This window comes from Ochotona princeps, chromosome 22 (genome assembly GCF_030435755.1).
Source record: "Ochotona princeps isolate mOchPri1 chromosome 22, mOchPri1.hap1, whole genome shotgun sequence".
NCBI classification, from domain to species: domain Eukaryota; kingdom Metazoa; phylum Chordata; class Mammalia; order Lagomorpha; family Ochotonidae; genus Ochotona; species Ochotona princeps.
Window position 1 is genome coordinate 30,598,769 of NC_080853.1, and position 72,089 is coordinate 30,670,857.

The window sequence follows — 72,089 nt, forward strand, 5'->3', positions numbered from 1 at the left end:
GGACCCTGCACCCGCTTGGGAGACCCGGAAGAGGTTCCTGGTTCCCGGCATCGGATCGGCGCGCACTGGCCCGTTGCGGCTCACTTGGGGAGTGAATCATCGGATGGAAGATATTCCTCTCTGTCTCTCCTCCTCTCTGTATATCTGGCTTTCCAATAACAATAAAATCTTTTTTTAAAAAAAAAGTTGTTTCTTCAACACTAACTACATGGTATCTAAAAGCAAGAGCATGATTGGCAACAAAAAAATTAATAATCTCTATCAAATGTCACTGTGAAATTATATCTAGTTTTCAGTCATTAACGTGAATATATTCCTGATTCTCTATCAAGATCAATCAAGTTTGTGTTCGTATTTCCTCACCATCTTGCACACTCTTATCCAGAGATAATATTGAAAGTGATAGCCAGTTTAGTATAGGTATCAACCAATCACAACAGATGTGGCCCTAACCGAACGGATGCCTGTGTTTCAGTGCATACCAATACCTCATTCTGACTGTGTGCACCAGATATCATCAATATTTGTAATGTGCCAAATTGCAGACTGCTCTCCTTGCCTTGCCACACAAGATGTCCCATCTTAGCACGCATTTCTTCACATAAATAAAACGTCTCCCAGCCCAAGTTGCTCACACACTGCTCTTTCTAAATTCTTAATTCTTCTTTGTGTATTCCAGAGTCCTCATCCACATCTCTATATCATGATGCTGAACTACTACTGAGAATATTCACACACTTCACCTCAAGAACTTTGAACAGCTCTAAAGACGACGACACTGTAATAGCTTGGAGCGATGGAGCCTGCCCTGTGCCCTTGAAACCAGTCCTAGTGCTTTATCTGCATTAACGTTGAGTTTTGGCTAGTGGTATTGAGCTCTATTACCATTTCCATTTTGCAGTAAGAAAGTCGAGTTAAATAGAGGGGAGCTTGCTTGACGCAGGTTAATTTTAACAATTCAAGTCCCTAGCACAACTCTACATGCACAACACTGTTGAATAAATACAAAGACTTCTGCATTTACAGTTCAGTATCTTCTTTCCTATTTGTTCCATGGAACATCTGCCTCCCCCTACTATGTCTCCTTCTCTGCATACAATCCCATTCCTTGACTTTTTGTTTATTTATTTCCATTTTGTTTCAAAATGAGAGAAGAATGGGCAAGAGAAGAGAGAGACACATTCTTCTACTGGTTCACTCCCCATTTATCTGCAATAGTTAGATCTACGCGAGGCTGAAGCCAGGAGTTTAAACCTTGATTCAAGTCTCCCACATCTATGGCAAGGACCCAAGCAGTTGAGTCATTTCCTGCTCCCTCCCAGGTTGTGTGTGTATGTGTGAGTGTGTGTGCACATGCACACATACATATATACACGTAGGGAGCTGGACAGTAAGAAGAGAAGCCAGAATTTGAACTCAGGTACTCCAAAATGGGACGCAGGCATCCTATGCATGACTTAACTATTGTGCCCGATGCCTGCCCCTGCATGTGACCACTCTTAAAAACTTAGACCTACCCAGATCTACAGTCTCAGAAACTCATGCTGTGGGCTTTACATGCTCTCTCCAAGTTAGGTTAGGCTAAGTCTAGTGCTCCCATAGAGAGGGAGCAGGTAAACTCCCCTAACATAGATCCCTGTATGCTGCAGGAAGATTTTGGAAAATCTAATGAACATTCATTTTTTTAAAAAAGAAAACTGACTGAAATTGAAACTGAGATTCAATCCCCAGAAAAGCAAACAACCCTAGTAATAGTTACTATAAAAAAAATCTATAGTTTCCTCGCAATTTAAAAATTATGAATGAAAATAAGTCCTACAATTATAGTAAGGTGTACTATGGTATCAGGGAACTAAGTTTAATTTGTGTTCCACTGCATGAAGATGACATTACAAGGATCCTCATAGTTGGTGATCACAAGAACTGTAGGAGCCCCTGCCACATTACAACCAGCATGCAAGAATATGAATCAAAAGACAATTCAAGCATGTTCCCATGCGCCTTCCAATTGCATCTCACAGGTACAAGTGAATTACATGGTTATCTCGCCACAAGGAAAGCCAGAAAATGTAGTCTTATTTAGCTAGTTAAGCTGGGAACAAAGTGAAAACAGGCAGTAAGAGAAAACCAGGAGGATTTAGATGTAGCAGGAAGAGTATCTATTTGTGTTCCAGGTTAGCTGTGCCGTTTGCCACTCGAGACATGTGAATTCCATTTCATTCAAACAACATCACAGTGGAACAGAAGCTGTTTCCAGGTTTCCTTCTTCTAAGATTTATCATCCAAACCACTACAGGGATGATGCTGGCTCTGATTCATTTCATAGCAACATACATTTGGAATATGCTATTAAGCATACAGCTTTAAAAAACAGTAACATTTCAAAATAGATATGTTATTTTTTTCAGGGTCATAAAAATTATAAGGAAACAAATTGCATCTTCATTCCATGGTAACACCTTATTTTTAACTATCACAATACATTCTGCTGTGTCACACTGAAATGAATAGGACAGATAAAAGAAATTACTGGTTTTTTCCAGTGGAAATAGCAAATCTATATGTACTCTTGAGCTCCACAAGCAAAAGTGATGCTATTAGGTTGAACTGTGTGAGGACTATTAGCCATTTTCCTCACGTTAATTCTTCAATCTCTGTTTTTAATATTTCTAATGCAAATGTCCTTTGCTTTCCAAAGCACAAATTAGCACTTAAATGCCATTACATATGTCCGCCCAGATGCCTGAGGAGCAGCAACTCCAGACACAGGCAGACTCTAATCACTGGACTTGCAAGGAACACATGTAAACATTTTATCAATCACTCCTTCATCCCATGGGGACAGATGGTTTTTACCACCATTCTCAACGGCCCTGGAAGCAGTGCTGAGGGTGGGTCCTGAGCTTTCCAGAGATGTGTCAGTGGAAGCAGATCAGCTGGTCTCCCCACAGGCTAACAGAAAGACCTAGATGACGTCAACACTCTCCTGAAGTCAAGGAATCTGCCACAAAGACAAGTTCCGGAAGATTTCACAAGCATCGTTATTAAGCTCCCACGCTTGCTGAAACTCTTCAGAGTTTGCTAAGTGGCTGCAACACATCATCCTAAGTTGCTGTTAGAACTTTAGAAGAGAGAGATATTGTTATTCTTTTACGGAGGAAGAAAGGAAGGACCAGCGAGGCTAAGCAACCCTTCTAAACATATACAGATAATAAGAAATGGAGCCAAAATTTAAAATCACGTGCCCTTATTTTTGTTTGATGTTATCCGATACTGATCTCACGGACTCTTATGCACAGGAAGTCACTCAGCTTTCTAACTAAACCAATTATTTATCCAAGTACTTTTCTGTAACAGCAAGTCCCCATGGTCTTTTCAGGCAACCTATTAGTACATGCAAAATTATTATTGTTTACCAATTTTCATAGGACCTGCTGGCTCTTTAATACCACTCATATAAATAGTACTTCTTAGACTAGTGTTTGTTTTTCTAAAAAATTAGATAATGTCAATGAAAGGAAACATGTAGTAGTGTGTTTGGAAGAGTAAGGACACACACAATGATGCATTCACAACGATCAGAAGATAAAGCAGAAATGGTGGGGGGGAGTGATTTTTTTCTTTCATGAATATGTGTTAAACTAACAGTTGGAGAAAGTAAAGGACATCATTTTTAAAAATGATGAACTAGCAGTAAATTTATTACATGCGTTCAGCACTGCAGGCTCTGATGAAGACTTAAACTTTCACAGTATTGTGAAATAAGAAAATTGGAAGCCCAGCTATGAAATAGCACACTGCGCTCAACAACTTGAGTTTTCTGATCGTTTCATTGACTTCCTGTAAATCCTCTCTGGAGGTTTACATGGAGGACAGCTGAGAAGCAAGGATTTCAGGCAGTACCTCAATGGTCGGTTTACCCAGAAACAGCACAGAGAGCAGATCACCAGTTTCATTAACAGAGAATTAGGGGAAATGAATCCTCAATCTAAGAATAAGAGTGGGAGGAGGCAGAGGCCTGGAGATTCTGATCGGTTCTAAGAGACCCTGCAAGTCACCCTCAAAGTGAAACGAGTGGAAGAGCCTTGCTTGCAAACCCTGAGTTACAGAGGAACACACCCGTGTGTGAGTCTTCCTACAGGCAAGCTCAGTGGCTTGTGTTCCTTGCTAGTCCTTGGGAGAAGACAAGTAGATTCACAGGATGACTACACGACTTTGTGCAAATCTTAATCTTTGGAGCATTTCCCTTGCACCTACATGAAAGACCTGGAAAAAGCTCCTGGTTCCTACCTTTGGACCAGCCCAGCTCTGGCCATTCTGGCTATTCAGGGAGTGAACCAGTAAATCCAAAACATCCCTCTCTATCTCTGTCCCTCTCTCTATGCAACTCTGACTTCCAAGTGAATAAACAAAAAACCCCTTTTCTTTTTTTTTTTAAATAAATGTATTGACCATATCCTTCTATCCACAAGATCCTTCCCAACAAACCCTCAGATAAGCCCACTGTTTCCTCACCCGATGCTTCTTCTCCCACAAATCAAAGGATGCCTTCCAGGATGGAAAGGCATTTACTCTTCCCTGAAGATTCCCACTTTGTAATGTCACTCACTGAAGCTAAATGCCCTCTGTGCGCCACGTAAATACCATCAGCAGAAACTACAGATGTCTAAGGGCAAGACGTCAGCACATGGAATTTCTGAAGGAAATGGACAGACTGAGCTTTTGTAATTTTCCTAGACATCATACACACCTCCACGCTGTACTCCATGACTGCTGTGCCTGGAGTCAGTTGCTGAACCTGGGGTACAGAAAGAAGGTGGCCGGCTTCTGTGATGCTCAAGTGTCTGATAATCCAGGGGGCAGGGGGGGACACATGCTCTGGGGACAAGGCTTTGCAGCTTTTCTCAGTGGCTTGCCCAGTGAAAGGAAACCTCTAGCATTTCATAGGATAAGAGGGAACATAATTATAGTGACTAAAATAGCCCAAGGCTGAGCTGACGATTTGGAAGATGGTGCCTATTCAGAGTGAAAGGGAGGTAAGAGACACTAGCTAGAAAGGGTATGGAGGCAGTTTTCCTTGAAAGACCTGAAAATGAGCAGCAGGGAAGATAAAAGGATAGGGGCTGGGCACAATGGCATATTCTTCTCTAAACCACCTAATTCTGCTGCTCAGTATTCATCACTGTCAGGCTCTGCGGAGCTCTCAATGAAGGCTTTATGTTGAGCCTCATTATCCACTCCCAGATAGAGGGCACGCCATGCAAATGAAGCTGAGTCCATAGATAGGCTGTTAAAATACTGCAATTTGTCAGCATTTAGATAAACAAATGAAGGGTATACTGTGTGTGGGAGGTGGGCCCTGGGAGCTCTCCCGGTATTTTGACACTTGTTGTGAGAAATATCTTGACGGTCCCCACACTGCCTCCCTCCTTATCACTTAGAGAGAGGATCGAGACTTGCTAATTTACTTTTGATGAAGATAGTTGGGAGACCAGAGGAATCTCTTCTTTCATCTAGAGGTACTTGGCCTCTTGATTAATGTCCTTCCCATTAGGCTCAGTCTTCCCGCTGCCTGCTGCTTACACAGCTTCTGGGAGGGAACACCAGCCAAACACCTTGGAGAGGTTTGCAGGAAAAAACACACAGGTGAACTCACACGCTCACTCACCCCAGCGTCACAAAACTGCTAATGAGCCTTTCAGAATAACAGGTCCCTTGGCACCGTAAGAATGTGGAGTCACACTTCTAGGGCCAAGAAGATGATGAAATAAAAAAGCTTAAAACACCTGTTTTGACTCCCCCAGTAACTTTGTTTTGCTGATTTTAAAATATGAAATGATCCATGTTCATTGTCTTGAGCTAACAGGCTTTGCCCCTTCTGTCAACTGGAAGGGAGAGCACATTAAACAAAGGCAGGGAAGAGCCCGACAAAGCTGCCTTTGGTGAGAGAGTCCATTCTCCAGTTTCTTAAAGGACTTTTAATGATGCTCTGGTGACAGCACCTTAGAAATCAGATCGAATCAATTGTAGCACACTTTCAAAAGCAAGATTATGCGACAATGGGGTTCTGTCCCCTCCCCAGGCACACTTGGCCACGAGGCCGCCTGAAGAAGCTTATCCGCAGCTGTTGCCCAGCCCAAAGCTGGGGAGGCATATCCCCAGCCGCCCCACCGGGAACCAAACCTTGGTGGCATGAGTTCCCCATCCATCTCCATCTCTCCCACAAAGCAAGAGTCACTAAAATCTCATTTGTGTCTCTTTGCTGCTCAGGCCGTCATACAAGCTTTCCTGTTCTTTGGGGGGAGAATGATGTGGACTTAATTAAGTGTGGTAACGTACGCATAAGGCTGTATTGATGGAGGAAATGGGGTGCAGATGTGGTGTGAAATGATGGCGAATTACTCTTGTGAAGAACACAAATCAGGGTGAGTGCCCATTATCAGAGGCCAAAAGAAGTTACTGGGCACTCAATTATTGCCTTCTTTGTTACCTCAGCGCACCAGATGGTTACAACACTGAAGAGTCTTCTATTATCATAACATTTTCCTAGAGTGCCTTTTCTTCTTCTCCAATTCACCATAAGATGATTACCTTCTTATGGGGAGCTGATTGTGGGAAGGGTGCTGGGGGTCATGTGCGGATTGAGTGGGGGGTCAGGAAAATGGGACAGCAGGCTGGGTCTGCAGCCTAAGAGCCCGCTGATGGACTGCACTGCGATTCAGGCCACCCCATAATAGCATATATGAAATGTCTGTTTGCTCCCCTCCTCCCTGTGTATCCACCTCTGTCCCCAAATCCAGAAGAGAAACAGTGTTGGAAAGTGACCGGCTGCTCTGCCTTCTGTCAAAGCATTTCCAGCCAAGTGAGCAGTTTTTCGTTTAAGGAACTGAGTGGTCCTCAATAAAATTAATTCCCACTCATTGGCAGCATTGAGACATCAGGTAAGGACAAAAGTAAGCGAGCTTGTGAATATAGGGCTAGTCATTAACTCGAAGCACCCAACTCTATCATCTGCCTAGCCCTCCCAGGCTCCAGAGAGCAGGGGAAAGACAACAACCCATGGCAAATAAATAAATAAGACTTCACACCGTGAAAGTCTGTGAAGCAGCAAGTCCAGGATTAGTACATACAGAACTTAAGAAGTTTGGAATGACCCTGCTTGTGAAGAATCTTTCTTTTTAATGAGGGACAAAATAGAGACAAGCTGAAACCACATGTCATTGCTTTGTTAACTGTTGGAAAGCTTTGGAAAAAATGAATCTCCAAGTGAGTCCAGGTGATGCTTCTAGACATGAATTCTAGAAATCATTGGGAGATGAACAACATGTCAGATTCTCTGCCAGAAAAGCAAAGGACCTTTCTGAACGCACTCTGATGTGGACTGTTGTTATGGTTTCATCTGTTTTGCTAAACACAGTGATGGCGCGACAAGGAGTAATGTCTTGATGACTTTCCCGCGGAAGACAAAAGGACAGCCCCAGCAGTGTCTGCTGGAAACCCGATCGTGTATACTGTTTCCAAGACGGGCACCCACATCCTACTTTGGGGTTAGCCAAATAGAAGTATATTTTGGTTTGGTGCTGCTAGCACTGAGGAAATGATGGCTATGATCTCTGGCTCAGAGTTTATGTTTACTTAAACTGCGGCCACCGTGAGACACATGTCCATTTTCCATGACTGAACCAAACCTTCCCTCCCCTCTCCTCCACTGTTTGCAGAGGAATCATTTCCCCTCTGATCCTTGTATCTTCTGATTTAAAACTCTGCTCTGTGATGTGGCCTTAACTAAAGAGAAATCAAAATGATGCTTAGAAAGTCAACACTGAACACACGGCTTGTTGGTTATGCACAAACACATAAAACCACAAACATGTCATGCGTAGACTCGATTTCCTCCTTCTCTTATCCTTAATAAGTGAACAAATTGTACTAGCAAATGAATAATCAGGTGATAATAGCATCTACCTTTCCCAGCACGCAGCGGAAAGACCCATTTCTCATTAACAACTACCCAAAAAGCTCATCAGAAATCCATGGAGGAACTATGTCCGTAACATTAGATTCAGGTGCCCTCTTTGCATAATTGGCTGTCTCATTTATCTAATTCTAAAAGGATTACAAATATCTTTTGAACACCTTTCATGTAATCTATATGCAAACTGTATAACAACGAGGAAAGTTAGTCTAAAATATATTAAAAAAAATAATAAAAATAAATGTTGTGCTGCTCACTACCATTAGGTAGATTCTTTTTTTTTCTAGATTTTTTTTTTTAAATCATTAGGTAGATTCTTGAGGATTACATATTATCCCATACTTCACTGTCCCTTTAATATTTATGGCACATAAAGGCAAACGATTTTCAACATTCTCAATAGGACATCTCCTATGTCATACAACAGTGGAAAAACTCATGAATTCCATTTTTCAACAAATGGCTATTGTTTTGGATATTGTTCCTTTTCTCAGTCGGTGGGACAAGAGAACTGTTAGTGGCTGCCACATGTTTATAACCAAGTCCCAGAGGTGTAGCATTGGACAAAGACACGATGCAACAATGGGCCCATGGAGAACTCAGCAGATGCTGGCTGCTGAAGAGACGACAAAAACATAGAGACCAGCTAAGAATTCGTCAATATAGTCCGTAGATCCTAAATGAACGGACTATTTGCAATTCAAAGAAGATAGATAATGTATTTCCATATTTTCTGTGATAAATTAACCACCGAATGATGTGAAACATGATGGTAGTGCACCCTTCTGGAGGCACATACCTGGTGAGATGCATACCTTAAGCCTAGACAATTCTCGCCAGAACAATTTTTTTTTAAAGCTGTAAGAATTCAGTCTTTAAAAAAAAATTCAAAGCTTTTAAAGCATCTGAGACTTCGTTTGAATGACTTAAATTGTAAACGTTCGCCACTAAAACATGCTTTTAGAAATAGCACACAATTCAGTTAAAAAAAATCTTTAAATCAGAACTAAAAGATATAAATTTATGATCTCAAATTACACGGTATCTACTCTTCAGTGTGGTCTTTATTTCAGCCATTCTGTCTTAGCTCAGTTACACAAGCACGTTGGGGGGCAATACTAAGGGAAGGGCAGTTCACGTTGCCAGTGATTCTGTGTCCTGAAGAACTTTGCAAAGTTTTCAAGATGTGTGGTCCTCAAGTAGAGAAAACTGCATTCCAAGTTCAACTCTAACACAAGTCTTACTGTATCTCCAGGTTCAAAAGTACATCTCGTGTATTAATGTGCCTCCATTCAACGCATTGGACTGTTTTCAATTTGCCCCAAATGTCAGGGTTGTTAAGCTGACTGATCTAAAACCTGAAAGATACAGTGTGAATATTATGATGCTCTGTTTTAAGACACATCAGGATCTACCTTCTACCTTGTGTTGCTTCTGAGTGTGAGAAATGCTCTAGCAGAATTAATTTGGACGACTAGAGTTTGGAGCATCTAGGGTGGTTTTATAAGAAGGGCAGGGAGATTACTCAGAATCCAGGATCACAAGATTCACATGTATGTGCACTCACAGGAAGTTTACTCATGAGTTGCTAAGATTTTACAGAAATTGTTTCTTATATTTCCCTTTATGAAATAGTTCTTGCCTTCCAGCTTCTAGCTGTTAATACCGTCTTTTTTAAAATAAAATTTAGATTCCTTCCTCTACTCTTCTCCTTGTTCCACTCATACCACATACCTACATTTCTTGATTAGAATCTATAAACATTACTATCATAGAAACAGAACGATTCATGTAGAATATGGCATTTTTGCTCTAATAGGAACATAAAGGGCTACCTGTTCTGTATTAAAAAAATCAGATGGAAAGTTGGCTAATATGCTTGTTTAGTTTTTGTCCCTTCTCTTTTTTAAAAAGCTCCTATTTAGGTCCCGGCACGATAGCCTAGTGGCTAAAGTTCTCAATTGAACTCGCCGGGATCCCTTATGGGCACCAGTTCTAATCCTGGCAACCCGCTTTCCATCTAGCTCCTTGCTTGTGGCCTGGGAAAATAGTCAAAGACAGCCCAAAGCCTTGGGACCCTGCACCTACATGGGAGACCCGGAAGAGACTCCGGGCTCCTGGCTTCGGATTGGCTCGGCTCTGGCTGTTGTGGCCACTTGGGGAATAAATCAAAGGACAGAAGATCTTCCTCTCTGTCTCTCCTCCTCTCTGTAAACCTGACTCTGCAATAAAAATAAATCTTTTTTTAAAGTTCCTATTTATTTACTTTTTAATCATTTGAAAGGCAGACAAGAAAAAAGAGACAGAGCGAGGTTACCCATCCGCTGATTTACTCCTTACATGCCCACAAACATCAGGACCACAGCCAGGACTCCAGCAACCCATCTAGATCTCTGACATGGGTAACAGGAATTCAGTTACTTACGTCATCATCTGCACTCTCCCAGTGTGTACGTGAACATTGGAACCAAGGAAGTTGGAATCAAAAGTAAAGCCGGAACTCGGAGTCAGGCAGCCCAGTGTGGGATGCATCTATCCCAAATGGTGTCTTAACTGCCAGGACAAACGCCTGCTTTCCAGTGCCTTCTGTACTTCATTCTTCCACCATTTTGGATCTGTTGATTAGAGTTCCTGAGCACTAACTCCTGGATACAACAGAGATCAGAGGCACCAACTATGACCTACAATAATTGTCCTGGTTTTTTATTTCTTTTAATGATCTAAAAAAAAAAAGTCCATCTAAAATCTGACTTATGACAAGCTCAAAGATAAAGACCATTCAAAAATTTCTTTGTTCCATCATTCAACACATACTAAGGGTGTGCCTGCTTCACTGTAACAAAAGTACCCAATGAATGCTACTTATAAAGAAAAGAGGTTGGTATATGGCAATGGATTGAGTGTATGTAGGAGCAAGAAAAAATATGGAATGGGATCTACTGACAAGTTCTTAAGTCAAGTGAAAGATCAAGATGGTTCTCATGAGATCATGGTTAGTTTTCATGGGAGGTTTGTAAAAAACAAACAAACAACCTTAGTGTGGTTATATCCAATATTTCTCACTGACTTCCTGTATTAAGAAGACATCACTCAATATCTTTCTAGAATCAAGCTGGGTTCTAACCAGAACTAAGAGAGTGCCATTCCCTCGAGTCTTACAAGCTGTGACCTAAACACACCTCTTTTTTCTTCCTAAGTACCTTGCTTCAGATATTATAGTGTTGGAAAATGCAGGACTTGTGTAACCTTGTACACAAGTACAGTGCACATATAATGGTAAGCAGAATAGTATTCATAATTAATAGGCTATGAACAGTACACTGAAAGAATAAACACTGTTGCAAATCATAAAATGTTAACATTTTTGGTGAGGTGCTAAGGGATTTTTTTTTTTTTTTGGTCTGGGAAAGTAAGAAAATTTTAATTGAGGAAGTAATCCTTAAGATCTGAGGAAAAGAGCTAGCCAGGAAAGTGAGAGAAAAGCCAAGCAGAAGGAGACAGCACACCATGCGGAAGACACTGGGATAGGAAGGAACCCTAAGCAACAGGAGCTGGGGTTGGGTGGAGACGCGGTGGAGGAGTCTGTTAGCCGCAGACACTTGCCATCTGCCTAGAATGCATTGGTTTATTCTGAGCCAGTGAGATGGACGTGCTCTGCTTTACCTTAAAAGGGTAAACTGGGGAAAGGAACTCGAGTGGGTTTGATTAACACCATTTTGGTGAAGTTCGAAATTTCCCATATAAAATAAAATAACGGAGCAGGACAGAACACTGCCTATAGTTTTGGAGAGAAATTAACAAAGTAAGAATGCATTAGCACATAAAACAATTATTTATTTGGAGAAGGGATAATGGACAGAGTAAGCTCAAAGGTGATTTGTGAAGTGGGATAATTTTGGTTTCATTATCTGTGATTTCATGATCAGAGGTATTTAAGGCTATGAAATCACAAGCTTAGTTTGGAGTCTCATTCAGCATCATAGGTTAACAAATTGGTAGACTTCTAAAATCTTAAGGAAACAGGTTGGAGATCAGAACCTAGCTCCATCTACTAGCAAGCACCGGGAAGCATGTAGCTGACAAACCCTCGGAAGGAGGTAATTAACAAAGAGAAGAGAACAAGACTTGCATCTCAAATAACCAACCTCTAGTGAAAGGGTGGGAGAAGAAATGTCATTTCCTAGGAACCCAGAAGGTAGCAGGAAATCAAGACATTGAGCCATGGAAGCTGTATGGCAATGGCAAGTATGCCAAGAAGGAAAGGTATCTTTCAGTGGCCAACACTGTTGAGAAAAGAAGAAAGGTAATGATTGGGAAATACACTTTGGGTTTAATGAGGCCATCTGTCACAGTGCCAAGAGCAGTTTTCATGAAATATCGGTACCAAATACATATTGGAATTAATTGGTCATTATCTTTATATACACATTTTTCTCCAGTTGTTTTACTTTTTGTTGAAATAGAGAATCTTTTTTTTTAAAGATTTATTTATTTTTATTGGAAAGTCAGAGACAGAAAGATCTCCCATCCTCTGGTTCACTCCCCTGATAGTCACAATGGCCAAAACTAAGTTGATCTAAAACCAGGAGGCAGGAACATTGTTTTGGGTCTCCCATGCTGGAGCAGGGACCCAAAGTTCTGGGCCATCTTTGACTGCTTCCCCCGGCCACAAGCAGGGAGCTGGATGGAAAGCGAGACAGGATATGAAACAGTGTCCACAAGGTACCCAGGTATATGTAAGGCGAGGACTTCAGCCACTAGGCTACTGTGCTGGACTCCTAGAATCATTTTAAGAACACTCACTTCCTTTGTTCCTTTAGTAGTTGAAAGTTAGAATTGAGGAACAATATAATTTGACAGAGGGAGATTCCAAGTTGGCATTCAAATGTCTGCCCCACTCTTGCGATCCTGCTCACTCTCTTCGTAACATCACATCTCTGCATGGTATTAATATGACACATTGAAATTTGAATTTTTCTTTTACATGAGGAATACAATGAAGGAGATAAAATATCGGACTATCTCTTCAACAGAGATAGCCTAGCTGTCCTACAGTAACTTAAAAACCTTCAGCTTTTAATGTGCTTTAAAAGATGTTTCAATCATCAAAAAGAAATGAAAATAACCGAAATTTATATTTAAAAGAGCCCAGCAAATGGATAAAATAAACAATCCAAAAATTTGAAATGACCATATTAGAAAATGGTAAGTTGTACCAATGTGAAACTGTCCTCATGCTCAAATTACCATTTTCCAAATAATAGCTGAGGTCTACAAATCATTGAGGTTTGTTTTTCCTTAAATAAATGCTACTCAAGCTCTATATAATCAAGCCACCTAATTTACCCCAGGGAATCATTTTTTATAGTCCAAGAATTTTTTGGAACAATTAAAAAAGATATTTTAAATATTTCTGTTTTACATACCAAAAGTACCCTTTTGTCCAAAGAAACTGAATCAAAATGACAATATCTGAGACATAAAAGATTTCCAACAGAGTAAACATTTAGAGAAGTGGAGGTGTTTATCACTGATGCTGAGTAAGAGATCAGAGTAAGAGTATGCTTGGGGAGATCCCACCAGAATCTGTCTAGTCAAATATATATCTCTCCCTCACCTGTAAGTCATAAACACATGATTATCTTGAGGATCCACATTATTTCAAAACTGACAGATATTAGACCACAGTAGTAGGACTATGGACAACTTCCTATAACGATGGAGTTTGTATTCTAAACGGAGATGATGAGTCATATACAAAAACCTGTAGGACATAAACAACAGGTAGTGAGAAGTTCTGTGAAGAGAATTTGAGCTATATAAATGAGACAAAGAGTTTGTAAAGGGATTGCTCTGTAAGAATATTGTACTGGGTGTGATGATCTTGAGAAAGCCACCGTTCAAACTAGTTAAGAGTAAAGGACTCTTTTAAGCAGAGAATAGGAAATGCAAAGGCTTGAAAGCAAGTGTACCCTGTGTACCATGTGACCCCTAAGCACACTCTGCCAGCCTCCACATTCCCTAAACCTTTGAGGACATAGAGAACGGGGCCCTCAAGATGCTTTCATCAGCATCCAAAGAAGAAAAATCTGTTTTCCATTACTGTCTCATCTTTGTGAATTTAGTTTGCAAATTGTCTGTGGTTTCATTAAATTGAACCAGAAGGAGTCCTTGAATAGATCTATTGCATTGGGAAACTGAGTTAGAAGCCAGCTTAATGTCTGGCTTTTTAGGTGCAGTCAGCACCCCAGCTCATCTCTGACAAATAATTATTTGTAGCTCCCCTACTAAAAGGTGAATAAAAGTTTTACCACTTACAGAGGCACCCAAAATATACAGGTGGTCCATTCAGGCAGACTCAGGTGCACTCATTATCTCAAGAAAACCCTACAGACACTAATGAAACCCACAGGATGAAGGACAGGAAATAGCAAGATAATTCGCATATTGATATCCAAGGTTTAAGGCTCTTTTGGCTCTTCCTAGGCAGATTTCAGCTACAGGAGTCAATCTTCTCTGAACTTTAAACTTTGGAGATGGGATCTCCCACTAACTTTTTTTTTTAAGATTTACTTATTTTTTATTGGAAAAGCAGATTTACAGAGAGGAGAGACAAAAATCTTGCATTTGCTGGTTCATTCCCCAATGCTGGAGCTGGGTCAATTCAAAGGCAGGAGCCAGGAGCTTCTTCTGGATCTTCCATGCAGGTGCAGGGTCCCAAGGCCTTGGGCCATCCTCTGCTGCTTTCCCAGGCCACAAGCAGGGAACTGGAAGGGAAGTAGAATAGCCAGGACATGAATTGGCACCCATATGAGATCCTGGCACTTGCCAGGGGAGGATTAACCAATTGTGCCGGGCCCTTCCATTAATATTTTACTCAACTGATCTTCATCCGATGCAAAGAATAGTTAAAGAGGCAGAGCAAGTGCCATTTCGTAGTAGGCTAAGGTTCTGCCTATGGGAAACCCAGAAGAAGATCCTACATCCTGAATCCTGTATCCTGGTTTCAGATCAACCTAGCTCTGGCTATTGTGGCCATTTGTGGAATCAATCAACAGATGGAAGATTTCTCTCCATCTCTCCTTCTATCTGTAACTCTTCTTTCCAGATAACAATGAAATAAATCTAAAAAAGAAATAAAGAAAAGGTAGGGAGGCATTGTTTCAATGCAACTGTAAATTACCCCTTCTAGAGACATAATGCCTGCTCCAAAGTGACATACCACCTAATGGCATGCTTGTTGCGGCTCACACATGCCACAGATTGGCAAGTTGAGGCATTCATATCAAATTTGGGTCTGTGCAAGCCTGTGACACATGTGGAAGCCCTAGCAGTAATAGGAGTACAGGCGCTCATGGCAACAATGGCCTGAAATTTAATAGCTGATTCCCTTGTGTGGAGGATGTACCACCTAATTTTTACCCTATCTATTTTTCTATTCCACCTCCTTACATTTTCAGGTTCATTTCCTGCTAAGCCTCTATAGGCATGGATTCTTAGGGAAACTTCCTTAATTTGTTGATTTATTGTAGGTTTTCAGAGGGGGAGAAAAGACTATCCTCAAGAAGAGAATGGCTGCTGTTTAGCCTAACAAAAGGGGCCCTGATTTTCTGTCTGTTTTGGATGGTGATTTTAAGGCTATTTGGGCAACAGAATACCGATTCAACCACCTGTGCTATCACTACAATGCAAACCCTTGAGGAGAATCATCAGTGGTAAATCCATAATAGATGCAAGACCTCAAAAGACGTTTCTGGAAGCATGAAAGTCATAGCCCCAACATAGCTCTCCTAGTCACACGTGAATCACAACCATACCTTACAATTCTTGCCAGGGCTGTAGGAACTCGACTTGGGTGGAAATTTCCCCAAATGGCTGTGGTATGTAGAGAAGAAGAAAGTTTTTATGGTGGAAGCTAACTACTTCTGCATGAAAACGCCATTTTCCTCTTGCTCAGCTTAGAAACATCTTCGTTTAATTAGTTATTCCTGCATTTGTTTCTTCAGGCTGATGAACAGCTGGCTTTTACTTGAAGCTAGACAAAGAGTTGGGTTGGGATGTACATTTTGGGCTGGGGTGTACCTTTTAGTAGTTTTAGTATCTGCTACTTTGTCAAGTAGCCCTGGGGTGTATTTTAAACATCTTATTAGAAGCCTGACTATATTGTTACCGTGTGTGACCTCCCCTTTGGTAGCTGCCAGTGTTGACTGGAACTCATCCGCCTCTTTCTGAGCAGCTGTCTGGGAGGGAGGATGCTGGGGACCTGTGAACACGATTTCAAGCTCAGTATGTAATTTGAAAGGTCTCCTTCAAAAATGGAAGCCACAGCAGGGAATCTGGCTGGAGAAATCTTGATATTTTTCTTCCTATGTTTCTCCCTTGCCACATTGTCAGCAGGTAGCTAAGTTGGATAGTAGCATGCCTCAAGAGTCATTGGCAGACCGAAGACAAAGTTCTCAAAGTTTCATGTTCTAGGGATTTGGGGGAAGGGGACGCGGGTCTTTGAGAACAACAAAGGGAACCAGAAATAGGTTTGTACCCACTAAAGAGATACAGAAATGGACACAAGCCTATGGTGTGGGGTTGGAACTTGTGAGAGGCAGGGCTGCCTGTGCCTGAGGGAGACAGCGTGCTGCTGAGGTATGTACTGCCAAGCTGAGCTCTATAAGGAACCACATGGGCTTGAACTGCAGTCAAATAGAGCCCAGTCTCCCTTCTTTCCTAAATACATTAATTGCCACAGGAAAGTATCAGAACCCCAAAAAACAATGTGGGTGGATGTTGAGAATTCACCATAATGAGGATGTAACAGACAAGATTGTTTTAAAGCAAATTATAAAGAAATGTAGTGGTGAGTATTATATACCAATTGTTCTGGTTTCTTTAGCCCGAGTACTAGCCAGGAGCTAAGAGGAAAGTAATGCTTGCAAAATGTCCCAGCTGTGTGGGTGTGACATTTCTACCCCTACTCCAACATATGAAATTACCTAGAAAGCCATTAGTTCATCATTAAGCTCTACAGTTACTATAGGAATAAAGAAAGCTCTCATCATCCAGTTATTTATGACTGACAGGAAGATATGTAGAGATAATGATCACTTTTATTAGTGATCATTAACTAGAAAGCAGCTCAATGCCAGGACCACTAACAATCAATTCGATGCAGAATTTCTGTTTTGCAGGAGCTGGATAGAACAGATTTCAAAAATAACCCCCAGTCTTCCAAGGACTTCACACACAATACACAGGACTCTATCAATAGGTCACTGACCCACTGGGGCAGTCACAGATGCCTTCTGCAGGAGATTTCAGCAAGAAGGGAGGACTGGGGTGAAGTATACCAGTAGTGGCAAGAACGTCTCATGACCACGGAAGTCATTTCAGTGTGTGAGTCAGAGTCCTACTTGTCCTATGTGTGTCTCCCTTTCTCTTTGAAAGTCTCCTTCTCTCCCCCTGCCCAGCATATCTTTGGGAGCTCAGAAGCTCAATAATTAGGGGAGAAGCTCAAAACCCTTTTTCCCCCTGCTCCAGTCCTGCTGGGCCAATCTCTGGAGTTCTCTCTCCCTTCATCTAAACCCTGCAGGTCTGAACACTTGGGCAAATTTGGGGGTAAATTTCTGTAGAAAACAAGGTATTTTTTGCTGCTGTCTTATTCCCAGGACTCAGATTCTCATTATGGAATAAAACTCTGAAGTATAAATAAAACTTCCCTCACTCTTCTTTGCCTGTGAGTTTTCCTGCTCTCTTGATTTTCAGGCTGCAACTCCTCAGGATTTCCAACTTCCTGCCTCTTCCCCAACCCAATGCCACTTTCCCAGGGACTGGGAGTCAAGTTTGAAAGGGTCAGTCCCTGGAATTCCTTGTGGTAACAGTGGGGAGACAACCACTCCTGTCTGTTAATTGGCACAGGAAATGAGCAAAGTTGAGTGTGGTTCTCCTGTGATTAGAAACCTTTTAAAACAACAGGCCTAGCTGAATCTTTACCGAATAGGGGTAGGGGTGGGTGTGGGGCTAGAAACCTAAGAGTTATCTAGGTGATTTTGTATCTGTAGGGGGCAGAGGGGGGAATAGATGGAATTCTCTTAATTATGCAGAACAAAACAACAAAACAAGATGGGGTAAATCATTTCTAGATGTTACACACTGAAGAATGTCCCTCCATGTCTTTTCCCTCCCTGGTGATGCTAAAATAAATCGTACGGAGCACATCCCACTTGGTTTACTTTCCCATTCTCCCCTCTGCCCTGATGTCTTCATAGCACTCCTTTTAAGGATCTGAGAGTCTTTTTAAGCCCTGCCTCTTTTCGTTTTTGCTCTCTCTGACAGATGTTGATTTTTAAGGATTCCTCCTTCTTAGGTTTCAAAAGCATCGGTGGGGGACTTGCTGAAACTAAAAATTGAAACAACTCCATCTGCAGGAAGATGGTCTTTTGTTTTGTTTAAGGGGGAGTCTAGAGAGAGGTTGAGGAGATTCACCTTTAGGATCCCCCAAACGTGAAGAAGGTAACATACATACGAAGGCAGGCTTTTTACTTCACTTCGCGGCTTCTGCTTCCCCGTTTTTGCTTCCATGGCAATCCCTGCAGTTTCTTTTTGTCCCTCAGTGCTGAGCCCAGTCCTGGGCACAGATTAAGCACTTATTACATATTTGCTGATGTGAAATGAAGGCCTGGGGTATTTCCTACAGATTAGGCAATTTTGACACCATAATCCCTACATAATTCCCAGGAAGTGCCTTGAACAATGGTTTCTATTATAGTCACATTGGGGCTTTTGATTCCTGTCTTTTGCTGTTTGTTTCTGGTTCATATGTCAAGCCACTCGCCCACTGCCTTTGGTTTGGCTCTTCAGACAAGAGAGAAACAGGGTTCTAACTCTGGAGCTGGGCAATTTCATTCTCTACACCACAGAAACTAGGCTCCACGTCACCGATTCACGCAATGATTACGGCTTGCAAATATTTGAAGAAAGGTGGTAGAATTTAGCAAGAAGGGATGAAGATGCTTTCAACAGAAGTGAAACAGTTCTAATTCAGAGGCCTACTCTGAGCATGGGGAAATGTGGGTGAAATATTATAGCAGCAACAGGAATGGTTATTGAACTGTGAAAAGCATTTGCTACATAAAGAGGGCCTTAATTCCTTTGATCTTATCAGGTGGGGGGGGTATTAGGTTCTGCAAAGCAAGTGGCAATGATCAGCAAATGCATTTTTAAAATGTTCTTCCTCTCTAATGGCAGTTGACTATAACTTCACCTCCAGTTGTGGATTATTCTTCTTACTGTCCCTCCTCACCCCACCCCCAACACGTATGGTGGAGACAGTTTGAAAAGAGCAGTCAAGTAGGCATTCTAAATTCTACAGTTAGTCATCTATGAACCACCACTTTTATTTTTGTTTCCATTAGAAACATGGAATGCCCCATCGGGTTCTTTGAACAAAGAGTTATAGCTGTAATACTTCTCATTAATTGAAATTATTATAATATGCAGAAATATTACATTAATTTGGAATAACTTTGCAGAGTCATCGTTTTATGGAACTAAATTGAAAATCGGTTCAGATATTATTTTATTATGTAGGGGCACAGAGAAAGCACTATGTCTTATTTTCAAGCAGCAAAAACATTCCAATTGTTAAAGTGCAAACTAGTGTTTAGTGTGACCAATTCAAAGCTTTTAACACTTGAACTGATTATTGGCAATAGAGGCAATGTAGCGAGATCCTGGCTGTGTAGGGCAGCTGGGCTCAGACTGTAGTTTGTTCTGCAAAAGAGTAATGGTCCTTATTTATACCTGATGTAGGGTGATGTCAGGACATATTTTTCCTAAAGTGCTAAAGTTTACATCTAAGTAGTGGATGCACAGAAGGAAGGCTTTGCTTTCAACCTGCTGTCTCTTTTCAAATGTTTACAGACTATATGGAGCTACGACTTGGCCATGTCTTCCGCAGGAGGGTATAGGATAGAAATTCTGCTCATGAATTCCCCTCCCTGGGAACCACGTTGTTGCTGTCAACACCCAATTCCAGCCCAGTCTATTATTACAGCCCACTAGACACTGATGTACAGAACACCCCAAACATGGGCATTTTTCTGGAATCCCTTACATACTGTCCGCTGGATCTGCTTACTTTGGGTCTCAGTGTGTCCTCTGGCACTCTGCACTGGAAGTCTTAGTACTCCCCAAATGCTGGCCTGATGCACAACAGCCTTCCCAAAAGGAGGAAACCAAGTGCATTGATAAAAGCCCACTGACATTCAAGAGAGAGAAAGAACAGAGCTGGAGGCACCCCATGCCACGTCCAGCAGTTGGTTAGGTTTAAAATTTCACGTTGGCCTCTTTCTTATTAGACAGACTAAGCATCAAGGGGCTATCGGCTGTCAAAATAGCAGCCAGAGAAACAATCGACAAAGCTATCCCTTGAGAACAACGGATAAACTGGCGAAAGTGCTGTCAGAGGACTTAATGTGCGAGCTGGCACCCGAGGCCAGGCCCAGCGTGAGAACCACTGGCGGGAATTGGCCCTTCTGGTGTCCCCAGCTCTGTTGAACACTGCCCTGGGCTTGCCTTTCAGCACAGGAACTGATCTCTCTTTTGACAAGCTGAAATACACACCCAGTGTAAACCCCTAGCGGCTGAGGGTGGGGAGTCAGGTGGGAAAGTGGGCAGTTCTCTAACTACTGGCTGATTCACTTTCACCAGAAACCTCGAGGGTTGGAGAGGCCAGGAGACTGTCCTGGGGAGAGCAGGGTGGGATTTCTAGGCAGTGCACAACCCTGGTAGACCCAGCTGGACAGTGGGTTTGTGTCAGATCCCTTCTAACCAGCCCGACTGCAGCGGCGGCTCCCCAGCCCCAAATACTTGTGACTTCTTTTCTGGCATTTAGAACATGAATTTGTGGAAGAAGAAAGCCACGCAAGCGTGCCACCAATGGGGTAGCATCCGCACATAGCAGCCTGGCAGCATGAACCCCAGGGGCCTGGCCCATGTCCTGTGGCAAGCAGAGGAAGGGCAGCAGTTTGATAGGAACACTGGTCAGAAATGTACCGGCAGAATGAAAGGACTGAATCAGCTCGCAGATAGGACCAGTCTTGGGTTGGTTTCTCTTTTGACATCAAGACCTCATTATTGCATGGGAGCTCAGACGCAGACTACAGAATTATTGAATATTCTGGAAATCATACCAGTTTACAACAAGACTTAATCCTGCAGACCTTCAAAGAGTGAACAATCAGTGCTCATAGATCATATAGCAGCATCATTGTCTTCAAGCAGGTCCTTGATTTTCTTTTTCATTTCTTCAGCGACATCTTAGTCATTCAGTAACATGTTATTTAACTTCATGGCGGTGTAGATTTCTCTTTTTTTTTTTTCTTCCCTTTGTTGATTTTGTTTTGTGGCTTTTCATTTAAGAGGATGTGTAACTATGTAATGGAGACCAGCATATCTAGTGGCATATTGTTTAACTTCATGGCATTCTAAATTTCTGCCTTTCTTCTTGTTGTTGATTTTGTTTTGTGGCTTTTCACTTGTGTGGGGGGGTGTATAATGACTATACAGTGGAGAGTGTCATGTCCAGATGGGAGGATACAGTGCAGTGTGCACTTCTACTTCCGGATCGAGGATGGATTCCCACTGAAATTGTTGGATGTGTCATGACAATGGGATGCTGGACTCTCTGCCATTGTCCATGCCTGCAATGATGGAGTTATGACTGTTTGAGCAACTATACAGTTGTAATGATATGGGGGGAATCAATGAGGGGGGACTTTGACGAGGGGATAGCAGAAATCCCAGGGTCTATGAAACTATATCATAAAATGATAATAATAGTAAAAAATGGAAAACAAACAAACAAAACTAATTCCAAAAGGGGGAGGGGCACCAAAGAATAATATGTAATAAAATGCAGAACTTGGACCCAACATGGAATGTGGGTCTCCCAAATCCACCTTAACTACTTTGCCAAATACTTTGGAATTCTGACTTTTCAACCTGAAATGTTATTTTTACAGTTCAGAAAAAATGCAGTTTAAATTCTTTCATGATATGAAAACATTTATGATTTATATTTTGGGAAAAAATTTAGGAAATAGTAGTTATATATTTCTAAAAGTTATTTCCAAATAATAATAAAAAGACACTAAGGTTAGCAAGACATGAGCAATACATACCAGTTGTTTAAATAATTAAAGTCAGTTCAAATGTTTAATTAAGATGCTTTCTGGAGCTTATGTAGAATATCCCTTTGTGGGACCCACATTGTGGTAGAGTGAGCTAAGCCACCTCTTATGATCCTTTAATCTATCAGAGCACATTTGAGGCCCTCTGACTCAGGTTCTGATTCAACTCCTTGCTAATGTACCTAGGAAGTCAGTAGAAGAGGCCCAAGTATTCATCCATGTGGTAGATTCAGATGGAATTTCAGGCTTTTAGACTCAGCGTGTTTTGGCCATTTGGGAAGTAAACCAACAGACAGAAAGTCTTTGTCTCTCCCTCTCTGTCATTCTGTCTTTCAAATAAATTAATTAAATTTCTTTTTAAAAGAAGATACCCCTTTGGAGCCTTCAGTTCTGCTTTCCTTTAACTTGTTGGGGTGTTTCATGGAATCTTCTGTGAAATAAAAAGTTTCTTTAGATAAGAAAAATCACCTAGAACTGATATTCAATAGTTTGGCCTTGGATAAAACACAGTGTCATGCAATGTTTCACTTAAGGACTAGTTTTCACTTCCTGTGAATGGTATGAAATCTTATTGTGGCTATAGGATCGCTTTGTTGGACATGAACTCACTACCACTACGAAGTGGCTCTAACTTACTTTAATTAAACAATCACAATCTCTACCTTGTGCTGAAGTATACCAACTCCCCTCTTTCATGTGGGACTTTCCATTTTGGATCATTCAAAGTCCTCCACCTAGGAAACCTTTCCGGCTCACAGTGTTGTGCTCTGAGGCCTGCCTCGGGGCTAATTGTTTTCCTTATCTATGCCTGTGTAATAAACTACTGCATACCTGATTGACTCCAAACAATAGCCATTTTATTATATATGATGACTTTGTAGTCTGGAATTCAAGCAAGGTTTCTCTGGGTCATTTTTCTGCTCTACCTGATGCCTCCTGGAGTCACCGTTCGGTATTCAGCAGGTGGCAAGCTAGCTTGGCAGTTCTGAGGTGGTTTCACCCCATGGTTGGCACATTAGTGGCGACAGCTCAGCAGGGAACATCTCCTTGTCCGTGTAGTTTCTGGGCTTCTCCAGATAATTCTCCACAGGAAGGAAGGCTCTGAAAATGGGTGTTTTAAAAGACAGGAAGTAGGATCCAATAAACTGGAAGTAGAAACCAAGAGAGGAAGTGGAAACTGTTGGTCTCTTAACAACTGGATCTGAAAATTATCTTGGCCGCATTTCCAGATTATCTCATTGGTGAGGGTAATCGTGGAGTCTGCTAAGATTCAAGCGGCTGGGGCACACATTTATCAGTCCTCACGCAAGGAGGGTTGAAACACTCTGATTTAATGCTGTAATCAAAAGTGCAGGTTGATCTGGCAGATTTCTTTTTTCTCATTTTGCAAATGGGAAAAAAAATGAGCTTCAGAGAGACAAAATAATTTTGTCAAGATCACACCCATCAATAACAAACGTAAACCCTAGCTTACTTCAACTGGAAATCATGCTATCCCTTCTGTACCACATTGACCTTACGGCCACAGAGAAACATTTGTTGGTGTGTTTGCACATGGGAAGCATCTGTGTATCGAGTGTACAAAAATATCACACATGGTCAAAGTGAACAACATGTAGAAACTTCCTCTCCTCTGATTGTGACAGCACGATGGCAGAATTCTTTGGCTAAGTTCCCTTTCTAGATCTACCAAGGCGCATGCACGCATCAGGTAGAATCATTTCCCTGAGGTGTCCAGTTGCTAGTGACCACTGCCGGAGAGGATGCAGAGAGCTTCGCCAGGGATGCTGCTGTATCAAAGGAGTCCTAAACCTCATCTGGCTGAGAAATTCTTCTGGTCTTAGCAGGCTAGGCTGACCTCAGCTCCACTCACTCAAGTGTGCCAAGTTTTGCTGGACAACTGACTAGGCTAGGATGACCTGGTTACTAGCAGCAATGTCTACTGACTAGTAAGCCTACCTTCTCTTCTGCATAACTTCTTATCCTTCAGCTATCAGATTTTCTCACATGGAACCCACATCATTCCAGTGAATGTAAATGGACATGAGCCATCCTCGACCATGTAGATTATGCAGCCTCTAATCAGCCATTCAGTTGCCCCAAGCAGGTGGGTCAGGACTGTGAATTAGGCCCAACGTATACATTCTAAAGTTTATATATTCAGGAGAAACACTGCACTAACTTCTCTAGAATATATCTGCTCCTGAAAATCTTGACGGAACTGACAGTCATACCCAACCCTTTCACACAGGCAAACGGAACAGAACTACTTTGCCTTGCTTATGAAAACTCTGTTCCTTCACACATGCCGAATACCTATGGTATAAAGCTCAAGGTAACAGAAACCCAAGAAAAATGTAAACAGTTTAATGACAGTCTTCTTAAGGCAAAACTGCAATCAACTGGGACACCAATTGAACCAAGCGGGGGATAACGGAGACAGGTAAACCCAAATCAGTCACGCAGCAGAGAATTGCAAATGTTCTCAGATGAGACTGCAGCAGTCAGATTGAAATGCGGTGAGGAGGCACTTGTGAAACGTTAGAAGAGAATCCATAGTCGCTCAGGCCTATCTTGGCCTCTCAATTGAGGTGGAACCCTCCTCCTCCCTTCAACTTCTTCGGGGTTTCTTATGTATTAAATGTTCTACAGATACTAAAATGCAACTGAGCTGAGAATGAGGAGAGAGCGGTGTAGAGGCAGAGACAGATGAGAGAGACAGAGTAAGCTTGAAGCGCAGAAGCAATGTAGTCGCATAGGGAAATCCCTGCCCCGGAGTCAGAAGCCCTGAGTCTGATTGTTCTGACATCATTTACTGCACTTTGAAGAAGCCTGTTCACTGCAACCCTCTGGCCTGTTTTCATTTCTATTCAAAATGGATTTTCTGAAGAATCTTAAATATAGTATATTATATGGGTCCCCCCAAATGGCTTTCTCACTGAGAATTTCCCATGCCAAGGGAATTACAGATCAGAAGGAGTGAAATGAAATTTACTAGAGGGCCCAGTACAGTGGCTCAGTTGGCTAATCCTTCCCCTTCAGGTGTCGGGATCGTATATGGGCACTGGCTCGTGACCTAGCTGCTCCAGCTCCCTGCTTGTAGCCTGTGACAGCAGTGGAGGACGGACCAAGAACTTGGGTCACTGCACCCATGTGGGAGACCCTGAAGAAGCTCCCGGCTCCTAGCTTCAGATAGGCTCAGCTTCAGCAGCTGTGGCCACGTGCAGAGTGAACCAGTGAATGGAAGATTTTTTTTTCCTCTCTATATTTCTCTCTGTCAATCTAACTTTCCAATGAAAATAAATAAATCTTTTTTTTTTTAAGGAATTTACTTGAACCTTTTTCAAGGATTTCTCAAATAGTGTCAACTCAGATTAATTTAAAATTCAGCTTTTCTCTAAGTGTTTTGGGAAATTAATCTTAAGATTCAATATCCTAATACTAAGAGAACTGACTGACATGAAAGGCAATTTTCTCTTGCCCGATAACACATTTACGAATGATACAGAAGTGAAAGATCCTAGTATTGTCTTTTGCTCTTTGAATCCAGCCACAAGTTTCCTGGCTTCAATACAGGAATTACATGATATTGGCAATCTACTTAACTAGACTGAACTTTAGCTTCCTTATTGACATAATGGTACAAAAATATTAATTTTATAGAACTGCCATAACAATTAAGTCAATTACTGTCTGGTGCTTACAGTATTGCTCAGTACATTACAAGCACTACATAAAATGATTATTAGGTACTATCATAGCCTACTAGTGTGAACTGAAACTTCTTTCTTCCCCACAAATTTAGGGGAAAAAAATCAAGAAAATAGTACTTTTCCTTTCTCTTTCTGGCTCCCGTCCCTGCACCCGTTCCTCCTGATGTTACAATACGCAGTTCACCCTGATTATCACAGGAAAGTGATCTCCAATGAACCAGAACTCGTTATGGCCAAGGGCAATTTAAGTCAAAGCAGCAGCAAAGTTGGGCTACTTAAAGGTTCAATCAAAGTAGTTCAACATCTTCGGCTTGCAATATGTTTGCTTTTAAACAACACTGTTTGCTTATAAATGCAGTATATAATCTATGTTGAAGGGATTCTAGGGTTCCTTCATTGCCTAATTCTACTCTCTAGTGGCTGCACAGCTGTTTAGTGGTAAAACTATAAAAAGTCACCGAGGACTGGTTGGTTAGAAGTCAAACAGAAATGTGCAGTTTCAAAGGAGGCTGCCGTGAAAGTCCACTTCACATCCTGGAACCATGCAGCAAGAAGGATGGAAACGGCAAGCACAAGAGGGTGCAAAGAAAATGACCATCGAGGAGAGTTCTCCATCTGGAGTTCTGTCCAGGTTTAGTCCCGTGCCAACATCTCAGATTGTTGTCTCCTTCCTCTGTGTGCAGTTTTGTCATTCTTAGACAACTACTGCTGAGTACACAGTTCCATCTTGGAATGAAACAACTGCAGCTAACCCTACATGAAATGGCCTCAATTCTGTTCGCTCTCCTCTCTGTCGTAGTCAAAGCGATACAGTTTCTCCTGCATTCACTAACTTCAGTTTTTCTCCCTACTAACTAAACATGATTTCTTTACTTGGACTCAACAAAACAGAACCCCATGGTGAATTTCCTTTCTGATTAATACTTGCAACTCAACACTTTCCAAAGGCAAAAATCCCTCCTACAAATAACCCTCTCTTGAGAATGTCTTAAATGCCACATACTACCATTGTTTATAAAATGCAAATTCCCGACAAGGCTAAGCAATGCACACTCTTCATAAAGTGAGTAGACCCAATCCTTTCCAAGAAATGTCTGAATGGTACGTTTTACTGGGGACAGAATGAAGATGTCTGAACATGTGTTTGGATGATGAAGATGACAGAGAAAGAAACAAGAAAGTCATAACTTGACTGATTATTTGGAATATGACCTTGGAATGATGTCTTAAGACGAAATCTCAGAATCCAACAGAGGATGAAATGTACTACAATTCCAGGGCATGCTGGTAGGAGAGGGAAGACCATAAGCAAACTCAGAATCCCTGAGAGGGGAAATCGACACTTGAATGAAGTCCTCTACTTCCTTCAAGACTGTGCCTGGGATTCAAAGTTTGTCCTTTCACTGCCCACCACTGAGCTATCACTGATTTATCACTGATTCGTGGTACAATTCTCTTTCCTCTGGTTTGCTAAAAGGTGGGTCATTATTCCTCAACGAAAATGTGAGAGAGACTAGCAACACACACACACACACACACACACACACACACACACACACACAAATAGAAGGAATAAAGCTAAGGTGTCTCTGTCAGAAATAGAGACAGTCATTGATTGAGGGATGTTTTAGATTGACTTGGTCTCAGTACGGATGAACTCCTGGGGCCTAGCTATCTCCAGATACAGGCATACCTGGATGGCAAATTCTAATCCCGGAGGCCTTATTTCCCATCCAGCTCCCTGCCTGTGGTCTGAGAAAGCAGTTGAGGTTTGCCCAAATTCTTGGGACCATGCACCCACATTGGGAGACCCAGAAGAGGCTCTAGGCTCCTGGCTTTGCATCGGTTCAGCTCCGTCCGTTGATTCAACTGGGGAGTGAATCGGCGGACAAAGATCTTTCTCTCTTTCTCTCCTCCTCTCTGTATATCTGACTTTCAAATAGAAATAAAAGAAATCTTAAATAAAATAAAATGAGAATATATTTTGGGGCCAGGCACGGCAGCCTAGTAGCTAAAGTCCTCACCTTGCATGCACCGGGATCCTATGCAGGTGCCGGTTCTCATATCCTGGCTGCTCCACGTCCTGGGAAAGCAGTAGAGGATGGGCCAAAGCCTTGGGACCCTGATCCCACGTGGGAGACCCAGAGAAAGCTCCTGGCCCCTGACTTCATATCGGTTCAACTCGAACCACTGTGATCACGTTGAGAGTGAACACAACAGACAGAAAATCTTTCTGTCTCTCCTTCTCCCAGCAAAACTCATTTTCCAATAAAAATAAAATAATTCTTACAAAATAGAATATATTTGGGGGCCCATGTGATAACATATACCATAAATCTACCCTCTCCCCCTGCCTTCCCCGCATCCAACCCCCGTGATGACAGCATACCATAAAGGTGCTAGTTCAAGTCCTGGCTGCTCCACTTCAAATCCAATTCCCTGCTAATCACCTTCAAAAAGCAATGGAAGATGTTACAAGGACTTGGGACCCTGCTACCCAAATGAAGCTCCTGGAGCATGGTTTCGAGTTGGCCTAGTACCAACAAATGCAGCCTCTGGGGGAGCAAATCAGTAGCTGCATCTCTCTCTCTCTCTCTCTCTTTGATTTTCAAAATAGATACAGAGGGATGAGTGCAGTAGTATAACAAGCAATCCTCTGCCCATATCAGCACCGGTTTGAGTCCTGGCTAGTCTACTTCTGACCCAGCCCCTGCTTATGACCTGGGATAGATCAGAGGTTGACCTAAGCCCCTGGGCCCTTTCACCATGTGGGAGACCTGGAAAGAAGTTCCTGGCTCCTGGCTTCAGATCCACTCAGAACTGACCGTGGTGGCCATGTGGGGAGTGTACCAGTGGATGGAAGAGATCCCTATCTTTGTCTCTCCTTCTCTTTATATAAAAATCTACCTTTCAAATAAAAATTTAAAAAAAATAAATGTATAAAAAATATTTTTAAAAATCCATTTTGGGTTCATCTTTCTGCCAGTCACAGAATACTGAAGTGGAAGGTAACCCTTGTGTATTCCTCATTGAGGAACCACACGGTTATCAGCCATTGTATGTGGACATGGAAAAAATGCTTGAATGAATTGTCGTAACACACGTGAGTTACTCCATACTCTCACAATGGGCTCCACACTGCCTCCTAGTTACTTCTGTCCAGTCACCCCAGGAAAACACTTCCTCCCCACAATGTTCTTCACGGTACTGTTCGGGTTTGTCTTCCTGAAAACCCCTTCCTCACCTCTTCTCCGGCTAAATGTCAGCAGTACCACTTCCGCTGACCACACCCAGCCATCCTGTGCTCCCTCCAACGTCCCTCTTAAGATGATATTTCCAGCACTGAACAATGTGTGGTCTGACTAGCACCAAGAACGGTAGTTTTCCTTCCTGTGATCTGGTGACTCCACTTTCTTTGGGGCCAGAATCAGGTGACAAATGTGTCACATCCCCTTAAAATCACCCCTGTAGAACTTGTCTAATATTCTTACTGCTTGTTTTATTGTTGTTTATTCATTTGATTGTAAACCTCTTAAAGGACACAACTGTTAGGTCTTCAAACAACAGGGTTTTGTTGTTTGTTTTTAATGGAGATAGCTCCTTTATTTACATTGGAAAAAAATCTACCTAAGTTTACTCCAGAGCAAGCATTTATCCCAGCAGTTAAAACGCCTACAATCCACATCAGAGTGACTGGGCCTGACTGAGGGCTCCAGCTCTTGGTTGTAGCAGCTTCCTGACAGTGCAGATCATAGAAAGCAGTGGTGATGGCTACTACAGTGCTTCCGTCCCAGCCACCTACATGGGAGGCCTGGGTTATGTTTTTAGTTCCTAATCTTTGCTCTGGCCTGACACCATGCCCAGCCATTGTGGGCACTGGGAGAGTAAATCCGTGAATAAAGGTTCTCTCTGTCTCTCTCTCTTTCTCTTCTTTCTGTTTGTGTGTACTTCTACAAATAAAAGAAAATTGTCTCTTAATGAATGTCCACATTTTTAAATGCTGCCATTTGAATTGGGATGTTTCAGAACATTTTCCTGACGAACCATGCTTAGAGCTTCTTACTGAGGACAAATGGACAAATCTTCAATTCCGTTGATTTTGGGTTTCAATGAAAATTTCTTCTTTCCATTTTTAGATCCCTTTCACCATCTTCCTCTTCCATGTTTACTCACATCCCCAAGCTCTCATTCACTCACATTACTTTGTCTTCTGACAATAAGTGATTTTTTTTTAAGATTTCTGCTTTTTATTTTTATTTTTACTTTTATTTGGAATACTGAGCTGCAGAGAGAGAGAGAGAGAGAGAGAGAGAGAGAGATCTTCCACTTACCAGTTCATTCCCTAAATGGCCACAATGGCTGGACCTGAACCAATCCAAAGAGAGGATGTGGGTGCTTTCTTTGGGTCTCTCACATGGATGTAGGGGCCCAAGGACTTGATCCATCTAATGTTGCTTTCCCAGGCCATAAGCTTGGAGCTGGATCAGAAGTGGAACACCTGGGACTCAAACAGGCACCCATATGGGATGCTAGCACTGTAGGCAGAAGCTTAGCTTATAGCACTGGTGCAGGATTTTGCTTAATTAATTAATTAATTGGTTATTTTAAACATTCAGCTTTTGCTCTTCAAAATTCCCATCAGCTAGGTTTTATTTGGCAAACAAGCTGGAGACTCTCTGCCAGGCTCTTCAGCTACCACATGGGAGCTATGATTATGTGTGTTAGGTAAACACTACCTGCAGGACAAGAAAGAAAGTATAAATGGAGCCTTCTGAGGAAGTGGCCGGTAATGACAGCAGCTTGTATTCTTATCATGCTGAGTACGTGCCATTTCATCCTTCTGAGTACTGTTCAGTTATCCATTTAATCCTCATGGTAACCTGATTACAGAGATCTGAAATTGTCCCCATTTTACAGATCAGAAAATTTCGAAAGAGTTAAATAGGGTACCCAAGGTTGCACAAATAGGAAAGGGTGGAGGTGCAGTGCCAAAGCCTAGCATCTCAGGCACCAGAGCCTGTGCTTCCTATTCACACATCTATTTCTTTGCCACCTGCTGTGCCTCCTCCCAGCATTCTCAGGAGCCATCTGGTCCAGCGATCATACACATCTCATGAACTAGACCAATCAACCCAGAGAGAAAAACCAGCAGAAGAGACACTACACAACTCGCAAGCCTTCCGAGAGAAGCAAGGGTGACGCAGGCAGAAGCACACAGCAAACAGACAACAGAGTCAAGAATTCTTTTGTTGTCATCATTATGTCACCTACTGGAACATTTTGTCCAGTCTTGCATTAGAAACTTCCTAAAATCTTTTTCGTCTCTGGAATATCATTCTTACAACAATAAAAACCTAAATAGTAAAGCCTGAAATGACATCAGTCATTATTTCTAGTCTACCACTTCCCAACACAGATGTGGAGGGTGTGTGTGTGTGTGTGTGTGTGTGTGTGTGTGTTTTAAAACTGCTTCAGTGAGAAGATTATTCACTTTTCATTCTTGGTCAGTCATCCTGCTAATGCCATAGAAGAAAGTCTTAGTGTGGCATTAGAATTTCTTCAACACCTCTTGAGCACTCGCTAATCTCCCTTGACAAAGAGAGAGCAGGTTCTAGTTTAAGAGCCCTCACAGGCAGCGGCATTCATTGTAATGACTCTATGTTATCTATCAAGTAGAACTAAAACAGACCTAACACCTGCTCTTCCTAAGGGCATGGTCCACTCAGGAAGAGTGAGCACCATCAGGCAGTATCCCAGAAAGCAAACATGTTTCAGTTACAGTCACCTGTGGACCAGACAGCAAATAATGACAGTCTCCATGATAGGTACAGTAGGCCAGAAGGGAGGCATAAAGTTACAGAGAAGACTGATCCCCAAAAAGGCTGCTTCAACCCCAGACAATGTCTTCAGAAAAGGGGCACCTGTTTGGCCAGGAAAGCCAGGGAAATGTGCTTTCCACAAACTCTGCCAACCTGTGTCCTAGAATTTTGCACACTTTGCCAACAGTAATGATTGTTGATCTGTCCTCTGGGGACAACCACAGAGTAATGGAAGAGAATATCCATTATTTGTTTATAGGAACGCATCATCTCTCCTCGTCACCTGAATTATCTTGAGCAAGACACAGAACACAATATTTGTGCTCATTAGCCCTACTTCTAGAGGCAAGTACAGATACTGCTCATTTTGGTTTAGTAAAAATTCAAGAATCTTCTGTCTGGTGGGAAGGACGATCCCTGAGTGACTGCATTGAGACATTCACTTATTTCATATCTAATTTGGACAGTTTAGTTCAATGCCTTTTGTCAAATGCCCATACAAACTCTCATTCTGTTTCCAATGACACTACATTCGCATGGTGCTGGTCTCCACACAATGCAGATGAAGCAATCATTGACACATGCTTATTCTGTGTTTTTAGACACATAAAGCATAAAGCCATACATAGTTTGTGTTATTGAAAGTTATTCCTTGATGACATCAAACTAGTAAAAATAAAGAATTATGTATGATTCTGTCTTACAGGTCAGGCACAAGACCAAACATAAATTTTTTTTAAAGATTTATTTATTTGTATTGGAAAGGCAGATTTACAGAGAGGACAGACAGGGAGAAAGATCTTACATTTACTGATTCACTCCCCAAATGGCTGCCATGGGCAAAGCTGAGCCAATCTGAAGCCAGGAGCCCGGAGCTTCTGGGTCTCCCACGGCTTTGGGCCATCCTTGGCTGCTTTCCTAAGCTACAAGCAGGAAGCTGGAAGGGAAAGTGGAGCAGTGGGGACATGAACCGGTGCCTATGTGGGCTCCTGGCGCATGCAAGGCGAGGCCTTTAGCCACTAAGCCAACGTGTCAGGTACAAGATCAAACATAATTAAAAACCACTGTTAATATTTTAAAAGAAAAAAAAATCTTACTTTTTGTTTCAGAATCCAAGGAAGTGAAAGAATGCATGTTAAATAGGCTTAGGTATACTTAAAAACATATATGGAAAAAAAATCTGAATTCATGCTTCATTTTCTTTTCATAATATATAGTTTCCATGGCATTTCTGAGGACCTCTGGTACACACAGGGATAGACACAGTCAGGTCGTGAACTGGCTGGAATTCTAAGAAACATGTTCGTCCCTAGAGAGCCAAGGAGCTCAACCCACCAGCCCTAAACCTAAAACCCCTAAATCTCATAATCCAGTCTCTTTATCACACGACAACAGTTTGTCATTCTCTGAGACAAGCCCCTGGGTTTGTTGCTGTGCCCAGGACAGTCCTGCCTTCCCCTTGGCTGCAGCATAGGTGTACACGGTGGAAGAAAGGGACAGGCAGATTGAAGCAAGACAGAAATTGCTTATGGGAAAGGCAGGGGCCTTTCCTCATAAGTGGCTCCCAGTACATTCCTTTGTTCCCTCGTAGAGCTAGGAACACTTGGCTGACTCTTAAGGAGCAGGGTTCCACTGAGACTCCCACCATTCTTGCTGGAGACAAATGAGTAGGCTTGCAAGCAATTCTCAAGCGTTCTACCTCCTCCTTGCTCACCCACACAAACTCCCTCAGGGACATCCTTTTAATAAACAGGTTGAATGAAACATAAACTCTAGGAACTGGGAAAAGGTGGCAGACCCCTCTGCCCACCATTTTCCTGTGCTCATCCGCCACCCTGCGCAGAGAACTGCACAGATCCAAGGATTCCCAGGGCTGGAAGGGACACTCCCTGAGCATTCTAGGAGGATGTTGAATTCCGTCTTTAACACCTTCCTACCTTCACTTCCCAGCCTTCCCACCGCTATCTTGACACTCCAACCCCCACCTTGGAAATCAGTGGCTTCCCAAGAAAAACACATCTCTGTTAGTTATCACGTTTGATTAAACACCTCACCCTGAAGTGTAAATATCTCAGTGGCTCCTCTTTTTTTTGAGGAGATATTTGCATCCCTTAGCTCTGCAGCAAGCTCTCTCCAGCAGTGGAATGTTGGCTATCAAGGGAAACCAGATAAGGTGGATATTTTGGGAAGGAGGACTTCCCCAACGTCTATTTCTCACATCAAATTGCTTTGGGACAATTATGACAGTGATTTATTGAAGTAAAAAAGGTTATTACTTTGTTCTTGCCATATAAAATGTCTATGTTTGCCTAGCCAGCCTCACTGATTTCCTGGTATACAAGAAATACAGTGACATTCCATACAGGAATGTTTGTCTTTTTTTCTTCTCCTTTTCCTATATTGCTTGCAGTAAGTTTTCTTTCCTCTTGGGAAGAAATTTCAAAAATACTTCACAGCTGCTTTGGAAACAGCTGTATAAATGCAAGAAACTAATAGGGGGAAAAAAAACATGCACCAAGGTAAACTAAGACCAATATTATTAAACTGTAACCTAAAGATAATTAAAGAAAAATATACATGCATGCAGAGTTTAAGACTCATGTGATTCAGTTAAAATCTAGCTTGTGTTTGAAAATGAATGGTTAGGCAAAACAGTAATTCTGACACTTGAAAAACTAAATCATTCACACACACACACACACACACACACACACACACTGCTCATGCACGCTCACACGATTATTTCCTGAATCATCCTTGAACTAGAGCTGGCTGGATGCAAACATAGAATAAAGATCTTCAGCATATAAAGTTAATAAATGGAACGCTTTTTTAAGACAATCCATGCCTGCTCTCCTTGCATACATCACACACCATTTATTCATTAGCAGTATCAACTAGTCATCGTGTCCTAATTCATGCAAAATGATTATTACTTTCTCATCAAAAGTTTTGAGTAGATAACACACCCGAGGTACCCTGAAGGATGACTCTCATAATGTTTTCCATTTTATTCTCGGGACAGGCAGGAGATTTATGAAGCTGTCTTTAGGAAATGCAGTGTTTGTCCTGCACAAACTTCTTTATCTTTATTTGTCCCATTGTTGGCTCTATTTTGTAGCCAATTGGCAGTCGCCGGTCACATTTCCATGAAGATAGATTTTGTATTAGTCCCGCTGTGAATCAGTGATGTCAGAGCAAATCCATGCCAACACAGGTTCGAAATGATGGTGAAGAGGAAGTTTCTGTAATTTATTTCTGTATTATATTGTCCTCTTTTCCTGATAATGGAGCCAGGGAAGATTTGGAACTGGGGCTTATTTTCTGCCTCACTCATCTACCAACAATGGATAAATGTACCCAAGCCTTGCTGTTGGCCAGGCTTCAGTTTGCTTATCAGTGAGAAGTCCTCAGACCTCAGGCTTGCTGTCCCAGCATCCCCACCTGCAGGCAGGGCTGACTGGGTGTTAGAACAATTGTGATTCATCCAAGGTTGAGCTGCCAGCAAAGGTCCACAGTGTCGCTTCCTGTCCATTATCAGCCTGTCTGACATTTGATGTGTGTCCATTTTGTGAGTCCCCTAGAAGCCAAATGGTAGAGCTCAAAGATAACATTTTGCCCCGTTTTCCTCCTAGTTTTAAAATGAAATCAAGAGTTTTCTGTATGGGTAAGCTCTGTTCAGAGTCCGAGGGGAATTCCAAAGTCAAGAATGTACTGTTTGTGAAGTAATCCTAGTAACGTGTGGAATTTTCATCACGCTTTTTTTCCTTCTCTTGCAACGATTCATGTTGAAGAAAAATGCAGGAAACTGGCAATTAGAACCAATTCCCTTCATAACAACAGCAGGATAGCAGTTAGGGAAAAAAGGTCCTTTAACTGGGGAATAACCGTCGAATAAAAATCTGGGGAGTGCAAAAGGAATACTCAGTGTGACCCGGGGCACACTTTCGTGTGTGACCCCATCATGCAAAGAGTTCCCATTGTGAAGGCTGCTTCACACTGTGGGTGCAGAATTCAGGAGGTGAATTCTGAACGTATGGCACACAAAGATCCGAGGCAGAGTTCCACAACCCATAACATGCAATGTGTTTTCTACCTACAGTCATTACAAGTAAACACTAAAACATATGATGAAATAAGATAAAATAGGTTCTTTATCCACAAAGCCATTCGTAAACAATGAGATTGCTGTGTCAAAGACTGACTTTTAAACATCATTATCTCGGGGCTCGGCAGCGTGGCCTGGTGGCTAAGGTCCTCGCCTTGATCCCATGTGGCCGCTGGTTCTAATCCCGGCAGCTCCACTTCGTCTCTATCTCTCCTCCTCTCAGTACATCTGACTTTGTAATAAAGATTAAATAAATCTTAAAAAAAAAAAACCATCATTATCTCCTTCCTGCTTGGTCATCCAATTACTCCAACAAATATTTAGTGAGGCGCCTGCTATGGGAGTATGGTGGGTAGAGTTAGTGAAAATGACAGACACATGTGTCTTGATGGAGAGGGAGGAGAGGAGAGGAGCAGGCCGGGGTGGAAAGAAGAGAGTGGGAGAGGAAAGTGGAGGGGCAGGAGGAAGGGAAGGAGGAGAGGAACGGAGAGAAGAGAATGAGTTAAAATGAAGCACAATTTATAAATGCTATGAAGCAAATTAAAACAGCAATGAGGTTAGGAAACCGTTAAGTCGTGGTAGCAATCACAGACTTCAGGACTGAGAACGAGCAGCTGTAGCTGGGTGCTGGAGCAGAGGAGGACAAAGACTACCCACATCCTAGTGTGGGCCAGTCCTGGACAGGGACCACAGCAAGTGCACAGACCCCTTGGAATGCTGGGTTGGCTGAAAAGCTTCTATTTTCAAGGAAGGAAATGGAAATGTGGTAAGAACAGCACTGGCTAGAATGCACCCCCAAGATGCTGAATGTTTTAATGAAGATCTCTGCGCCCTTGGGTGCCTGCTGAGCTACTCTTGTCGGAGACAAGCAGCTGAGCAGAAGGCTGGGGAGGCGGAGGATTTATATTCATCTTTTTCTTGCTCACTCTAATATATGCACAAGACAGGATCTGAGAATGTTTACCGTGGATACTCCTTTAGTTAATTTGTAAGCACGTGTTTTTTTATGTAGATTTCATGGTGTCTTTTGTGGCTCAGAAGTCTGAAAAACTTTCATTGTGAAATGTGACCTACATACAGAATACAGCCAAGTGATTTAACACCTATGCCCACCCCTAGCCTTACTTCCCTCCCTGCAAAGGGAAATGACTCTTCTTACATGAATTAGCCAGTTACTAGACTGCAGATTTAAAGAAAGAATGGTGAACAGCACACCCCCACACAATGTCCTCTAACTCCACCAGTTACCCACAAGCAGCCACCTGCATTTCACTCCCTGCTGCTCACCTAAAGCGATTCACTGATTTTTATAGCAGGATAATCTCCGTAAAGTGCTCAGATGTAAAGTTGAGAATTTCCTGGGTTTTCACAATTCTTCATACACATACACGTTAGTAGAAACACGGAGCATAACTTATTTGTGTTGTGTCCGTGCAAACTTTCTACGAAGGCAAGGAACTCTGAAGCACCCCTCCGTGGGCCAGAAGAGCCAGTCAGCAGCTGGATGAGGTCCCCGGGGCGTGCTTGTGTTTAGCCTTCTAAACCCCTTCTCAATGTCCGCTGCCATCAGCTACCCACTTATTTCCCCTTCACTCCTCCCCCCTCCACTTTTCCTTCTGTCGCCAAAACAGTTTGTTATGGATAGGTGATGAAAATCAATGTCTACTGAAAGACATGTCAAGACCACCTTCACAGGAAGCCTTCAAAGTGTACTGCCCGAATCAGGAGGCAGAACACAGGGACCACCTGTCAGGACATCACAGGATGGGCCCGACTCTTGTCTCTTCTCCCATGAAGAGAATTGCCCCTGCCCAATCCAGCCAGAAGGCTCCCTCCCACTTCTTTCCCAGGTGACTGGAACATTTCAGGCTTGTGATATGTATGTTCAGGAAAGGAAGGGACAACAGGTCTAGTCTCTGGTTAACGACTCCTCTGGGTAATGCTCTCAGTAACAAGGATGTTCCTGGTGAGAGTGAGCAGAAGTCTGCTCTTTTATTCCTGCACTCCACTTCTTTTCTTGTCTACGACTCCTGTGACTTTATGTATTGCATAACAGACAGTGCTGAGCCCAAAATGCACAGGTCCTCTGTAGCTACTCTGGAGCTTGGAGATACTAAGACGCCTTGATTTTATATTGCATAGGACTAGTTTTTATATTTGTGCAAAAATGTAAATGCATAAGACTATGACATTTGTACAAGCCAATTCTCAACACCTGTTTGCTAATAAATGGTGTCTACAAATGAGTCATAAATTTGATGTAATCATCAGTTATGCCATAATTATACATGGACGTTAACTGCATTTTTTTCATATGACATTTTAAAATGTTATTTATGTATTGATTTCAAAGACAGCCAGAGAGAATAACAGACAGAGAGAGCTCCCATGCACTGGCCTATTCTGTGATACAAGGGTTGGATCTGGACCTAGACAAGGCCAGAAACTGGGAACTCAATCCAGGTCGCCCACAATATTTTAGTAATGTATCTAATTTCCTTAGTTTACATAACAACCACCAACCGACTAAAAGCAAAAACTGAAAACCTTGGCCTTTTCCTAAGTTCTGACTTCGTGTAATTTTTGTTTTTTTAATTTTACTCTTCAATCTTTTAATGTGGTATATGTCAGCCAAACGACATCTACTTTATTTAGAAGCTTAGATGGAGCCACTGCCAGAACACAGAAGTAAAGCATGGTTTCTACAGTCGGACTGTGGTACCTGCAGGCAGTGATAGAAGCCCCATCAGACAATATTATACAGCCACAGATGCCACAGATCACCCCAGTGGGCTGAAATAGAACACAGAACAGGCCCCAACCTCTCCGAGTGTGTGCATTTGGAGAGTCTGGTGGCATAAACTCCACAAGGTAGTTCCTTTGTACCAAATATTCTTTGTAACACTAAAATAAAGATAAAAGCCCAATACTAAACAGAGCTCTGGTCAGCATCTGCAAGATGAAGAAAGGGTGGCATTATGTGGTCCTTCCACAGAAATGCCAGTTAAAGGGCTGCTCTGCAGTTTTCTGGATGAACATGAATCAATGGGGATCCCATGAAAACTCAGTAGATTTGAGTGGGACCTGGATTTCATGTTTCTAACATGCTCCCAGATGAGGCAGAAGCTGCTGGCCAGTACACAACAAGCTGAGCAGCAGAGTTAAAGTTGTCATGTTAAGACACTGCAGCTAATCGACTGGAGTAAGAAGTTAAAAAGACAGAGGGGTGGTTAGCATAAAGGTAAATTGCTTCTTTGTTTCCTGTAGTAACTTCTCCAGGCTTTCATGGGAAAGTGATTGCAAGGTATGGCATGCCTGTCTTTTAAGCACTGTCTCTCTGATATAACGTGTCCCAAGTGTATTTTCAAACACTTGCCCAGGGTTTTGCTTCCTTAGCTTGCATGGACATTAACTATGGTCGTGCCAGTTTGTGCTTTGAAAAAACATCTCTCTTTACTTTTGTGGGAACCTGCATCCCATAATAACAGTGGTTCTCAGTGGGAGCAACATGAAAGCAAATTAACCCTTGAAATTACAGGGAACAGAGAGCAATAAGCATGCCTTTCCCCTTTCACAAGGCTTAGAGCGTCTTTTAAGGTCTTGAAATGTCTGTTGGGAGGTAAAGGCCAAGGAGCCTTATTCGTAAGACACTTGACTCTCTCTGTTTGGCTGTTACTAACCAAATTAAGGTCAAACTGAGAGATACAGAAGAAGCTCCAACCAATCTGGGAATAAAACTAGCAATGATGCTAAAGGAAAAAGGAACTATCTTCTGTGACTTATATATGATGGCACGTTGCATGCCATTTAAGCTTCACTAGATTACTGTTTGATAGGTATGGCTCTTGAGTGAGAAAAGTTAGGTCTTCAGAAATTAAGTTTGTTGCTTATGTTTTTCAATGATTTAAATCACAGAGCTTGAGAATGTGAACTCAGCTCCTTCTAATTTCAGAGTCATTGAAATTGTGTTTCAGATTCCTGGGCCAAGGGTTCCCTGCTAATTTTTGGACAAAGCTATTTCTTTTGTGTTGTGCCTGGAAACTCAGGGTCTCAATCACTAACTGCTGCATAGATGAATAAGTTTTCCCTTAAGACCTCTATCCATAGAACCTAGAAGGAAGCCCAAATTGTTTTCAGTGAGTGCACTCCATACATGTGAGGTCTCACAATGGAAATTATACTTGAATTAGAATCTGTGATCAAGGCAGATATTGACATACAAAGGTTAGACCCTCCTTGACCTAAAAAAATTCATTCAAGGGTTTCACTACATTCATTTCAAAACTTTAGAGGAGTTTGTTCTCCTTCCAAAAAAATAATAATAAAATAAAACCACAGTAAAAGGAGCTACACACAGTTCCCAGCGATGTCTGTGAGTCAGCATCATAACATTTTATAAGAGCTGTAATAAGTTTCCTTGCAGCAAAGACAAAAAAGGAGGTGGTGTGTAGAGTGAGGGCTAGCAAAGAAGAAAAGTTGGAAATGAGGCAAGGACAGCGATACGGGCTGTAGATATTAATATGCACACCGCAGAAGGGTCCCTGTTCTTCCTGGATTCCACAGGAAAAAGCATTTAATGAAGAAAGGACACGTCGTGGTTGTATGACCCGAAAGGGTAGGACAACAGCATGGAATACATCCCTTGCAGTCAGAAGTGAGGTCACCATTCTTGTTTTGTTGACTCTGGTATGAATTTCTCTCTTTGAATCTCAAACGCTAAGAAACCATGTTCTCACAATAGACAATAAGAGGAAATAAAGCTCATAGACAAATAAGCAAAGAAAACTCACCTATGTACATATTCATACATAAGCAAAGAGACACACAGAAACAACAGATATCAAATGCCACTGCCTCCATCAAGCTCTGTGACCAGAATTGTCAGGCATGTTCTTGGTGATAGAGCTTCAAAGAGGCATTCCATGCTCTCATGGAGTAGTTGTGTCTTCCATGCCCACTAAAAAGAGGAGTCACAATTACTTTCAAGGAATCAAAATCTGCAAAATCTTGACACTACTGTTTAAAGAAATGGTGGAGAAATCTTTCATACCAAGAGCTCAGTTGTGTGAGCTACTCATTTACAAAATCAAAATAAGTCTCATAAGTTTAGCTCCATCTACTCCACTGGCTGGCACATTGTAAATCTTCGATTTTTTTCTGAATTACTATTTATTTGAGAGGCAGAAGGACAGAAAATGACAACAGAAAAGCACTCTGACCTTCTGATTCACTCCCTCAGCTGCCCACGCCCACCAGCTCTGATCTGAGCTGAGGCCACGTGATAGGAACTCACCCAGGGTCTCCCAAGTGGGTGACTGGAACATAGTCACTTCAATGATAATGTGCTATCTCCCAGTGTCCACATTAGAAGGAGACTGAAGTCAAGAGCCAGCAGCAATATCAAATCCAATCATTCCATCCTGGGACGCAGGTGTTTTCACCAGCTTCAATGACTAGGACAAATGCTACCTTCTCAGTTGCTAGTAGTAGGATGCAGGGGAAAAAAAAAACCAGAAACATTTGCATTGGAATCAATAAGGGGAAAAAAAGAGAAAGAAAGAAAAGAAACTCAAAGCACAGAAATCTCTTCTGTTGTCCCAATGTCACAGCCATCCAATGAATCATGATGCTGTGTTGTGTTGACAGAAATTCTTGTCTTGTTAGGGAACTCATTTGTTCATTTCTGTCTGCTCGGTGTGGCAATTTCAGTATCTTCTTTCTCAGTCTCGCCCACTAGAATATGACCGTTACGTGTTTTGCTAACTTGGGATCAGAAATGTCAGTCTAGAGGTAGGAATATCTAAGAATATACATTTTCAAAGATCAACATTTTTTTCTGGCCTTTGGATAACCTACATTTTGCCTTACATAACAGCTATAAGAGACAATATACTGACTGGTGTCTGGAAGTAGCTGGTCTCTTAGCTCAGCCCGTATAATCTGAGTGTCATCCTACTGAAGCACAGTCTAAGTAAGAACAGCACACTCACAGTGCTTCAAGACACTGAGTACAAGGATGTACTGAGACAGTTAATTAACATCTTTGGGATAAGGGCATTCTTGCTGCTCCATCTTACCTCTGGAAGGTTAGAAGAACTACAGGGAGGAGAAGGCGAGACTCAAGCAACTGAGCTAGCAGAGAAAATACGGGTACAAACAATCCGGAATAATACAAACAATACGGAATCACAGCAGCAACAACCAGACAGCCCATCTTCACCAACTTCACACAGCATCAAAACTGTGATCCAAGAATGCATCTGGAAACCCATTCTAATAGATACAAACATGTATTTTAGAGCCCTCTCTTTAACTTATTGCTCAAAGTCATCCACTGCCCAACTCTGGCTGCTAGGGGAAGAGTTGGTAAAAACAAAACAAAACAAAACAAAACAAAACAAAACAAAAGAAGCAAGAAAAAAACATTTTGTTCAGATAGAATATGATGACATGACTCTTATGTAAAAGTATAAAGTAAAAGGAGGCAACTGGTTTGCAATGTATTTTTTCATGTCTCTTTTTACTGGAGATATCCACAATATAATTTTAAATATAGGATAAACATGTTTTCCTCAAAAATAACTTTAAAGAAATTTTATAGTTTCAACAAGTCAAGTATTTGATATAAAACCAAACTCCTACTACCATCTTTAAATAAAACATACATGAAAACTTACTGAAAGAGGGAGCAGGTAAGCCACTAGATTGGACCCCTACCACAGACAGCCATCAAATCCTAGGAGCAAGCATTGATTAATTTTAGGTGTAACGCTTATGTGATTTGGAGAAGCTATTGATCCTTCAATTTTTAAATTAGTTTTGCAAGAAGACCAATGAAAATATCACTTACAGATAATTACACTTTAAATGCTTTAAAAATAAAAACAGTGAATATTTGGTTTCTCCAATCACCTTCATCGATACGAGTTCACTAATAACTGTGCTGGGTGTGTTTGTATTTATGAGGCAGGGTCCTCTTTTAAGAACTGTTTCTCCTTTTTCTGATCTCATTAAATCATTTCTTCCTCGTGATAGGTAAGTTTTGCCACATGAGAAATAGTATAAGGAGGGTTACTTAGTCCACTGGTTTCCAAACATTCCTGCACACTGAAACAAACCTGGGAAGTCAGAAGTTACGAGAGCCTGTCCAGAGAGATTGTGATCTGTTGACCTGGGTGTGGCTTGGCCTTTGGGATTTTTAGGAGCTCTCTAGGTCAACCTAATACACAGATATGCTTGGGCATCTCTGTTGTCATCTTCCTCCCCTCTAAAGAGCAGCTGCCTGAATATGGAGTTTCCTGAAGTATGTTCTGGAAAGTTCTAGCCTTCCCCAATCCTTGTGAGGAGTCAGAAGGGATTCTCTGATTATATCATATTGGGAAACAATGTATAAATTACCTTGGTTGAATGGATAATAATAATTGTCTTAATGAATGAATGAATCAATCCATCAACCCAGAATCAAGAGTGCTGGTTCCAGCCTTGCCTTTTCCACCCACTAATCATGAATCATGAGCGTCACTTACCTCACTCAGGTACACTTTCCTCCTCTATAAATGAAAGGCTGATCAGATCTCTGAAAAATGCCCTGCACTTCGAACATTCTACGACCCCATCCCTAGAAAATCTGAGATTCCTTTTATCTGAGGATTCCCTGAGTCAAAGGGAATGAGTGATCTTATCAAACCTGAGACAACAGGGTGTAAACATGGCAGTTGTTAGGGGGTGTATTTGGTTGGTCTAATTTTATAATGAATCATCATCAGGCCTTGGGGCAATGTAGCTGTAGACTGTGATGCTTCTCTAGTGGTTAAGACTCGTCTTATTCCTAAAAGCTTCTTCAAATATTATCTTCCTTACTGTTGCAAATACAGACGGCAGAGCCTCAGACAGGCTGATTCATAGCTCCTATTTCTCAGGCTCATGACTACAGACAATTGACACAGGCCTTTCTTGCCTTCAACTTTCTGCCAGCAGACAGTCTGGACCTTGCCCGGGCCGTCTCTGGGCATTAATGAATGCTGCATTCACTCCCTGGCTATCCAAAGTGACTAACAGACAGAATATTTGAGCTGCCCTTGCAGTCACATTCAATGTCCTCTTATGCCATCGATCCTTGTTCCTTCAATAAGCCTAGAAATGGGAGCAAAACATACAATGCAACCAATACCAAAAGAACTTAGTGACAGGGAGGTGAGAGAGTAAGTCATCTTCCTAAAGTTAATAGACGTGCATTAAAGAAAAACAAATGTGTGCATTTCAAGCCTTTCTTTATTAACTTATCTATGAATGTGATTTCTCTACAAACTGTTGTAAGACATCTGGCTGGTCCCGCACACCATCTGTGTGTTGATAATTCACCAGAAGAACAGTTTGGAGGACTTGTGTTTCCTTTGAGATGATCTTCTAATGACATTTTACAAAGCATTAAAATACTTGGAAGGCAAGCACTTGTTCTGAGAAGGAAAGACTGCCCTATGGACACTTTAGATGAGCCACTGACCAAGAACAACTCCTGAAGTAGATTCCACTCACAGACTATTTCTGTACGTAAAGTTTTATTGGAACACAGTCACGCAAATTTATTTATATTTGCCCATAGCTCTCTTTTTTTGCCCTAAAATGGCAGGGCAAAATGTGGACTAATTGCAACAGAGACTGTATGAATTGCAGAGGCCAAAGTGTGACAATTGAACGGAACCCTGTTTCAGATTGTCAGCATGATGCCTAAGATGATCACGTTGCTTAATAATCCATCCATTCCCTCCTTATTACTTCCTCCCCTCAATCTATGAACTTACAGAACTTCTGATTACTTACAGTAATCAAAGTGTGGCAGGTATTGATGCTAATGAGCATGACATCAGTAAGGGCATTTGCATCACATATCAGAATGTCTGGTCCTGACTTTGGTTCTGGCTCCTTGCAACCACTTCCTGCTATTGTGGACTCTAAGAGGTAGTAGTGGTCATGGGTCAGTTACTTGGTGTTTCACGAGGTAATCAGTGAATGGGAGCTTTTTTCTACATATCTATCAGGTAAACAAATAAAAACTAAAAGAAACAATCAAAACATTGAAATGAATAAGGACTACAAAGAAGTACTAAGATGACTCCCAGTCTTTTCAAAACAGACTTGAATGTCAATAGTTATCTTGTTGCAATCATTTCTCAGCAAAATCAGACACCCTTACATACATAGCCTTTAGCAAGTAAACAGAAACACACACACATAATATGCTAGAGTACCCTACCTTGTTAAGCTGATCAGGTGGAACACACATAAACTATCAAATAATGCCATCTAAAGCATGCGGGGATCCTTATTTCTTTTCCATCCTATCCGGTCCATATACGTAAAAAAAGTAAAATTGCTGAAAAATCTGCTTTATAATAAATGCAAGAGTACATCAAAAAGTACAGAAAATGGAATTGAAAATGGCTTAAATCCATGCATATATTCTCCACAGCGTAAGTACTCTTTGTATGGGCAAATCTTACATCTGGTGGTTAAAAATGTAGCATAGTAGATTAAGCCACCACCTCCACCACTAGCATCTCATATTAGTGCAGCATTGAGCCCCACCTATTCCACTTCTGACCCACTTCCCTAGAAAGTGGCCCAAGTGCTTGAATCCCTGCCACCTGCTGAGACACCTGGATGAAGTTCCAGGTTCCTGGCTTCTCTTGGTCTCAGCTGGGGAGGGGCTCTGCAGGTAAAGTGAGCTTTCTCTCAGTCTCTCCTTCTTCCCTGCCATTCTGCCTTTTAAAGACATAAATGAATCTTTTTTAACAAGAAACCTTGACTCTTATGCTATCATAATATATGCATACACATGTAAATGACCACAGAAATAACCCCTATACCTAAATATTTGCGGTATATTTCTAGATGTTTCAACCTGTTAGGAAATTTTGCAATGCTTCTCTTACGAAAACTGCTGCCAGAATATCTTCTCTTCTTGTAAGTCTGATGTGGACAAAACAAGTAAACACAGGAGATATTTTGTCTGGGATTTCCTCACTTAAGGGGGAGGAGAAGTTCCTAATAGTGATTTTGTTTTTAAGTTTCAAAACATACTTTGGTTTAATTAACTTAATCCTGGGTAATTCACCCCAAAGCTGCAATACATTCTGGAATCAGAATGTGTTTGAGTTTGATTTTCAAAATCAACATTTTCCCCCAGCAAAACAGCAGATCTTACACCTATACATGTAAAATATGAAAGCCAGAAGAAATGCAAAATTAAATTTCAGTTATTCACAGTTACAGACTAGATGAAATTGTATTGTTACCACAGAGCATTCCCAAGGAGTAGACTCACGAAGCACATAATTCAACAAGCAACCAACACAATAGGTTATTTCTTAGACCCAATGCAACAAACCAAAATAATAACAGTAATAATTTCTATCCCTGGCACACTGTTTTTCTGGCGTTGGGCTCTCAGATTCCTAAGTCAATGTCTTGTTATTAATTTGCTGAGAACCCATCCTTCACTTTCCTAAATTATTCCATATTAGGATTTCACGAAGTAGCAGATCAGGTTACTACTGCTTATAGAAAGCCGCTGGAAAGGGTAAACCCAAGTGCTGGAATTTTAATGCCGTATTTCAGTGGAGTGAATGCATGGTAGAAGAAGATTAATTAGATTTAAGATAGAAGGAGAGTCCAACTTAATTTTGCCCCATTACTCAACATGCCTGGAAACGTACTTGGTGTGTGGGATTCTTGTCCCTGGGGGGATAGCCACAAAGCCTCCCCCAGGGATGTGCTCCACAGCCGGGCTGTCTCCGCACGCTCACCCTGTTCTCAGCCCGCACAGGCCTGCTTATGCCAGCACGGAGGTGGAGAGAGCCAGTGGGAGCGCTCTTCTGGCAGGAGATTCCCAAGTTGGAAATGGGCCGCTACAGTAGAGACCTAGCTCTGATTTTGATGGAAAACTCAGAAGCATGCTCTGATCCTGTGTGGGGAGGCCGCAGCGCAGAGAAGCGCACGGTCATGTTTCCACTGCTTGCTAAATTCTTTTCTGTGTAAAGCAACCCTGGTTTAACCAGAGAGACTTCCAGAGACGTTCCAGGCAAAATACATCGCCAAAAACGCACCCTGCACCTTCCTCGTTCAAGAGTATATCTCCTTAGCTCCCAGACCCTCTTTTTTTACCTACTGAAATCTTTCAGCCCCAACTCTCACTTATGGGTTCCTCCTAGTCCCTTTATATCTCTTTGCATTTTCAGAGCACAGGGTTTTTCTCTCCACAGGACTTGACAGTGAAATTCCACAGCTTTCCATCTTTCAGCCTGCAAACTTGGAAAATCTAGCAAACCTGTTTGAGGGCAGAGAGTCGTTCATTGCGTCCACTGCCGACAGAGGGCGTAAGTCGTTGGCAAAGCCGACTCGGGCCAGACTCCATTCGCTGATGATATTCTCAGGGTGGGTCGCGACACTTAACCTTTCTTTCATGGTGGAGCACAAGCTTTTGCAAATGAGAAGCAGTCTTTTCCAGTGTCTGCTGGGTGTTAGCATCTGTGATTTGTTTTAGTTCAGGCCTCCTATTCCTTCTAATGACCCTAAATCCTTACAGTGAAGTGAAATGCCAGGTGTCACCTACAACCCTGCTTACCTGGAAACACCATATTTCCCTGAATCTAAGAAAGCATACATTTTTAAGACAAAACATCATTTTGGAAAAGTAAAAATGATACTACTAATAAAAAAGCTAACACCACAAAAAGAGCATCCATTGTGTGTAAAGTGCACTGCTATGTCAAAAACATGATTGTTTCAAAAATGCTCAGTGGAACCTGGAACAGACGAAGTCAGGTCACTGAGCGGACTTGTGTTCCGGGGTCCTTGGGGTGCTGCTCATTCTACCTGCTGTGCTTCCTGATGGCCAACATCTTGGCGTTACTGCTTTCCTGCAAGTCCCACGTAGGAGTGAGTGCCTTGTCAACCCGCCCAGCTCTCATTTGTCTTTTGTCCCTGCTGCATCTGTCTCTGCAGTAATGCACACGGGTGGGACTTCCCAAAACACAACACTGCGTTTATGCAATCATCTCTACAGGCCTTGCTGTATTTCACACTACATTGCCACAAGTTATGGAACTGGTGTTTCTGTGCTGGGTATGTACAGCATATGCCAAGTGATTTACAAAGACATTTGCCAGATTTGCGTAAGACTGGAATGCAACAGGGTTGAACAACTTGACTAGATCTCATAGCTGTTCTGTTCAGAATAGGTTCATATTTGATTTGATTCATTTTTTCATTTTTATAGAAATAAATAACTGCATGTAATATGCTTGTGGGGCTAGGTAGTTGTTGTTACTGTTTGAATGGAAGCATAATTCCTTAAAAAAATATTTCTAAGTGTTGGAACCAGTGCGATGGCTCAATTCGCTAATCCTCTACTTTGCAAGCACTGGGATCCAATATGGGAACTGGTTCGTGTCCCAGCTGTTCCATTTCTGAACCAGCTCCCTATTGGTGGCTTGGGAAAGCAGTAGAGGATGGCCCAAAGCCTTGGGACCCTGCACATGTGTAGGAGACCCAGAAGAAGCTCCTGGCTCCTGGCTTCGGATCAGCTTGGCTCTGGCTCTGGCTGTTGCAGCCATTTCTGTCTGTCCTCTCTATAAATGTGTCTTTCCAATAAAAATAAATAAATATTTTTAAAATTCTAAGTATCAAAACTAGAAGAAATAGTATGTGAAAATGTTAATGCCTTTTACAATTACATCTAAGTTTCAAGCCACTTTATTGTCCCATTAAAAGCTAAAAAGTATAAGTCGGTCTTCTACTTCCCCTTGATAGATCGTATTTCTAAGTTGTATTTTCTAAACCCTTAAAAATTTTATCTAAAAACCCACTTTATTCATATAAGTGTTCCTAATATTTTCTTGATGTTTGTCTTTTGCATGTGATGATCTTTTCACTGTTTCCTAATGTTGATTATTTGGGCTTTGTTTTATTCTCTGTGCTTTTTTTAAAAAAAAAATAATTTACCAGATGTTTTTCAGATTCTGGTCAGCCTTTGAAGGAACCAGATTTTGGCAATGTGGGCCTCCTGCTTCGCGCTCTGATCATTTTTTTCCCACTTTTGTGATAGTTTGCGAATGTTCATTAAGTTTTTCTAGCATATATTTACTTATTTGATCTTAAGCCTCTGTATTTATTTCGCTGAGATTCTACCAATGACAACAGAGATATGATAGAATTCTACCAAGTTATTTTGGGTGGATGGCTCTCTCAATTCCTGAGACCTATGTGTCTGCGTGGGCTTGGTTTCACATAGATCTTTCTCTTGTTTCGTCCTGTCCATATTTTCTTGTGATTCCATCAATTTTTAACATGTTTTGCACCTCTATCATTAGGTGCATGATATTAAAAACTATTAAACTTTGTGCGTTGATGTGGTTATCACCAACAAATGATGTCATCATTCCTTTTGTCTTAAGTTTATTCCGTTTAATGTTATCATAGCCATAACAGCTTTCTTTTATTTCATGTTCTCAAATATTTTTTCAGCATTTTCTCTTTCTCATAGTTGTACCCAGTGACACATGGGATGTACCCTATATAACTTACGGAGATATCATCCTGAGAAATAGGATATACCTCAGTATCATGCCATATACCAGGTTTCAAGGAATTCCCTTTAACCTAATTCTCTTCTATCTTTCCATCCAATCTCTTTGCACTTGAAAACTTACTAATTTATTTCTTCTTAAAATATAGATGTTGGGAGATGGTGTGTAGCACAATGGTTAAGCCTTGCCTCAGGAAGCTTGAATCCCACCCTGGAGATCTGAGTTCAAGCCCCAGCTTGCCTCTCGGACCCAGCTCCTTTTTCTAACTGCTACACTGGCTAAACTCTCAAAAACATCTGAAATCACAGCTTATAAATCTTCAGAATAATAACAACAACAACAATAAAAAGAACCAGCAAAAAATACTTTTTGGCAAGAGAATGAAAATAGAATAATTCATTTTTCGCTGTCCCCTGTGTGTGTGTGTCCATAATGGTGAAGTTTGTCTCCTTTGTTTTAATAATGTTTCCTCACAGTCATATGTCCTCATTCTCTTACCCTCACTCTGCTGTGAAAGTTAGTCATACATACATTTAGTGCCCCTCCCCGGCTTTTTTTTTTTTTTTTACCAATTTTCTTTACGCATTTCCTCTCCCCCAGTGACTCCCAAATGATGTTTTCTGTGTGTTCCAACCTCGACTACAGCAATCCCTCTGCACCAGTCCCACCCACAAGGATTTTGCCAGCATCTCTTTTAAAAGCTGACCTGGCTCAGACATTTTTTCTCATCTCATTCTTTGTCAGACAGCCATCCCCTCCGCTCACACATCATTTGCGTCCTTTATTAAGCTGTAGTTGTTCTTTGTTAGCTGCCATGGTCATCATCCCTGTTGAGTTCTGCCAGCCCTGGAACATAATGGGACAGCAGGCTCACCACTCTCCACAAACATCGGAGAGCACCATTTTGTGGCACTTGCAGCCACCGTACTGTAATTTCTCTTTGAGTATAGACACATTCCAATGGAACCTGGCTGGACAGAGAATGAAGGAAAGTCCATGCAAGTTGCTTCTCATTCTGAACTGCTACCATGGGTACTCTTGTCTCAGGACATACTTTAGACACCTAATTGGGGAATGATGTGGAAACTTTTGGTCAAACTCCCACCCTTGGAGATGGGAATCTGATACACGCTCAAATTTGATAGCTAGCTAGCTCTGAAAAAAGCAGATTTGCTCCTTGTAGGTTAGAACAGATAGAAGGGAGATTTGATGGGGGAAGAAGAAGGCACTTCTCGGGTTCTTATGGTGTACTTTGCCTTCTTACAACTTTCTTTCATTTCCATGAAGGATTCAAGAAGATTATTAAGGAACTACAGGGAAAGTAAGACCATCATCACTAAAATTTCTTCCTTTCTCTCTCTGGAAAGTTAAACGTGGCACTTCCCATACAATCTTGTTTAAAGTATTTGTTTATCTATCTATCTGAAAGGCAGAGTTATTGGTGAGAAGGAAAAATTTCCACTTGCTGATTCACTTCCCAAATGGCTACAACAGTCAGGGCTGGGTTGGGCAGAAGCCAGAAGCCATAATTCTATCCAAGTCTCCAACATGGTTGGCAGGGACATGAGTACTTGAATCATCATCGCCCACTGCCTTCCCAGGCACATTAGCAGGGAGCTGGATCAAAAGCAGAGCAGCCAGGACTCAGGGGATGCCAGTGTCAGGTGGTAGTTTAACTCACTATAGCCTATTGCCAGTACTGAAGCACACAATCTTATACAATGATGTACTGCTGGACTGGTAGTTTTCTTAGGGCAAATGTAATTCAGCCTGCCACTTAACAGATGAGGAGAAATTCTGCTCAAAGACAAAGGACTGACAAGATCATGTGATTCCTTTGTGTCAGCACATATGTGAGAATCTAGTTTTTTAGGCTCCAGGTCTAACAGTTGCTTGTTAACAATGTGATGCCTGCAGAATTAAGCACGTAAAAGATTGCAAGCCCTGAAAGGCTGCCTGCTGACCACACTGACTATGGATATATATCATTTTATCAGGGGAGCCATGGTAGTACCTTACGTATATTCATTATCAGTCCTTGAAACCAGTAACTGGGACAGCAACCTAGGACTTTATTCCTGCATGTCTTTCATCCCATTTCAATCTGGTGTGAAAACAACTTCCCCAGATTTTCTTCGAATGTCTCCTTCTCTAATAACACTTTGCTTGACAAGAAGTCCCTCCATAGACACTGTCCTTTTCTTCAATACTCAACAGTTGGCTTATGCTGCTCAATGTTTGCCCAGAGCAGGGGACTTCTGTGCCTCTTGCTATAGGTGAGGATATTTCCCAAAGCTCATAAGCCTTTTGGAAAACCCAAAGCTTCCACATGTTTATGTTCAACTGTCTCCCCCGACACCCAACCATACACACACACACACACACACACATCATTTCCTTTAACACTTTTTGCAACCAGCTCATTAGAATAGATTCTCCAACTATGATGAGTAAAGAGGGCTTAAGGACCAGTGAAATGACATCATCACAGGGTAAGATGTAACTCAAGCCTGCTCTGTTGCCATCACCATGAGGATCAGAGGGACTAATGTACATACAAAGAGTGCTCCCTCAGAGTCACACTACAATTCCCAGATTTTTGTGAATCTCAATGCATTCATTTCTTCTCTTTACCTATCTATAATAACCTACAGGAACCAAACCAAGGCTATGTAGTCACTGAAGAGATTGTGATGGCCAGATTACCAGGGCATCCTTTCCAACTTGGGGTGGGAGACACAGTCACTCCCTACCTTCCTATTGAAGGAGATGGCACCAAGATACACCCTGTGGTCCCACAATGTCTGAATCCCAAAGAAACCACATCATTCCACTACCAGAATCTTTTCACTGCCTTCATTTTGGTGGAGTGCTGCTCATTATTCAGAGAGGAAAAAAACAGGCCTCGTGTGGGCACTTCCATCTTCTCTTCGCATGCTTATTATTCTAGGTGCAAAATAAAAAATAGAAAAGGAAAACCAATGCTTTGCTCATCTCCTATGACTCCGCAGGGGAATTCCAATCAGACAGAACACACCCTGTCTCTTCCTCCCACCTTTTCCACTACCCCCACCCCGCCCCCCCCCCGCCCAAGGAGAAGGAACCAGCCAACTGGGGAGAATCATTTTCCTGTTACTGTCAGTAAGCAATTTTTTTATATCACTCCTGACTTGCCAATTTCCGAAGACCTCCATGGCCACATGACGCACAATGCTGGACCAGTCTCATGACATACTTCCTACTCATCATGCGTGAATGTTTATCTGCTTGAAGGGAAATAGCATATACACAAGATGGCAGTGAACACATGTGTAGTGCTGTCTGATACACAGAGCTGTGCTCATGAACACTTGTGGGGCGAGAAGTTAGTTTCCATGGGCTGTTATCAACAGGAAATCCTGCAGGGAATGCAGATGGAGACTTTGGCTAGTCTCCTGCAGCAAAATGTTGCGAGCCATTAAGATAACTGTCCCCTACCTTCCAGCCCTATGATGAATGGTGGGTAAGCTGAAGGTGTGCAGCAAGAAGAAAACTCAAGAGGGCTAGTGAAACCTAAGTCAGACAAATCATGCTCTTTGAATTGGCAGCAATTAACCTGTACATGAATATGCCAAGGGAAATCCTAGCACTGTGATTGTGACTGGGTGTGTGTTTGTGGGTGTGTGTGAAAGACAGAGACAGAAAGATACAGAGATGGAAAGAATTTGGGAGAGATCAAGAAAATGACAAAGCAAGACAGAGAGAAAGAGAGAGAACATTGAGGACTAAAGAAATAGCATGGCTTTGAGATTTCAAAAAAAAATAAAAAAAAAAACCCTCACTTCTCTATCTCTGCCTTCATCTCCAGTAAGACCCTATTACCCTGTCTGGCAGTCACAGAGTGAAAGAGATGCGTGAGAGATAAAGCTATAGAGCCAAGCGTTCCTGACTTCCTCGGAGAGTGAGAAAGATCTTGAAGGACTTCATTCTTCTCCATTAACTTTTATGAAGCCTGACTTGGCTGTAATGTTTTGTAAATGCCAGCCAGTTTCCAGCCAGGACTTTCCAAGTGCATCTAATTGCCCACTTTATCACAGGCACTATCAGGTAAATGGCGCTCCACCTCCGCTGGGCTGGCCTGCGGCTGACACTTGGGACTTGTCAGGCAATGGATCACAGAGCAGCAAAAGGGCCCCGCGTCCTGCATTCCTGCACAAGGGTGACAGTAAATTATGACATCTGCCAGGAAGATCGGAACTCAGCTGTGCTACCGGAAGCACCCAAACTACAAAAGTAGAAGGCTTTTAGGATGTGATTGGAGACGTGTCTGAGAGCTCTTTAAGAGACAAAGAGACTCTTTCCCCCAGCAACCGCGGTGGAGAGGCAATCCCTGGACATTTATGTTACTCTTTGATGATGCTTAATGATCTATTTTTACGTTGGCATGAATAAAGATGCCTGGTGGTTGTAAAGTGCTTCAGAGTTTAAACTGTGCTCAGATGCATCCTCTCCAGATCCTCCAAGGTGTGCAGAAGAACACTCAGCATCCTGTCTGAAGTCAAGAATCAAGAATTAGCTCAAATCAGGTAAGGTGATCTGGCCCGGGACACAACGAAATAACACAGTAGTAGTCTCTTGTATGTTAAAGGGATTCCTCCCAAGACCCCCAGAAATGGCTAAAACCATAGAGAGCACCAAACCTTATACAACATATATACTTATAATAAGGTTTGATTTGCAAGTTGGTAGCAATAACTAATGATAACATAGAACAACTATAATAATACACAGAAATCACATAGCCAACATTACTCTTTGTGTTTTGTCATTAAGGAGTACCCGAAAACCAGCACTGAACATTATGACAGTAGTTCTGACAACTGGATGACTACTAAGTGGCTAATGGGGAGATGTCAGATGATAATGGGGATACACTTTACAAAGGGCCGATTTATATTCTATGTGGGATGGAGTGTAAGATTTCAATACATGATTCGAAACAACCAATGATTTAAAACCATGGCTGGTATATTTCTGGAATTTTTCATTCAGTGTTTTCTAATCAAAACATGTTTTGATCAAGCATAACTAAAATAATGGAAAGCAAAAACAGAGATAAAGGGAGAGGTGTTGCAGAAAATAGTATTACTAATGTTCCACCACCCACAGTATCTGTTCTTCCAAGTATAGGTTCTTCTCTATTATCTTCTTTTCCAAAAGTAATTTTGCTAATTATACCCTCAAGACTACTGGTTTTAACACTGTATTCTTTGTATTTGTACATCTTTATAAGCCCAACACCAAAATTTAAAGATAACATAAAGAAGTTACATCAAAAACCAAAAGGGAGATAATTTTCACTTCACTGAATTTACATGAAAACCATCCTAACCCTTACATTTATAAAGAGAAAAGGAGGTAGCTTTATAGGTATGAATACCACCAAACACTGGTGGAAAATGGCTGAATGACCCTACTTTAGTGAAAATCCCAATTGTCTGTTGAGGCCTTGTTATTCATCCTTCTAGAATATATTCCTAGTATCTTGACTTGCAAGTGGGAGACAGGCTTCGGACTTAACAACTCCACAAAGAAAGTGGATGGTCCTGGTGCAGAGAGGTCAAAACTAAGACTTTTTACCTTGATGACTCATTTGTTGATGATCATGAGCAAATCATTCGATTTCCATGGGATTTTTAAATCTTTTTTTAAAGATTTATTTATTTTTATTACAAAGTCAGATATACAGAGAGGAGGAGAGACAGAGGGGAAGATCTTCAGTCTGATGATTCACTCCCCAAGTGAGCCGCAATGGCCAGTGCTATGCCGATCTGAAGCCAGGAGCCAGGAACCTATTCCGGGTCTCCCACGTGGGTACAGGGTACCAAAGCTTTGGGCCGTCCTCGACTGCTTCCCTAGGCCACAAGCAAGATGCTGGATGGGAAGTGGAGCTGCTGGGATTAGAACCAGCGCCCATATGGAATCTCGGCACGTTCAAGGTGAGGACTTTAGCCGCTAGGCCACGCCGCAAGGCCTGATTTTTAAATCTTAAACTAAGGATAAGTTTATCTAGCTTAGAAAACGCATTGTGGACAGAGGGCTAAAGCATTGCTGAGGTGTCCCACATCTCATATTAGAGCGCCTGGGATCCAGACTCTCCCTGATTTTTGACCCATCTTCCTGCTAATGCACCTGTGAGGCAGCAGTTGACAGCCCAAGTATATGGGTTCCTACCAGATGCAGGTAGACTCTGGGCTCCTGGTGAGTTGTGGGCATTTGGAAGAGTCTCTTTCTCTCTCATTTGGTGCCTCTGTCTCTCTTCTTTTGATCACTCTGATTTCAAAAATATGTATAATCTTTTTTTTTTCAAAATTTGAGAGGTATAATGAATATGTTTTGGCTGCTATTTTTTTAAAGAATACAGGGGCCTTAGCAGTGGCTTAGCAGGCAAGCTCCACATACAGTGACAATATCACATATGTGTGTCAGTTGAAGTTATGGTAGTTTCACTTCTGATCCAGCTCCCTGCTTATAACCTGGGAAAGCAGCAGAAGATGGCTTTGGGCCCCTGTATCCATGCGGAAGAAGCAGAAGAAGCTTCTGTCTCCTAGCTATGGACCACCTCATCTCTGACCATTGTGGGCATTTAGGGAGTGAACAAGCAGATGAAAGATCTCTCTCTTTCCCTGTTTTGTTCTCTCTTTCCTTTTTATTTATCTATCTATTTATTTATTTTGATTATCTTACATAATTGATTAGGGTACAAAGGGTCAAGGGCGACAGGAAAGTGGGTAAAACCACTGATTCCACACTAATATTATCATTTACCCCCCTGTATCTGAGGTCAGGGGAGAAACAAAGGGAGAAGCCCCACCCAGCCTCTCACCCATCCCAGGTCCCCGATGTGGGGCATGCTTCGAGGGTCCCGCTCTAGCAGTTTTGATAGTTCAACAGTTCTGAATTGCTGCCAAGCTCGCCGTTCCAATCGTGACAAAACCTATTCAGAATCCACAGGCTGACATAGTCTCTTCATGGGTAGGGTTCTGAGATCAGCAGTTCAGTTGGAGGGATCTCCAAAGAAATTTTGTCTGAGGTGATCCCAGACCTGATTTTTGTGTGTGCTTGCCAGTACAGGGTCTGGCATAGTCCGTTGCCCCAATCAGCTTATGCACATACCGGTGGTTGCAATTGCTGGGTCAGTTCTGTTTCCAGCCCTGTCTTCCACGTGAACCAATGGTTGTTGCAGTCCAGCCCATCCTGCCCACTTCATACTCGGCCCTCACGCAAGCCAGTGGGAGCTGCAGCCTAGTTGGGGTGACTCCCCATAACCCCCACCAGACCTGCCTCCTACCTTGGTTCCCATGCTTGCCAGTGTGTACCACACACTTGTTCAGTCTGTCCCACATCCCATTTAGCTCTCATACATGTCAATGGGCATTGAAGCCTAGTTCAACCCAACCAGCCCTACTATCCAGCCCACACACATACACTGACAGGTGCCTTTCTATCTAGCCACTCCTGCCCTTGTCCTGGTTTCGTGCTCTCCAGTGGGAGTGGTAACCCAAGAAGGAGGTGCCCACTATTTCCTTACTAGGTCACTCCCACATTATGCACTCTCCAGGTGGTTCTGGAGTTTAACTTGACAGATTTAGCCCCAGTGCCAGCCTCTGCCAGCTGATGCTGTGACAAAGCCCAACCAACCCTCACCCACTCTAATTTGCTTGCACCAGTAGGAACAGTCAGCCAAACCTGGCTTTTCCCTGATCTAGCTCACATGAGGCCCTTAGGTGTTGTAGCCCTGCCTGGTCTTGTCTGCCCCCATCCCAACCCATGTTCTCCAGTGGGAGTGGTTGTCCAGCAGAGGAGCCCACATTCCCCCTGTCAGCTTTGCCCCCTCCCTCCCTGGTTTTCACATGTGCTGTTTGGGCACTGAAGCCACATCTGGTACGGCTCACCTCTCCTTGGCATTCCTTAATATGTATTGGTTTGTGTTGCGACCGAACCTGGCCTGACCCACTCTCTATTCTGGTGCTCGGATTCAGCAGCAGGTGATGTGAACTGGTTCAGCCTGGTCCGCCCCTGACCTATGCCAAATGTATGCCAATGGGTATCTTTCTCTGGCCTGGTCTGGGTTGTTCCCTATTGTGGTTCTTGCGCTCACCTGCAGGGACTGTGTTCTGACAGAGGAGTTTCCCAGGCTTTTCCATCAGAACCCCTCCCTATGCCAGATCTTGCTCATACTGGGTCCATGGACCAGCCCTACTTAGTCTACCTCCTGTCCTGGTAGGAACAGTGGCCTTTCCTTTCTGGCCTTAAATCCATTCTGGTTCTCACTGTTGGATGTTTCAGCCCTGCCAAAGCTCATCCATACACAGACACTGCTTAGTAGGGCAGAGACCCAGCCTAGTCTGTTCTACATCTACACAGGTTCTCCAGAGCACCAGATGGTGCTGGCATCTAGCCCTGTTAGGTGTACCCAGCCCCAGTTCACACTTGTGCTAAGGGAGATTGCAGCCACATCCAGAGCAGAACGTAGCCCCTACTCCGGCCCCGCATTCTCTCGTGGGAACCCCAACCCAGCAAGGGTTACTCTCACAGCTCCCTAACCGAGCCTATTCCCAGCCTTTGATTATGTGCATGCCAGTGGCTGCTCTGATGCAGTTGCCTCAGCCCCTTACCTGTCTCAGCCTTTGCCTTCGATTCTGTGGCCTAGTATCCCTGGCTCATGTAGACCAGTTGGTGTAAGAGCCTAGTTCAGCATGACCTGTGCTCCATCCTGCTTTCTGTTCTTCCCTGTGAGGTGAGGTTTGCTCTGCCCTGCCCGGTTCACCCCCTTCCAGTTGCAGCTCAGTCCACCCCACATCCCATTTTAGGATGCACATTCGGGTGCTGCTGCCTGGACCTGCCCAGACTGCTGTCAGTTCCTATACCCATAAGTGATGGCAGGTTCCATAATCACACTCAGCTCAGCCCATCACCACCCCAGCTCATGAGCTCACCAGCGGGACTTGTATTTCCACAGGGTTTGGCTCACACTTCTCCCACAGACTCTATCCCCGGACCTGGTTCTCTCACGTGCTGGTTAGTGTCTTGACCCTGCCAAGTGTGACCCGCCCACTGTTTTACCACTCAGTCAGGTACTGGTACCTAGCCCTGCCAGACAGGCCCCCGTCCATAGCTTTCATGTGGACTGGTGTGTGGTAGTCAGTGATGCTCTGTGCTAACAGCTCATATTAGGATTCCCATTTGGGCTGGTGAATCAGTCTGGCCCAAATAGATCTTGTGGACTCTCCCCTCCAAACTACAGGTCTCAGTCCCCATGCTTGCCAGAAAAGTTCTGTGACACTGTTGCTTGGAATCACCCAGAATTCATCCCTCACCTACACTCCCACTGGCCTTAACCATGGATGTCCCTAGACAGCAATTACATATCCTAAAAACCCCAGAGCTCGCCACAGGCAGAGCCCAAAGCCTAGGACTCAATCACTGCCTTTCGGCAGTGACTTTGTCCTGAGTCCCCAGCATTAGGTCTGGCCTGGCTGGGGCAACCCCCGCCCCCTACAGCTGCGATACTGCAGGGAGCTGCCTCTGCTCCAGCCCTCTCTCTCTTTCAGTTCAACAAATAAAATCTTTAAAAAATACACAACTTGTAGGATTCTATTAAGCATTAAATAACCTGATTCTTTTTAAAGCACTTTTCAACTATGAGATGCTAAATAGATAATTCAGAATTAATTGAAATTTGTAATATGCATTTGATTAATCATTTACTGTGCACTTAACACATGCAGGATGCTCTGATAACAACAGTGGTGCCTCTGAGTGCAAGAAAACGTGACTGCAACCAGCAGAAGCTTTAACTGCACTTCTGTGTGTGAATACAACTGTGTTCTTTTCTCCCAAAATGTATTATATGTCACTGGCCTCGAGAAATTCACCAAAGAAATGGATAAAAGATATGTATACATATACACAAATACAAATCAATAAATTTTATTATGCTGTGATACATGTCATGAAAAAATAATTTTGAGACTGTAGTGATGAATGTTCTGGAAGGGAAATTCCAAAACTTTTAATATGTGAACTTAGTTTTATACCTGGAACTACTCAATCACTGCCAATTTTTATAACAGTGGTTCAATATACTCATATAATGGATTAGAGAGTCTTTTCCTTCCTGTGTGGCAATATGGGAGATAAATACACAGATGGATACACTTGACTTAAGTCATCAGAAAACAGACAACTGATAACTTATTGTAAGTGCATATGACTAGTCAAATGATGTTGATTCACCACAATTAGAGGCAGTAAAAATTCCTAAAAGAATAAAGAAACATGGCATCTTCTATTTTTTGCATCACAATCAACATTTCAAACACGAATAAAATACCACTTATGCTCTTATATCTATATACAAACATAAATATGTATGTAAGATTTGTACATATATATATATATACATATGTAGTCATGTGTATACACCTATATATGTATATATACATATTTAAGATTCAGGCGTTTGCTTGACATTACACTCTTAAAGCAGGTAGCTGAAAGACATCATTTCTCAGTTAAAGGCTTTCCAAAATGAATTACTACTGATGCATCTGAGATAGATATGACAGATCAATACTGACAATCTGTGTTGCTCACATCAGAATATAAGAAAACTCAATAGGCAGTGTGTTTTATATTGTATTGTAAACATTCATTTGTTTGAAGTTCTAATAAAAATGTACTTGTCTGAATTCCTAGTTGAGATACATGACTGGTGGTATTTCATGCTGAAACACAGGCCTCCTTATTAGATCCTCTGAATGCTGCCATTGGGAGCCTGGGATTTCACCGAAAACGTTCAACTCCAACACACACTACTCATGTCCTTCATTACACTTGTTAACACATCTCAAAAAATATAATAGCATGACCAAATGGACTCGTTGGCTGTTCAAGTGGTTTGAAAAACGTTGCCCTTTGATTCTTTTATGAGAGTTCCATAATTTCTTGGGATTTTCCAGCTGTTTTTTGATCACTTCACTTGCCAGCCACTCTTCCCAGACAGAAACCGGGGCACTGGATGGTGGCTGTGGTAAATTAGTAAGGGGGCGGGGGAGCATAAACAGAACGTTCCCTTCTCACATGCGTATTTTTTTTTAATCTTTGCAAATCTGTTCACTGTACAGTTGATTTGAAACTTGCAATGCAGGATCCCTGACTGATCTCTCTAATCCATCATTCTCTTGTGAGGTCACTCCTTCCTTGGAGGATCTGCATGTGGAGGTCATAGCAGGCCAGTGAATGGATGGTCCTCTCCCAAGGTTCCCACATTCCTCCCAGGACATCTGGGAGGCTGGATGCAAAAGCAAGGCGAAACTTTCTATCATCTCATCCTGTAGGTCTAACATCATCTAAATTAGTGGTAGGCAATATTTTTCTATAAATAGCCATAGAGCAAATATTTTTTTTTGTCTTGTCGGCCATATGGTGTCTGTCACAATTACTCAACTCTGCCTTTGCAAGATGAAAGTAGCGGTAGAAAGTACATAAATGAATGAGTGTGGCTGTGTTCCAATAGAACTTTATTTATGGGCACTAAAATCCGAGTTTCATATAATTTTTATGTGTCATGAAAGAGTCTTTGGATTTTGATTTTTTTCAGCCATTTCGATGTAGAAAAACATGTGCAACAGATCATACAAAAACAGAGGGTTGATTTGGCCTGTGTGCCACAGTTTGCGAAACTCTGGTCTACATACTCAGTTCTTAAAATTTAGGTCTCAAATCAACACGTACCTTTTGTATCTTGGAATTGATTTTTGATACCTCTACTAATAATTATCACTTTTAAAAACAGGGACAGAGACCTGGCCTTGGGGATTCTGTGCTCTCTGCCCACGTGGCCCCCTCTGCCATGTTATTATGTACCCAGAATGTCCTCTCAGTATGCCCACACTTTGCTATTGGGTTTCACAGCCCCTCCAGAACATCTGTTATTTATAAATTTCCCCAACTATGATATTCTACAACAGCAATGCAAAATAGAGTAAGATGCTACCCTTAGGCAATATATGGATCCCCATAATACTTTCCTACTTGAAACTTTTTGATATTTTTTAATTAGATAAATCTTTGTGAAATGAGTTTTTGCCATTACTTCTAACATAACTAGACACTGTGTGATCAATACTGATAACACTGGTAGGCAAAATAGAAGTTTCCACTGTCACCCTCTCCCAGTGGATTTGTTAGACTGTACCTTAAATGAACTTACTAAAATAGAGTGATATAACCAGTCTGACACCTTCCCTTTGCCATGTATAGTAGCTCAATCTCCCATTTCATTTCACGAAGCTACACCTAAGGCATTCACCTTTCGCTCCAGGTTCTTACTTCCTCAGCCTGCTCTGACTTTTTCAGTACATGCAGCCCAGTATTCAGTCTCCTTCCAGCGCCTGCCGTGCATGGCATGCTGTCCTGGATCCTGACTTCACTCTCTTTTCTCATTTCTTGTAACTCAACTGTTACTTTCCTGTTACTTCCCTAATCATTCCATTCAAAGTAGACGTCTCCATATTCTTCAACCTGATGATTTCATTTATAGGCTATGTTTCTTTGGTTGCCCTTTTCAAACTTTTACAGGTAGTAAGAGTGCTGTCTGCTGGTTCACTCCCCAAATGCTCTTAAGAACTGGTGCCAGGCCAGGCTGGAGCCAGGAGCTGGCAACTCAATTTAGGCCTTATAGGTGGGTGGCTGGGATTCAATCACTTTATTCCATACCTGCTGTTTCCCAGGCTGTGAATCTTCTGGAATGCTGGAAGCAGAAGTGTAGCCAGAACATGAAGCATCTTAAGGTGGTAGACAAGCATCTTAAGAGCGAGGTTAAATCCTTGGCATTTATTTACTAACTGTTCATTATCAGCTTTCCCTATAGACTGTAAGTAGTTGATGCTAAGCTAAAGAATTTGCTTTATCCACAGCCTCTGCCTAGCACAAAACAGCTATACAGTAAGTATTGAATAAATAACCTAATGAATAAGTGTATTCGTTTTTAAAAGTAGATCATAATTCTTGGTATAATTCAGCATAATTTTTAAGTTTATGTGTTTTAAGTGAATCATAAATTACTCTCAAAGAAGTTCCTCAGTTATAGCAGAGTCTCCATTTCATTTTTAATATTTTGCCAAACTTTTTAATTTTACTACAGAAAAGAACAAATTTATTATTATTTGGAGTAATAAGAATGCAAATATTAATAAAAGGGAATTCTGGAAATTCTGCTACAGTTTGCCTAGAGTTTGCTAAATCATTGCCCTTGAAATCCACATGTGTAGCATGGAACATGGAAATGCCTCAACGTCTAATCTAAACAGAGAAAAGAGGCAACTTAACATGGACCACATGGCACCCAATTGATATTCTTTATCCCAGAACTGAAGACAGAGAACCGGCTATTTTTTGAGACATATCCTTTTCATAATAGAAGAGAAATGCAAATGGTGGAATCATGGTTGATTTTAAAAGTCTTAGACCTGCTTTGCATTGCTTCCCTAAATCCTCTTGAAGAAAGGAAGCCTCTTTCCATAACATTAAAAGAAAAATACAGTACAAAATGTCTTCCAAAATTATGTAGACTGATTCCTCAACCTGAACTTCATCCGTGTGTGAAAACAAAGAATTGCTGCAGGAAATAACATGGGTCTAAATGGTTAACACAATGGAAAAAGGGTGATTTTTAAGTAGCAAATTAAATAGCACCAGTTTGAAAATACAGTTTACAATGACTGATACGGTTTGTGCAGGGCTGGTCAAATAGGTGGATTTCGATTTGTGTTAGACTGAAGAGTCTGGGACACAGGGATCATCTTTCTTCAACAGCAGGCCTGAGAACTGTGGTAAGTATGATTGCACTGAGCCCCAAGCAAAAGGATTTTCAGTCTCCTTTAGTAAAACCACAATCTATTGATTAAATATTTGCCCAGAGTTTATTAGATTTAGGCTACCCAAGAGTTGTCTCTCTTAATAGCATCAGTTTGAATATATCTTTTCATGTATATAGTCAACAGCAAGCTATGGAAAATTCCCCTTTCCCTTCATGTTACTCATATTTCCACCATAAATGTCGAATAGCATATTTCAGTTCTACAAATGGTACCTGTTTAGTGGTCAATATTTGAGCCTGACTTTATGCCATGCAGGATTAAAAAAAAGACATATGTCTAAGGGTATAGTCTTACTTCGAAAAAATAAGTCCTGGGTCCTACTCTATAGCATAGTTACTATAGCTAATCAAAGGTAGTACATACTTGAAAATTGCTAAGAAAACGGATCTTAAATGTTCTCAGCATGAAGAATGCTCAGTACATGCGGTGATGGAATATCAGTTTGTTTGATTCAATCATCTCATAATGGGTGGCTATAACGGGACTTTAAACAGTTCATGAGAAAGCAGATTTAAAAGTTATTGCACAGGCCTAGTGTGATAGCTTAGTGGCTAATCCTTATCTTGCATGTGTCGGTTCGTATTCTGGCTCTCCACTTTCCATCCAGCTCCCTGCTTGTGGCCTGGGAAAGTAGTCGAGAAAGGCCCAAAGATTTGGGACCCTAAACTCAATGTGGGAGACCCAGAAGAAGCTCCTGGATCCTGGTTTTAGCTGCTGTGGCCACCTGGGGAGTAAACCAGCAGATGGAAGATTTTTATTTCTATATCTCCTTCTCTCTGCATATCTGCCTTTCCAATAAAGAGCTGGACTGGAAGCCATCAAAACTCAAACCAACTTGACCTGGTGCTCTGATGTTGACATTATGCTTAGAATAGGCAGTTATTGAAATAGATTATTAAGAAATAATTGGCTTCTTTGTAAGTTATTTTTCTTTATTTAAACACCAGAGATGGATACAGAGTCAGACATATCCAGATGGAGAGAGATCTTCCATCAGCTCTTGCACTATTCAAATATCTAAACCTGGGCAGGGGCCAAGTTTTAAATCCAAGGTCCCAGAATAAATCTGCCTTTTCTATGTCAGAGGAAGGGACCCAATACTTGAGCTATCACCTACCTGCTGTCTACTGAAGTAGGCTTAGCAGGAATCAGAATCAGAATCAGAGTTGGAATTTGAACTTAGACTCTCCAATTGCTTGATTTCTTAACAAATTTAATTGTAGTTTACTGAGAAAATTCCTGATTCACTTCAGTAAGAACAAATTAGTCAATTGTGCATGTGGAGGCAAATTGTATTGATATGAACTGGTAAAATAAATTTTTCAGGGAAGTATGTACTTTTCAACTTGAGCAACCAGCAAAAACATGAAAATACATGTGCGATATTTGACTTTAAAGAAAGTTTTATTACCGCTTAGTGCAAGTTAGATGCATATAAAAAGATACAAAAATTATGCATGACAACTAAAGATCTTGTATTTCCTGTCTCCTGGTCACCCAGTTCTCTTCTCCCCAACTCACCACTTTCTCATGAAGATTAAAAAAAAATACATATGTAAGCTATGTTTTGGCAATGAAGAATGCTAACAGAAGATGGAAAGCAGATAAACATTATTCATATCTTTCCATTTTTCCCACTGTTGTCACCAGGAGCTAGGAATGCAGAGAACTTCAGTGAGATAGAAAAAAAAAGAACAACCACCCAAATCTGAAGAGGTGGAGGCGTGGTCCCAAGCCTAGGAGTGCCCTCTATCTAGATCTCTCAGCACAGTGTTAATGGGTATTTTGATCTGTGAAATAACGTTTCTTGGAATTTCCAGTTTGCTTAAAAAGCAGACCTGCTAGTTTCACCAGACAGAATAAGGAGCAGATGTAATCCATCCAAAGAAAGAAATTTACCGAGCACCTAATCTGCACCCAGTTCTGAGGGTATATTCTCAAATTCAACTAAATGAATTACTACACGATGAGCAACTCATTTTCTGAAACCTATCGAAAAATTGTCTTACATAAATACCATTCATTTAAATGATGAATCCACCCAAAATTAGTTTTTGCCAATGATTGCTATGTAAATGTAGTTGATTGATTATTAAAAAGATTTCAATAGACATGTAAATAACGTTTTACAATGACATATCATTGCACACTTATTTGAATACTACAGTTAAAAAGAAAATGTGATGCCAATTCCTGGTAAGACTGTAGAGCAACTGGCTCTCTTTATCTCTCTTAGCATGGATGGTATGAATGCAAACTGTCATAAACACTTTGGAAGAGAGTTTCTTAATATTAATGATGCTATTAGATACTGAGCTGAAAACCAATCTCTACACAGAGATCTGCATGTGAAATTTTGTAACAGCTTTATTCTTCATCATACGAAATGGGAAGAAGCTGACAAACCCTACCCAAAAATGGAAAGACAAAAATAGAAAAAAAAATATGGGCTACCTCAATCACACCATGAGCTAACCTCAGGAAGAAATGCAGACTGAGTTATCAAGCCATACAAAGCAAGAGATGACCCTTTAAAAGCAGCTTCCTAAGTGAAAGAAGCCAATCTAAACAGACTACACATTTATAATTCTATTGATGTGACAATCTGGAAGATGCGAAATCCATGCATAAAATAGATCAGCTGTCACTTGGGTTTTGAATGGGAGAGGGATTCCATAAATAACATGCATATTTTCTTTTTTTAGAGGACTACTTTGTATGATAAAGTATGAGGGCTATAAACCACTGTGTATATGTAATGATCTTTACAGCACAAAGAATAAGAATTAGGGACTGATGCTGGGGCACAGCGGGGTAAGATACTGATTGTGACACTGACTTCCCGTATCTAAGTGCTGAGATAAGCCCCTGCTGCCCTCCTTCCTGTACAGCTTCCTTCTAAGGCCTGTGAGAAAACAATACACTTAGGCTCAAGGATCTGGGCTCCTGCTACCTAAATGGGTGTGCAGAATGGAGTTCCTGGCTCTGGGCTTCAGCGTGGCCCAGACTTGCTGCTTGCTGGCTGTGGCTGTTTGGGGTAGGGGGAGAGAGGTGGTGGGAAGGGTCGAGGAGGTGAACCAGCAGATTCTCCTATTCTACCTCTTACACATTCACAATTTCTTTCCCCCTTCTTCCCTCCCCTTCTCTTTCTGATTAAAAAAGAATTTAAGAAGCTAATTGCAACATATTTTTAAGTGTATTATAAATGTATGGAACATCTTCATGGAACATCCTCACTGAGCTAAATGGGAAAAAGGTATTGATCTAAGCATTTTTGGAAATTCTACCAAAGGCAAAGAAACTATTTGCAAACACTGTATCTTACGTTGATAAAGTTGTTTGCACAGGAGTGCAAATTAGCATCTCTGGTCACTATGTAAGCATACTGGAACTAAACAATGAAGTAAATGGAAAATACGTGGTAGGAGCCAGGTTTTTACTATTGAAATCTGAAGTTGCTGATGAACGAAGAGAGGAAGTTAAATGATCCATATGATAATAGATTAGAGCTGGAGACAACAGAATTCACTCAAGGTTAGCTTAATATAGGCACAGGTAGATTTCTGTAGAAATACTCAGACAATGAGTATATACATATGATGGCATACACACATACATTTTCTTACTGTGTCAATTGAAAGAATTTAATATTACGACACATCAGCAGTGTTAAAGCATACCCAGAACATAACCCACGATTTACAATAGTACTCTATAATAAAAGGAACGATGCTCCTTGGAGAAATGGTAGATTTGACGACTAGATAAAGATCAACAACGAACTTGCAGCATCTTATAAGATAAAAAAAAAAAAAGATGAAAAGATACTCCTCAAAGTGTTGTAATATGTCAGAGATACAAGAGCATATTTAATGAGCTCTCGACTGCCAAAGCTGAAACATACTTGTTCAATAAAATGATACTAATCAGATTAAAATATAATCCAAAGTATAAAATTCATACTCATGAGTTCATCCATGTCAATTTAAATACATGCCTATATAAAATATACATGTACAAATACATATATGTAATGTGTGTGATTTAATAAAAAAGCAAACTGACAAATACATAAATTGTGGGAGGATCAATCAATCTTTCACATAAATGAATTTTAAATAACTAATTTTACTACTCCATCTTCAATACGTCAGAGCACAGCTCTCTGCTCTTCCATTATGGAGCTGTATCAATGACTTTCTTGCAAGGCTTATGGTGAGAGAAAATAGAGTATGGTGACTAAATCAACAGATATTACCTTCCTTAGATGGTCAGTGGAAGCCATGTTCAACAATATATGTGCCCCAGACGGGGCTATAAGAATGACACTTCACCTTTCTGTCATTATTCTTCAAACTCACAACTCAGCCTAACTATGATGCAAAAAACTAAACAAAAATTGCAAATGACTTTCGACTGAAGGATGTTCTACTGAATACTCACGCAGCACTCTTCAACTTTTCGAAGGGCATCAACAGCCAGGAAAAGCTGAGAAATTATCACAGTCAAGAAGAAGCCAAGGAGATGTAATGACTAAATGTGGATGTGGGGTGATATTCTACATAGGATCTTGGAAGAACTTAACCTACAGTATAAACTAAGAAAAACTAAATAAAGAGTAGACTTAAGTTAATAATGAGGAAGAAAATATCTTCAGAAAACTCATGGAAGTGCATATTACCAAAACTACTATGGTTGGATGTTACACTCGTGGTCCCAAAATAAATTCACTTTCCATGAAGTTTAAGGTTTTTGAAGTACTCTCCTAGTCTGCACTGTCCTTTAGTTGTGCCACCCGTACCAACCTAACGCATGAGATTAATAAAAGGGGAACTGGGTGCGTGGCACAAGGTGTGCTCTGACTTTTTTCATGATAGTTTAAAAAACATAAAACCAAATATAAAACCAAAAAATATAAAACCCAGCAACTGCAACCACCAGCTGATCGGGGCAATGGACTGTGCCAGGCCCTGTGCTTGCTAGTACATACAAGAATCTGGTCTGGGAACACCTCAGACAAGGTTTCTTTGGGGATCCCCTCAATCGAGCTGCCGGACTCAGAACCCTTACCATCAAAAGACAGAGGGCAGAACAAGTCAATCAACCACCTCAGCTATATGTTGGGAATGAAAATATTGGGCAAACGAAGACTGTATGATGGACTATGTCAACCAGTGGATTCTCCAACGACCTCATCGTGCTTGGAGTGGTGAGAGTGGCAGCAATTCAGAACTGTTGAACTATCAAAACCACTTGAGCAAGACCCTCGGAGCATGCCCTACATCCCCAGGACCTGGGGTGGGAGAGTGGATGGGGCTTAAATTCCCTTTTACATCAGATATATTAAGGAAACAATATGGAACTAATTGTCTTGCCCATCTTCCTGTAGTGCTTGAACCTTTTTGCCCTAATTATGTCAAGACTGTCAAAAATAAAAAATTAATCAAAAATATATATAAAAAACCATTTTCAAGTAAAAAATATTAATTTTCTCAAAAGACTGCTTCTTTAATGTTATGTTTTAACTATTGTTTTTAACTTTTACAAAGGCTTCACCTTTGTAAACTGCTGTGGCCAACACCTATGAGGGAGGTGGTACTGTGCCAGGTCCAACTTAGGCTTCAGGACTCCTTGCAACCTTGGCTGTCCTTTATACCCTCTCACTAGTATGTGAACAAGTCTCAGCTCTCCTGCTGAGAATGGGAAAGCAGGTGGGTGCACCGCAGACATTCTCATCATGCCCTAAACATGCAGAAATGCCAGCTTGCAAAGATGTGAGTAAATCTATTTCTTCCATTAATTTTCTAGTTATTCCTTGAATGATAAATACTGATGTGCAAAGGGCAGCCAAATTGGTTTTCTGTAATTTGGTTGTCTGTGAGTGGATCTTTTCATGTGGTAACTTCAATTTTAGTGAATTAATATTTTCCCTGATCTTTGCTACCCTGGAGCTTATATACTATGCTCAGGACAGACTGAGTTTCATCCAAGGGCTTTTAAACAAAAGGAAATTGTTTGATGTGCCCAATTGCATATTTTTCCTCATCTTTAGAACTATCTCCAAGAGAAGCAATCCTACATTCTCAAAGAGATTTGGAAACTATAATAAATGGGAACATGACTCAAGTACAAGTGACTACATTGAAATAATTATGCCTAACTAAGTTATCAAGATGTCTGTGTTGCTATGGTTACACTTTTAACATTAGAGAAAGGAGCAGACTAACTTTCCATATTGTGATCTCTGCGATGTGATAAAAGACTGAAAGATGTCCATGACTACAGAAAGGAAATAAATAAAAGCCAGCCTGGACTGTACACATTTAATCCCATAATGTCAAAAATATGAGAAATTCTGCTAGCAATTCTGAAGTCCTTCATGATTGCACTGTTAAAATCTAGATCTGGAACTTCATATTTTTGTGAGGCATGGGTGACATATGATGATGTTCAGTCTTTGAGTCTGAACTCCATGGGAGGAGAAACTTGAAATGTGGTATAAGCTTTAATAGAAAATGTCTTTTGTAGCTCAGAAGAATTTCTAAATTACTATCTGAAAACTTCACACTCTAGAGAATTCATACTCAGGCCAATGGCACAAACTAAGCCATATTCAGTCCTGGAAGAAGATAGCTTGAGAGAACTACCAGATTCTCTTTCATCTACTTTAAGTTTCTAACATGTTCTTAGGTAGCATAGTTTGCCAAATCTCTAAAACACCTGAAGACTGAAGTAGACAGGCCTCTTTACAACATCCTTGGCCAACCGCAGCCTTCACATCTACATTGGAGATCCGCTGGTGTTGAAACCCTGTCTGGGAACACTGTACATTTCTCCTGATAGTGAACTTCCCTGGGTACTGATGCGACTGCTCAAAATGTCGTGAACCCTGAGTATTTACCTGGGTGACTGTGTGGTGACTGGGAGGTAAAATTAAAGTCTTCCAAGGATGTATGGACATCTTGACGCTGCTTTCTTAATTCTATTACTCGTGAGTTTACTCGTGGTGATTGGTCGATGCTTGAGGACATTTAAGAGGACAGCAATGTGGCGTAACAGATTAGGCTGCCGTTTGTGACACCAGCTTTCCATAAAGGACTATCAAATTGAATCTCCACTGCTCTACTTGCAATCCAATATCACTGCCAATGCGCCTGAGAATGTGGTAGCAAGTCTCTCTAGTACTTGGATCCCTGTCCCTCCTCCATACGGGATGGAGTTTCTGATTCCTGGCCTACAGCTTACAGTTGAGGACATCTGAGAAGGAAACCATAGACAGAAGATATCCCTGTCTAACTTCACATCTATCTGTATCTTTACTCTTGCTCTGCCTTATGAATGGATGAATAAATAAACATCTCTAAAAAGAACTTTCAAAAGCCTACATTATATGTAATTAATACATCTCCACCTCCTGTAATACATGTCTGTCTGAGTAAAGACACATAACTGTAAGGTCATATGTGGGTGTCCCGAAACCTCTAAAAATGGTGTATTCAGTATAGTATGGCCAGCATGAGGATCTTTAAAAAGTTCAATGGAAAATATATATTAAAAAATACGAGTGGCTTTCAATTTTTGCACCAAAAAAACTTATATTTTACTTTCATTTTCCATAACCATTGAAGGAATCCATCATATTATAATCCTGTAAAAAAAAAAACAACCCTGAAGTTTATGTCTACTTTGCTGGTATAACAAGCCTGGTATTTGTCTACCTATGTGGTCATCCAGCACTGAGACGGCTCATTAACCCTGGCCACCAGTGACATTTTTTGTGTGAATTTTATCTCCACAAATCACTGAGTTTGTGTTTCCAAAACTGTAAAGTAAAGTTAAATCTTCCCAATGATTTCAGAAGACCTTTGCGGCAGAGTGGAAAGAGGGTACAAAGGCTGTAAAGTCTGTGTCTGTAGCAATCCAAATGGCTTTCTAAACCATAGAGGTGGAGTGGAGTATTGGGCTACCTGGGAGAAAGAGGCAGTCAAGACTGAACCACAATGATCTGGAGAAGGGAATGAGCTCAGCCCAAACACATAATACTCACTATTGTGCTCTGGCTTAGTTAAAAGCCAAATTCAGGAAGCACATTCCATTAGACTAAATAAAGCTTCGATCATGTGTAAAATGTCCAACTTGAATAGGCAGCCATCCTATCACTCATCGGTCTAGAAGCATTTAATGGGTGTAATTTCTTCCTCATATTTCTATGTGTTTATTGTTTCATTTTTATTATAGGAATTTGGGCATCTTATGAAGCTTATTATTTTCTGTTGAACCTAGGCTTAAGTAAATACTGTTCCACAGGGTGTACATGCAAATATGTTTCCTTTAGATTGTAGAAAGAATGGGGCAATCTGATTCAACTTCACTATGAGATTAGAAGAAAGGAAAAGTGAACAAAAAAAAAAATTGAGCACCAAGCCCATGGAATCTGAGAGTATATGGAGATCATTTTTAGGAAATCATAAAACATTAATTTCTCAGTGCTCTGTAAACTCAACATGAAACTGAGAAAATTTATTAAGAAAATTCACAATTTTTAATTTGAGAATAATTGAGCATTGTCATGGGCTTTGGTGAATTATATTTAATGTGTCATTAAATTGTTTAGAGGAAAAGGAAAGAAGATGAAAAATGGATGTTCCTTTTATTCTGATAAGGTCAATTATCAGAAATACTTAATTTCAAAATTGTCTATGCAACCTTTTTAATTTCAAGACACATCTGCATTTACTGGATGTTCTGAGCTACATATCTTTAGAACGTTGTACAATCCA